Source organism: Brachyhypopomus gauderio, chromosome 6 (assembly GCF_052324685.1).
Source record: "Brachyhypopomus gauderio isolate BG-103 chromosome 6, BGAUD_0.2, whole genome shotgun sequence".
NCBI lineage: Eukaryota > Metazoa > Chordata > Actinopteri > Gymnotiformes > Hypopomidae > Brachyhypopomus > Brachyhypopomus gauderio.
This window is the reverse complement of record NC_135216.1, coordinates 6,214,797-6,285,838: the sequence shown is the minus strand read 5'-3', so window position 1 is coordinate 6,285,838 and position 71,042 is coordinate 6,214,797. Positions and strand designations below refer to the sequence as shown.

General features: G+C 46.5%; 3 protein-coding genes across 4 annotated transcripts in view; 1 reads left to right on the top strand and 2 right to left on the bottom strand.

Annotated features, from left to right (window-relative positions):
• The window catches only part of ppp1r1b (protein phosphatase 1, regulatory (inhibitor) subunit 1B), a 19,401-nt gene extending 7,703 nt beyond the window's left edge, over positions 1-11,698 (bottom strand). Inside the window, exons 1-3 of the mRNA XM_077008295.1 lie at positions 11,260-11,698; positions 1,121-1,204; positions 825-900 (exon numbers count right to left, since the gene is read on the bottom strand). Coding sequence (XP_076864410.1) covers positions 825-900; positions 1,121-1,204; positions 11,260-11,373 — 274 coding nt within the window. The 5' untranslated portion in view covers positions 11,374-11,698. The remainder of the gene's footprint in view (positions 1-824; positions 901-1,120; positions 1,205-11,259) is intronic.
• A 10,718-nt stretch (positions 11,699-22,416) lies between these two features.
• On the bottom strand, positions 22,417-47,880 carry cdk12 (cyclin dependent kinase 12). The gene is made up of 15 exons (XM_077008294.1): positions 47,176-47,880; positions 45,907-47,067; positions 41,036-41,689; positions 40,025-40,225; positions 39,570-39,709; positions 39,128-39,298; positions 38,096-38,285; positions 37,817-37,873; positions 37,390-37,491; positions 37,175-37,252; positions 34,716-34,832; positions 34,447-34,578; positions 33,932-34,140; positions 32,598-33,029; positions 22,417-23,333 (listed from the first exon to the last, which is right to left on the bottom strand). Exons 2-15 carry the CDS (start codon positions 47,025-47,027, stop codon positions 22,969-22,971), a joined length of 3,969 nt encoding a protein of 1,322 aa, XP_076864409.1. The 5' UTR covers positions 47,028-47,067; positions 47,176-47,880; the 3' UTR covers positions 22,417-22,968.
• Positions 47,881-50,967: 3,087 nt separating this feature from the next.
• Positions 50,968-70,351, top strand: fbxl20 (F-box and leucine-rich repeat protein 20). 2 transcript variants are annotated; one of them, XM_077008292.1, is made up of 15 exons: positions 50,968-51,314; positions 54,067-54,128; positions 60,670-60,724; positions 60,888-60,962; positions 62,146-62,240; positions 63,752-63,820; positions 63,942-64,037; positions 64,225-64,351; positions 64,499-64,573; positions 64,794-64,927; positions 65,364-65,424; positions 65,693-65,737; positions 65,870-65,926; positions 66,551-66,763; positions 66,918-70,351. In XM_077008292.1, the coding sequence occupies exons 1-15, from the start codon at positions 51,273-51,275 to the stop codon at positions 67,023-67,025; spliced, it is 1,314 nt and encodes a 437-aa protein (XP_076864407.1). In that variant the 5' UTR covers positions 50,968-51,272; the 3' UTR covers positions 67,026-70,351. The 2 variants fall into 2 exon arrangements, with proteins under 2 accessions (XP_076864407.1, XP_076864408.1); XM_077008293.1 differs by having other exon boundaries at positions 50,984-51,314; positions 64,797-64,927.
• The last annotated feature ends 691 nt before the right edge of the window (positions 70,352-71,042 follow it).

Here is a 71,042-nt window from a genome sequence, read left to right as displayed (position 1 = left end):
TCTGTTCTATAGTTCTATTTCTGTTCTATAGTTCTATTTCTGTTCTATAGCTCTATTTCTGTGTTAGCCTTTTCTGCAGCTGGAGTCAATGGACAGCATACGGGTTCATGATCATGACATGTTATACTGAGATAAAATAAAACTTAAACAAAACAATACTAATACACATTCTTGGAATTCCAACAAATCCTAGCAAAGTAATTCCACTTGCTGTCTCCTCTCCGCCACACACACACACACACACACACACACACACACACACACACACACAGCGGAAGGGCTAATCTAATGAGATACAGCTTTCAAACACAAGCTAGTCTGTGTGTGCCTTAGTGTGCGTCTGCATTCTAAAATGGCCTTGGCTGAAGGATGGTCTACAGACCCTACTGAGAGACTGGATTCCAAAATGAATCTGCATCTGTTTGTGAGTGGGTGTGCGTGTGTGTGTGTGTGTGTGTGTGTGTTGCAGCTGTATTGTCATAATACCATATTTTCCAGACCTGCATGGACTCAAAGCCACTGCAGCTGTCACTGTCCTTAATCTAACACAAACACACACACACACACACACATGCATGAACATACGCGTGCACACACACACACAAACATGCACACACACACTCTCACACACGCATGCACACACATGCACATATATATTAAATTGAAAAATGTCCATAATAAAACAGGGACTAGCACAGACCTAAAGCTCAAGAAAGCTGGTGGACTGTAACACAGAATCAGAACAGCAAAGCTTAGCGAAATCATAGAAAAGAGCAAAGTTGCATATACACCCCCCCCCCACACACACACACACACACACATACCTTTTAGTGAAGGTGGCTGGTAGACACTTGGGTTGACTCTCTTTGGTTTGAGGACACCATTCTCGCCAACAACCCACTGTAAGGATATTCAGTCCAATGAATGACCAGGTCAATCAGTAATGCCAGCAGCAGGAATGAATGCCAAGTCATTCTCATATTACTCAGTCAGGAGAGGTCAGTCAGGAGAAAGATATAAACAAGCAAACTTCGTGTTTAATATGTACACCTGTAACATTTGTGTCCAGTGTTGTGTGAACTGCAGTTGACTGTGTGGGCCGGCTGAATTGCAGTCGTACCTGATGGGTGGAGTTGTCATCCTCAGGAGACGATTGGTCAGCTACTCTAAATAATGTTGCTGGTGTGGGTCTTCGTCGACGTATCTACAAAGTGACAAAAGGATTTGAAATATATCTAGAAGTAATATTTTTTTATTGTGACTAAAATGTGTTATTAGCTTGGTTATCAAATCCACTGAGCACCGTTTATTGGCTGTTCAGGACATGATGAAGAGCTGTGTGGGTTAATATGTTGCCTAAGAGTGGGACCACATCTCCTCCGTGAGCAGGTCCATCTCTGGGGCTTGGAGGCCCATACTGTGACTCTGGCTCCAAATACAACATTCATAACTTCAGACTATAAAACTCCCAGAGGGATTCGTTCATAGTCATATGAATAAAGCACAAGTGTGATGCACATCAACTACTGAGTCGCAACACAACAAACCAACCAACCAACCAAAACAATTAACCAACCAACCAACCAACCAACCAAACCAATTAACCAACCAACCAACCAACCAAACCAATTAACCAACCAACCAAAACAATTAACCAACCAACCAACCAACCAAACAAACCAATTAACCAACCAACCAAACAAACCAATTAACCAACCAACCAACCAACCAACCAACACAACCAAACATACACAATCAACCAAACCAACCAACCAACGTACACAACCAAACCAAACCAAACAACCAACCAACCACCCAAACACTTATAATCTATTTGCTTTGTTTTTCACTGCATGTGCTTCTCCACAGCACACTCAATCTGACTGGTAATGAGAGCTTACACCCTTCTCTCACCTCTCCGAGCATCTCCGTGGCATGATCTTCAAGGAGCTGTGGTAACACAAGTAAACATGACGGTTTTAAAAGCAAACAGCGAGCTGCGAATCGTGATGGTGCCTGGGGAATTGCTCGAGGGTTAACTGTAAACTCTTCAGGCTGACCAGGTGTTTCACTAACCACAAACGCATGACCATGAAACATGAGACGACAGAACCGCTGGAAAATTGGATCGGCATGTGTTGGAGGCCGCTGTGCAGGGCCAGAGAAGCTGAGGGGGAATTCAGGCCGTGGAGATGCTGCTTTTCCTGGACAACACAGCAGACCCCAGGAGCTTTGGAGATACTGTATGTTGCTGTATTTTAGTGTTTACACAAACCTGGCATCAACCATATTCCCACTGCTCTACCTCAGAATGGATCAGAGACGACAGATGAGATTTATTTAGATTTTTTTTATACTATAAAGCTCATATTGCAATACCAAAATTATCACCTACCAACTTATTTTAAACATGGGAACTTTCACACTGTATATAAGCGTCTAACTTGGACAGAGTGTTTCTATTCTTATATATATCATATATCATCTAATATATGGTCCTAAACATATGGTCCCTAAATTTATATAGTTATCTGGAAACACAAGGGCCTGGGAAATCAGGGACATGGCAACATAATTATGCTCTTCACCTCGTCTCGCCTTACCCGGTTCTACCCGTCCCCGTGGTTACGGATCTATCTTGTTTAAATAGCATAAGGCTGCATCTACAGTAGCTCTAGGCCAAGAGATGACCTTCCTTGGGTATATATATAAGATACTGCAATTAAGTGGTATGTGAATGTTTTTTTATGTGAGAATACTTGGAGTTGGAGTATCTAGTGTTAAAGTGCCAGCCTTTTTACCCTTCTTGAACGTGTGTACAAATCCACCATAGATCTCCATGTAGGGTAATCCGATCATATCTCATTGTTTCCACTGTCAACGTATGAAAGACTGAAAGAATAAGACACCACCACCACCACCACCACCACCACGGGGCAATACCCTCAGGTTTCCAAACAGCACAGCAGGCCTGTTTCTAATGAAGCGACTGGAAGGGGTCAGGACTACAGTCAAACCACGACACATATGAAAACAGTGAGGCCGACATGGTTCATGGAACCTTCAACATAGCCTTCAGGTCTAACGACAAAGATGATCTTCACGCATGGAAGAACCTCACCATAAGCAGAGACGGAGTTAGGGAAGCAGGGCCTGTACAGAAAGCAAGACCAGTTCTGTAGGTCCAGCAGTTCCAGTGTCCTTGATTTCTCACCATCAGCCACACTTAACAACTTCTTGAAATTTGAGGCTGGCAGTACTGAAACAACGAGCAACACGGTGTCTCTAGCTAACCGTCAGATGCTAATCTCGTTCGGGAATGATGTGAGATTGGCTCTCCAAGAAGGGACCACTCACAAAAGCTTCTGGGCCTGCATGCTTGACTTACCACCCTGTTACCCTAGTATTAATTAGAGCATTGAATAATAACTCATATCAATATTCTGGTGATAGAGCAGCCCCTTCCTGTTGGTTTGATTCCCTAACAGACCTGCGGATGTACTTCTCCTTAGCCCTCCATCTGACATGTGTCTGAGGATGCTCTCTCTCACAGTCGTCCTACAGAGATGTTTCAGCGAACTCTGTGGCTTCAAGAAGGTGCAATAGTGTCTTGCAGGATCCTTCGCAGCTTATAGAAAGCATCCTCGACAGCAGAATTGCAGTCTGTCGGGGTCACGGCACCAGATCAGACTGCCAGGCCTTCCGGAGGGTGGGGGAACCAGCCCCTGGCTCAGCACTCTCACTTATCACCAGGGGAACTGCTGTGAGAAGAATGTGTGCAGGATTATCCAGGACTCTTCACACTCCTGCTGAGTCCGTTTCACAGTGCTGCCATCTGGCAGATGGTACCGAGGCAGAACCAGCCGTCTGAAGGGCAGTGACCTGGACTCACTCTACCTTCCTCCTGAACACCATCCTGCACCAGACTCCCTCCTGAACACCTCAACAGCTGCACTATCCTTCCCTACACTGTCACTTTAAATACGTCCCACACTGTCTTTATTTATTTGACTTGCACTACAACATGCCATATGGTCACAGTAGGGAATATATTTATCTAAGATTAACATTTTTTGTTTCAAACATTTGACCTCCATAATATCACTGCTTTTCTCAAATAAGCAATGTTCTTTTTCTTTTCATTTGTAGACATAGTATATTGATTCAACATACATTTCTTTCACAATCATAGAATTGCAATGGAATCATTAAATGGAATTTAATGGAATGTTCAATATTTTTTTCCCCATTAAAAAAACATTTCCATTCCTTTCTGTGCTTATTTTGGGTGGATGAAATAGAATAGTTTTTGTCATTATGTGACTGCTGTGGGCATAGTTCAAGTCTAATTGGGTCTGTACCTCAGAGACAAACTGCATGATTATGCTTGCAAATGACCTAGCTTATTAAAAAAGTATGGCAAAAAGCACATTTTAACTTTCTCTCTCCCTCACACACACACACACACACACACACACACACACACACACACAGAGACACTACAACACAAGACAAATATAATATTTATAGCATATTTACATGAACCTGAGTTCAGAAAATACATGACCCCAGATATCTCATTTGCATTCTTTCATTAAAATATTTACCGTCTAACTTGCTCATAAAGAATCTTTTTTTTCTAAACCACAGACTACACAACAAAATACGATTACCACATTGTGCTGTGTTCTCAGTGTTGCACAGGGGTGTTTGAGGTTCCTTATTTTGTTGTACAGGGCATTCCGTTTTCTTTATGCTGATGATTGAACATGCATTCCATACAAATTGCATTAGAAAATATATGCCCTTATATATAAACCACATTTAAATATAAACCTGAAAACACCCTGTTTTAGGGGGAAAGGCTAAATAAGTTAAATCAGTTCATTGGTTGCTATGCTGCTATGTTATGAATATGAAACATATTTATAAATTTTTATTTGTGAATGAACAGTGGTTGAATACCAAGGAAAGTCATGAGGGTCATGAGTCATTTTCTAAATATTTTAGCTATAGCTCATGGCATATGCGTATATTTTTGGTGCAGATAAGTGAGAATTAACTGAGTAAAGTAAAATAAAGTAAAAGGCAGGAGCAAAGTCCCTTCACAGATTTGTAGAGTACAGATTTCCAAAGGTTGCCAGCAGTGGACATAGGGTATCTGACCTGGGGTCAGAATGAAATCATTCACTAATCTCCAAACAGACCTTCAAAGGGATTTCATTTTAATGTTTTCTTTACAATTTGACAACTACTATTCTTTAATACTTGATATAGGGTTGACACTTTGTGTCTATTTGGGTTGAGCAGTTAGAAGTTATGAATATCAGGCAAATTTTATGACGGGCTTTTGGGTAGTGAACAATTGCATTAGACAGGCTTTGAAATAGTGGTATTCAGATATATAAATATATGTGATAATATTCATGTATCTAGTTTATTTTCCCTTTTGTTAAATATATTATTTGATGGTAAGAATGTGTTTGTATGCTAACTCCTTGCAAATAGTTTTGGATACTCTGTCTGTGTAATATACATTTCTGGCCACAATATTTTGGCACTGTCCAGCTCTCAGTGGCCTCTGGCCAGACGTGCTGAAATATTGAGACGTCAGCATGGTTTGTTCAGTACTGTTCTGTGATTCACTCCACCCTCTTCCTTCTGAATTACTTACATCGCCAATCCATCTCCAATCATAGAGTGTTCCTGCTATACTCCTGTCATTCTTACCAATTCAATTATGCCTGATAATACGAATGGGTGATGACTAGCAAAACCACGAAGATGGATTAGTGTAATTTAATATTCAAAAGGCTTAAAGTGGCAGCTTTATGGAGACGTGAATTATGCATAAATGATAGCCGTCGTCTTGGTCAATTAATGATATATTTATAGCTAGCCTTATGCAAATGAGCACAGCTACAGGCCCACTGTGTGGTCCAACTCCACGCTTTGTTCGTCAGTCTCCTTGGGTCACACACACTTTACAGTCTTGTGCATGGCGAAGGCTTCTGAAAAGATAGGCAGGGCTCCAGGATTATGAAGCGCTGTAAGATTGTGTTCCAGCGTTTAGTGAAACGGGTCCAACTCATAACAGTTCTACTCCTCTTGCTGCTACACCAGAGTACACATGACTATCTGAACGAAACCTTGAACATTTGCCCAGAATTCCACTTTGCTAGCCAGCGAGGCAGTGTTTCCTGCTAGAGAGCACCTATCCAGGCTGCTTGGGTCAAACAGCCACTCATACTCTGTAAAATGCTATGAGAAATGTCTCTATGTGTAAAAAGCCCCGTATAAGAAACACTGATCCACCATAAGCTGAAAGATATAATGAGATTGAATATATACAGCATCCTGTGCATGTATTGGAATTAGAAAACGATTTTCTTTTGTGTCCAGTATGTGTGCACGATCGCTGGAGCGTGCGTCTGATAGGAATGTGTGTCGATAGTGTCTCGGGGCGTTCTGGTGTACCAACAGTCATCAGGCCAAAGATCACATTGTGACATTGATATCAGCGCAACAGACAGCACGAATAAGAGAAGCAAAGTCTGTGTCTGTGTGCTTTCACAGGGCAGCAAGAGACTTTAGTAAACACACTCTATGAAGCAGGAGCTATTTCATGAAAAACATTAAATATCATGTCCATTAGGAAGCAGCTGGTAACAAGACAGGAAAACAGGAGAGTAACCAGCTTAAAGAATTTTACAGAATCTTATTTGACTAAAAGGCAGAAGCTTGTTCGCAAAAACTCTGGGACAACTATATAAAACTTTAGATTTTACAGAACATCTGAAATATCAGCTTTACCTGACGTCATTCTGTCTGCAGGCAGAGCGGGACACATATGGTCCGTTTACTGGGAGAACACAGCCCTGAGGGCTTGTGCCTGTGAACAGAGCTCACACACAGCTCACCTGGAGCTCTCACAGCTCACCTGGAGCTCACACACTGCTCAGACACCGTTCACCTGTACACAAGGCCTCATTAGGACTGCCCAAAGCAGCTTGCCCAGTTCACACAGGGCAGTGTGTGTGGCATTCTGGGCACTGAAAACGTCTTTGTGCTGATGTAGTTAAATATGTAGTTAAACTACTACATGTAAATGAATAGAGTGTATCAGTAGAGGGACTGCCACACACACACACTCCTGTGTCAAACAAGCGCCAACATCACACCCCTGACATTCGAATGTGAACAGCTTCCGTTGCATTAGCACAAAAAAGTGACCAGTGTGGACGAGTGTAAACGACCAGACAACATTCTAGAGGCTTCCAGACGCTCACAGACTGTTCCACGCTGACCATACATCTGAGAGTTTGTGTTCGTCTGGCCGATGTAGGATACAGCACATCACACCCGACGGTAGGGTTATCCCCCAGATCTAATGCCTCCTCCAGTCCATAACGCTGGAGACTCATCCTAAAACCTTCTTTACTTCAGTATCCTTTATTTATATTACACTGATGTTGCTACGGCAACTATCGAACTTGACTTCATGTTAATGAAGTCCTAGAGCAGGTATCACCAAATGGCGGACCGCGGTCCGGATCCGGACCTGAACGCCGTCCTGTCCGGACCCAATCACATTCCTGATTAACTGGATACGGACCCAAATGCCAAAAAAATTTTAACGGGAGACTATATTTTAAAACGGAGAATTTATTTTCAGACGAGTGTTACGTTCACCACCCATTTGAGTGTTACGTCAACCCCCCCCCCGCTCAACAACTTTCGTTCGCCCCCCCCCCCCCCGCTCAACAACTTTCGTTCGCCGGACCTAAGGTCTGAGCTATCTGCCAAAAATGGACCGCGGAAAGATTTAATTGATTACCCCTGTCCTAGAGGAACAAGCATGTGGCGAGTCCGTTTTGACTGCGTTCGGTTTGACACTACCGCGGCGATGTCATGTGCAGGAAACAGTTTTGCCCGCTGCACGGCAAATACAAACAGAAACAGAAATATGCTGGTGAAATCTGCAACATGCAGCGCTCGCTTACGTCCAGCCGGTCCTAAATAGACAATGTAGGTGTTGATTCTAGGGGTTCTGCTGTGTACAGCTGACACATACATCTCACACCACCTCCAGGCAACTCGTGCTTAATCATGGAAAACTGCCATCGGCTTTCTGTGAGTAACCAACAACGTTCCAGTGTAACGTTATCATAACGTCGTCTCAACCCCCTTGGCGTTCCTGTCTGACATTTGTTTATAATCAAATTCACATGGTAGATAAGATCGGGAGTCAATTGTGGTGACACAGAAGCTTTAGGGCGGGCAGGGTGTGGTGCAGATGAAAGGAAGGGGGCGTGTTTAAACGTTCTGATGATCTGGCCTTATTGGACGGCTGTTTGTACTTGTCCACGGCTTCATGTCCCTGCGGATGTGCTCTGCGTGAAGAAGCCGCTGGCCCGATTCCTGCGCGGCCCAGCAGAGACCAGCTCCCTGGGTGACCCACTTTAACCGGGACTAAAATTAATATAGCACAGGACCGGGAGCTGGTGCAGCCCAGCCACACACACACACACACACACGTACAGTCAGAAACACAAGTCATACACACGTCTAAACATACACATAGACCCACCCACAAGCATGCACATGCACAAGTGCACGTGTACACACACACACACAACCAAGATAATCTACAAATGGGCACTACTAGGGTGAAATCCAAAACAGACCAGGCACCCTAAAACTTACAAAACCTTTGGACAAAACGAACAAAGAGAGCTAAAAATGTCTCCTCAAAGATGTCTGCTCAAAGATGATCTGATTTTCATATCTGAGATGTCCCACATTGAAGGCACGTTGAACAAATGTTTGCTGTGTTACAAAGAGGATGCAGTTTACTGAAACATCTGAACTAGCTACACAGATGGGTCACTTTATGTTGAACGGCAACAGAGTCACTAAATCGGTCCACTGTGCGCTCATTGGTGACTCCACCCCTCAGGAAAAGCAGTGCTTTGACACACCATTACACATAACAACATAATATACTTAGGCAAACGGAACAAATATTTGTAGAAGCCATTAAAGTCCAACGCACACTGGGAGTTTAAAGGTAAACAGCACAAAGCTGCATTCACAGACAATCATGCCAGGAAAACAGGGAAAATAATACCAGGTTTATACAAACAGTCCAGACAGGACTATTGCACTATTGAGCATTACCTAATGTAAGGTACAATGGGTGTGCCTGGCATGCTCTGGGAGGGATATGGGTACGTTCATTGAGAGGGATATGGACACACCTGGCATGCTCTGAGAGGAATATTGAGCTGATCTGGCATGCTCTAAGAAGGAATACGGACAGATCTGGCATTCCCTGAAAAAGGATACGGGTACATCAAGCATGCTCTGGGAGGGATGTGGGCAGATCTGGCATCCTCCGAAAGGGATACGGTTACGTCTGGCTTGCTTCAAGAATGGCCTTAGAGCTGTACTATCTGTAGTGCTGTTTTGGAACTTGCTGGCTGTAAGCATTGCAATCTCTTATCTATGACAAAACAACCTTACAGAGTTTCACCTTCAGGGATAATTATGATTACTAGAGAATAGCATGCTGGAACAATAAGCATATTCGATATGTTCATGCATATGTGGCTGAGGTGTGATGATCTGAACTGAAAAGTCAGCTCTACTGAAGACTTCAGTAGGTACAGGCCGCTAGTTCACACAAGTCTTTTAATTTGGGTGTCAATTCATGATGAAGTGTTCTATTTATTTCTACTTTGTTGTGCCAAAGTCATTTTCATCTCTCGGTTTTCGTAAACAGTTATTTATGAACGGACTCATCCCAGTTAGTGTTTTATTTCGAAACGTTTTGCACAAGGACAAGGACTTTTGTCAATCAGTGCAACTCGGACTGTTTCAAAAACAATATCTGGTCAAACAGCGTTGTTTATGGGCAGGCCTCAGTATTAGTTCTCTTCTCAGTGACTTTGAGGCTCATAGTAATGTGTGAATTTTTGTTCAAGAGTTTGTCACATTCGTTACTGATGGCTAAAATCTTCTAATCTATTCAGCAACACCACCAAAAACCAGCACTACATTATGAGTGATTTCCTTCATGGAACAACCATTGATCCAGGTGATGTGGAGTGGTTTGTCACTCGTTACACCCTCCGAGTCATGTGATCAGTCATGTGATCAGTCTGAAACGGTACACTGAGGGGTGGTCGTGACATGAAAGTATTACAGGAGTAACCTGAAAGCATCAAATAAGTAATAATAATAGAAGAAGGTGAAAAAACTGGACAGGAACCAAATTGAACAGAAATTGTATTGCTCTTGTCATGATGTCATGCGAACACACTATTGACACGGTAACTGATTTGAAAGGAGTGATGGTTCCTGCCATCATGTCCTGCTGAGTACCGACCTCAGGTTACGCCAGGGCGAGACGCTCACTGTGCTGGTGAATCCTTGCTACGCCGACTTGGTTTCCCTTTGTTAATGTAGCATCTAGCTGCAGGTATGTAAGCCTCATGTTTGTGTGCATTGTTGGATTTGCATACAGGTCACACCAAAGATGCCTCCTGGTGTGTAGGTGTGACATTTATTACAGAATCGAATGGCCATGAACGCACCCATACGTACTTTTAGAAATGGAGTCCAATATAAGAAATCAAGCCCAGGAATCATGAACCTGCGTGTTAGTTGCAGAGGCAGATATGTGCGACTGCAAAAAGAATACAAGTCACCGCCACAGCTCTGCAGAAAACCAGCCCAGATAGAGTTCCGCAAATAACGACAGCAATAGCCATGGCACATCAGAACCGTATGGGGGTTGGGCTTGTGGGGTGGGGGTGGGGGTTCATTTGTTGACCATGTAACTTGTAAAAGTCCTAAAGTATCAAGGGTGGTGCTATGGTGATGGAAGCTTTCGAGAGAGACACGGCAGACACGGGTTACAAGGAAGTTTTACTCTACCTCCGCACAGCACAAACCAAAATAGAAGATTACAGAACGTTCTCCCCGAGACCCAGCAAATCCCGCTGAGCCGCTCGCAAAACCCAGAGCGCTAAACTGGATTTCCACTCGTCTGGGTATGAGATGGCATTTCTGTCCCAGACAAAAAAGCGAGATGTTTTTCAAACCCCGAAAGACATGCTGGTACCAGCTTGTAGGACACGGAAAAGCTTTTAAAACGTCACTCAAAGCGATCGCGGACCTGGACACACACGATGTGTGTGTGTGTGTGTGTGTGTGTGTGTGTATGTGAAACATAGGCTCACCGGTGTCACCTACCATCTCTACCTGCCGTGGGTCCAGCTGTGTGGGCGCTGATGAGGGCACAGCAAACTGGATCTTCTTTCTTTCTTTGGCTCCCACGTGGAGGTCCCCGGGCCCCGAGGTCTCCATGGTCCTCCACTCGGCCCCTCACACACAGTTAGAAATACCCTTCAAATCCTCCTCCACAGACTGCCGCCACACACATATACCCGGCCAGATTCAAAACGGCTCTTTTCAACGCTCCCTCTCTCTCTCTCTCTCTCTCTTTCTCGTCTGTCTGACAAGGCACCTATTTCCGCTTCTTCTGCTCCACTTACACTTAAAAAGTGCAAATGATTTCTGCTTTTCCTCTCCTTCCTTCTCTGAAAAGTCTCTTTCTCCCCCGAGCTCTCTCTGCTCTCTATTTCACAACACACACACACACACACACTCACGCAGTCAGAAAGAGCGTACGGTCCTGAGCTCAGTAAGCACCACAGAGGAGGCGGAGCTTAGAAGAGGAGGGTAGTGTTGCGCGCGCGTGTGTGTGTGTGTAGAGGTTGATTTGTAATCACTGAAAAAAAAAGATAATCGCATCCAGTTTGCTGAGCCTGTTTTGACCTCTATTTGTGAATGAGACAGCCAGACAAACAGATGGATGGATGGATTTTTGACATAACAGCAAAAAATAAAAACAGCTCTGTAATTTGTGCCATTATATTTAAGCAAGAGCTTTGAAATACAAAGATGATATTCTGTGGAATTGTACTTGCACAACATTACACCAAATTAAACTCAAAGGCCAAACCATCTTTAAATTAGCTGACCTTCGTTTAATTAAAAGACGGAACAGCTTCTAAAAAAAGGCTAGAATCCAAAGCACTACTTTACTGGGTGTCAAGCTTTGTATCAATAATGTCCACTAGACGGTGCTACTTTGTTTAGTTTCTGTTTTTACCAAATGATACAATAAATGTTTACAGATCATCACAAACTGAATCACTAAATATTTGGTCTTAAGAACTACTCCCTGAAACTGTTCGTCAAACCGGCAAGTCCACAAAGATGAAATAATATTTACAGCAATTGGCAGATGCTCCAGATGATAATAAATGTGCTACCTGGGAGTCAGACCTATGGGAGTCAGACCTATGGGAGTCAGACCTATGCTGTGGGCACTGCTAGCTCCTTGCAATCCTGGGAAGAGACTGGAAAAACACAGGAGGCAGTGACGAAAGACACAGAGAGGCCATCAGTAACAAAAATGTGAAAGCTGGACTGTTCACCCAAGGACAGAGAGACAGGGCAAGGCCATGGGGAATTCATCAGCTGGCACAGGATGTGATCAACCTACAGGGGGCAGTGATGAGGCAGTCGCACAGGTTTTCATATACATGTTGCCGCTCATGACGCTACAATATTTTATTTAGACTGTATGCAGTGTGTGTGTGTGTGTGTGTGCGCACTGCACAGCGTATATGGTGTGTGTATGCACGCCACTCTCTCTTATAGGGGTGGTGTAGGGTGTTGAGGGGAGGGTGGTGTAGGGTGTTGAGGGGAGGGGTGGTGTAGGGTGTTGAGGGGAGGGTGGTGTAGGGTGTTGAGGGGAGGGGTGGTGTGGGGTGTTGAGGGGAGGGGTGGTGTAGGGTGTTGAGGGGAGGGGTGGTGTAGGGTGTTGAGGGGAGGGGTGGTGTAGGGTGTTGAGGGGAGGGTGGTGTAGGGTGTTGAGGGGAGAGTGGTGGAGGGTGTTGAGGGGAGGGAGGTGTAGGGTGTTGAGGGGAGGGTGGTGTAGGGTGTTGAGGGGAGGGAGGTGTAGGGTGTTGAGGGGAGGGTGGTGTAGGGTGTTGAGGGGAGGGAGGTGTAGGGTGTTGAGGGGAGGGTGGTGTAGGGTGTTGAGGGGAGGGGTGGTGTAGGGTGTTGAGGGGAGGGTGGTGTAGGGTGTTGAGGGGAGAGTGGTGGAGGGTGTTGAGGGGAGGGAGGTGTAGGGTGTTGAGGGGAGGGAGGTGTAGGGTGTTGAGGGGAGGGTGGTGTAGGGTGTTGAGGGGAGGGGTGGTGTAGGGTGTTGAGGGGAGGGGTGGTGTAGGGTGTTGAGGGGAGGGGTGGTGTAGGGTGTTGAGGGGAGGGTGGTGTAGGGTGTTGAGGGGAGGGGTGGTGTAGGGTGTTGAGGGGAGGGTGGTGTAGGGTGTTGAGGGGAGGGGGGGTGTAGGGTGTTGAGGGGAGGGTGGTGTAGGGTGTTGAGGGGAGGGTGGTGTAGGGTGTTGAGGGGAGGGGTGGTGTAGGGTGTTGAGGGGAGGGGTGGTGTAGGGTGTTGAGGGGAGGGGTGGTGGAGGGTGTTGAGGGGAGGGAGGTGTAGGGTGTTGAGGGGAGGGTGGTGTAGGGTGTTGAGAGGAGGGTGGTGTAGGGTGTTGAGGGGAGGGTGTTGTAGGGTGTTGAGGGGAGGGTGGTGTAGGGTGTTGAGGGGAGGGGTGGTGTAGGGTGTTGAGGGGAGGGGTGGTGTAGGGTGTTGAGGGGAGGGTGGTGTAGGGTGTTGAGGGGAGGGTGGTGTAGGGTGTTGAGGGGAGGGGTGGTGTAGGGTGTTGAGGGGATGGTGGTGTAGGGTGTTGAGGGGATGGTGGTGTAGGGTGTTGAGGGGAGGGGTGGTGTAGGGTGTTGAGGGGAGGGTGGTGTAGGGTGTTGAGGGGAGGGTGGTGTAGGGTGTTGAGGGGATGGTGGTGTAGGGTGTTGAGGGGAGGGGTGGTGTAGGGTGTTGAGGGGAGGGTGGTGTAGGGTGTTGAGGGGAGGGGTGGTGTAGGGTGTTGAGGGGAGGGTGGTGTAGGGTGTTGAGGGGAGGGTGGTGTAGGGTGTTGAGGGGAGGGGAGGTGTAGGGTGTTGAGGGGAGGGGTGGTGTAGGGTGTTGAGGGGAGGGTGGTGTAGGGTGTTTAGGGGAGGGTGGTGTAGGGTGTTGAGGGGAGGGGTGGTGTAGGGTGTTGAGGGGATGGTGGTGTAGGGTGTTGAGGGGATGGTGGTGTAGGGTGTTGAGGGGAGGGGTGGTGTAGGGTGTTGAGGGGAGGGGTGGTGTAGGGTGTTGAGGGGAGGGTGGTGTAGGGTGTTGAGGGGAGGGTGGTGTAGGGTGTTGAGGGGATGGTGGTGTAGGGTGTTGAGGGGAGGGGTGGTGTAGGGTGTTGAGGGGAGGGTGGTGTAGGGTGTTGAGGGGAGGGGTGGTGTAGGGTGTTGAGGGGAGGGTGGTGTAGGGTGTTGAGGGGAGGGTGGTGTAGGGTGTTGAGGGGAGGGGTGGTGTAGGGTGTTGAGGGGAGGGTGGTGTAGGGTGTTGAGGGGAGGGTGGTGTAGGGTGTTGAGGGGAGGGGTGGTGTAGGGTGTTGAGGGGATGGTGATGTAGGGTGTTGAGGGGATGGTGGTGTAGGGTGTTGAGGGGAGGGGTGGTGTAGGGTGTTGAGGGGAGGGTGGTGTAGGGTGTTGAGGGGAGGGTGGTGTAGGGTGTTGAGGGGAGGGTGGTGTAGGGTGTTGAGGGGATGGTGGTGTAGGGTGTTGAGGGGAGGGGTGGTGTAGGGTGTTGAGGGGAGGGTGGTGTAGGGTGTTGAGGGGAGGGGTGGTGTAGGGTGTTGAGGGGAGGGTGGTGTAGGGTGTTGAGGGGAGGGTGGTGTAGGGTGTTGAGGGGAGGGGAGGTGTAGGGTGTTGAGGGGAGGGGTGGTGTAGGGTGTTGAGGGGAGGGTGGTGTAGGGTGTTTAGGGGAGGGGTGGTGTAGGGTGTTGAGGGGATGGTGGTGTAGGGTGTTGAGGGGATGGTGGTGTAGGGTGTTGAGGGGATGGTGGTGTAGGGTGTTGAGGGGAGGGGTGGTGTAGGGTGTTGAGGGGAGGGTGGTGTAGGGTGTTGAGGGGAGGGTGGTGTAGGGTGTTGAGGGGAGGGGATGTGTAGGGTGTTGAGGGGAGGGGTGGTGTAGGGTGTTGAGGGGAGGGTGGTGTAGGGTGTTGAGGGGAGGGGTGGTGTAGGGTGTTGAGGGGAGGGGTGGTGTAGGGTGTTGAGGGGAGGGGTGGTGTAGGGTGTTGAGGGGAGGGTGGTGTAGGGTGTTGAGGGGAGGGTGGTGTAGGGTGTTGAGGGGAGGGGTGGTGGGGTGGTGTAGGGTGTTGAGGGGAGGGGTGGTGTAGGGTGTTGAGGGGAGGGTGGTGTAGGGTGTTGAGGGGAGGGTGGTGTAGGGTGTTGAGGGGAGGGGTGGTGTAGGGTGTTGAGGGGAGGGGTGGTGTAGGGTGTTGAGGGGAGGGTGGTGTAGGGTGTTGAGGGGAGGGGTGGTGTAGGGTGTTGAGGGGAGGGGGGGTGTAGGGTGTTGAGGGGTGGTGTAGGGTGTTGAGGGGAGGGTGGTGTAGGGTGTTGAGGGGAGGGTGGTGTAGGGTGTTGAGGGGAGGGAGGTGTAGGGTGTTGAGGGGAGGGTGGTGTAGGGTGTTGAGGGGAGGGTGGTGGAGGGTGTTGAGGGGAGGGTGGTGGAGGGTGTTGAGGGGAGGGAGGTGTAGGGTGTTGAGGGGAGGGTGGTATAGGGTGTTGAGGGGAGGGTGGTGGAGGGTGTTGAGGGGAGGGAGGTGTAGGGTGTTGAGGGGAGGGTGGTGTAGGGTGTTGAGGGGAGGGTGGTGTAGGGTGTTGAGGGGAGGGAGGTGTAGGGTGTTGAGGGGAGAGTGGTGTAGGGTGTTGAGGGGAGAGTGGTGTAGGGTGTTGAGGGGAGGGTGGTGTAGGGTGTTGAGGGGAGGGAGGTGTAGGGTGTTGAGGGGAGGGTGGTGTAGGGTGTTGAGGGGAGGGTGGTGTAGGGTGTTGAGGGGAGGGTGGTGGAGGGTGTTGAGGGGAGAGTGGTGTAGGGTGTTGAGGGGAGAGTGGTGGAGGGTGTTGAGGGGAGGGAGGTGTAGGGTGTTGAGGGGAGGGTGGTGTAGGGTGTTGAGGGGAGGGAGGTGTAGGGTGTTGAGGGGAGGGTGGTGTAGGGTGTTGAGGGGAGGGTGGTGGAGGGTGTTGAGGGGAGGGTGGTGGAGGGTGTTGAGGGGAGGGGGGGTGTAGGGTGTTGAGGGGAGGGTGGTGGAGGGTGTTGAGGGGAGGGGTGGTGTAGGGTGTTGAGGGGAGGGTGGTGTAGGGTGTTGAGGGGAGGGGTGGTGTAGGGTGTTGAGGGGAGGGTGGTGTAGGGTGTTGAGGGGAGGGTGGTGTAGGGTGTTGAGGGGAGGGGAGGTGTAGGGTGTTGAGGGGAGGGGTGGTGTAGGGTGTTGAGGGGAGGGTGGTGTAGGGTGTTTAGGGGAGGGGTGGTGTAGGGTGTTGAGGGGATGGTGGTGTAGGGTGTTGAGGGGATGGTGGTGTAGGGTGTTGAGGGGATGGTGGTGTAGGGTGTTGAGGGGAGGGGTGGTGTAGGGTGTTGAGGGGAGGGTGGTGTAGGGTGTTGAGGGGAGGGTGGTGTAGGGTGTTGAGGGGAGGGGTGGTGTAGGGTGTTGAGGGGAGGGTGGTGTAGGGTGTTGAGGGGAGGGGTGGTGTAGGGTGTTGAGGGGAGGGGTGGTGTAGGGTGTTGAGGGGAGGGGTGGTGTAGGGTGTTGAGGGGAGGGTGGTGTAGGGTGTTGAGGGGAGGGTGGTGTAGGGTGTTGAGGGGAGGGGTGGTGTAGGGTGTTGAGGGGAGGGGTGGTGTAGGGTGTTGAGGGGAGGGGTGGTGTAGGGTGTTGAGGGGAGGGTGGTGTAGGGTGTTGAGGGGAGGGTGGTGTAGGGTGTTGAGGGGAGGGGTGGTGTAGGGTGTTGAGGGGAGGGGTGGTGTAGGGTGTTGAGGGGAGGGTGGTGTAGGGTGTTGAGGGGAGGGGTGGTGTAGGGTGTTGAGGGGAGGGGGGGTGTAGGGTGTTGAGGGGTGGTGTAGGGTGTTGAGGGGAGGGTGGTGTAGGGTGTTGAGGGGAGGGTGGTGTAGGGTGTTGAGGGGAGGGGAGGTGTAGGGTGTTGAGGGGAGGGGTGGTGTAGGGTGTTGAGGGGAGGGTGGTGTAGGGTGTTGAGGGGAGGGTGGTGTAGGGTGTTGAGGGGAGGGGAGGTGTAGGGTGTTGAGGGGAGGGGTGGTGTAGGGTGTTGAGGGGAGGGTGGTGTAGGGTGTTGAGGGGAGGGGTGGTGTAGGGTGTTGAGGGGAGGGTGGTGTAGGGTGTTGAGGGGAGAGTGGTGGAGGGTGTTGAGGGGAGGGTGGTGTAGGGTGTTGAGGGGAGGGTGGTGTAGGGTGTTGAGGGGAGGGGTGGTGTAGGGTGTTGAGGGGATGGTGATGTAGGGTGTTGAGGGGATGGTGGTGTAGGGTGTTGAGGGGAGGGGTGGTGTAGGGTGTTGAGGGGAGGGTGGTGTAGGGTGTTGAGGGGAGGGTGGTGTAGGGTGTTGAGGGGAGGGTGGTGTAGGGTGTTGAGGGGATGGTGGTGTAGGGTGTTGAGGGGAGGGGTGGTGTAGGGTGTTGAGGGGAGGGTGGTGTAGGGTGTTGAGGGGAGGGGTGGTGTAGGGTGTTGAGGGGAGGGTGGTGTAGGGTGTTGAGGGGAGGGTGGTGTAGGGTGTTGAGGGGAGGGGAGGTGTAGGGTGTTGAGGGGAGGGGTGGTGTAGGGTGTTGAGGGGAGGGTGGTGTAGGGTGTTTAGGGGAGGGGTGGTGTAGGGTGTTGAGGGGATGGTGGTGTAGGGTGTTGAGGGGATGGTGGTGTAGGGTGTTGAGGGGATGGTGGTGTAGGGTGTTGAGGGGAGGGTGGTGTAGGGTGTTGAGGGGAGGGTGGTGTAGGGTGTTGAGGGGAGGGTGGTGTAGGGTGTTGAGGGGAGGGGATGTGTAGGGTGTTGAGGGGAGGGGTGGTGTAGGGTGTTGAGGGGAGGGTGGTGTAGGGTGTTGAGGGGAGGGGTGGTGTAGGGTGTTGAGGGGAGGGGTGGTGTAGGGTGTTGAGGGGAGGGGTGGTGTAGGGTGTTGAGGGGAGGGTGGTGTAGGGTGTTGAGGGGAGGGTGGTGTAGGGTGTTGAGGGGAGGGGTGGTGGGGTGGTGTAGGGTGTTGAGGGGAGGGGTGGTGTAGGGTGTTGAGGGGAGGGTGGTGTAGGGTGTTGAGGGGAGGGTGGTGTAGGGTGTTGAGGGGAGGGGTGGTGTAGGGTGTTGAGGGGAGGGGTGGTGTAGGGTGTTGAGGGGAGGGTGGTGTAGGGTGTTGAGGGGAGGGGTGGTGTAGGGTGTTGAGGGGAGGGGGGGTGTAGGGTGTTGAGGGGTGGTGTAGGGTGTTGAGGGGAGGGTGGTGTAGGGTGTTGAGGGGAGGGTGGTGTAGGGTGTTGAGGGGAGGGAGGTGTAGGGTGTTGAGGGGAGGGTGGTGTAGGGTGTTGAGGGGAGGGTGGTGGAGGGTGTTGAGGGGAGGGTGGTGGAGGGTGTTGAGGGGAGGGAGGTGTAGGGTGTTGAGGGGAGGGTGGTATAGGGTGTTGAGGGGAGGGTGGTGGAGGGTGTTGAGGGGAGGGAGGTGTAGGGTGTTGAGGGGAGGGTGGTGTAGGGTGTTGAGGGGAGGGTGGTGTAGGGTGTTGAGGGGAGGGAGGTGTAGGGTGTTGAGGGGAGAGTGGTGTAGGGTGTTGAGGGGAGAGTGGTGTAGGGTGTTGAGGGGAGGGTGGTGTAGGGTGTTGAGGGGAGGGAGGTGTAGGGTGTTGAGGGGAGGGTGGTGTAGGGTGTTGAGGGGAGGGTGGTGTAGGGTGTTGAGGGGAGGGTGGTGGAGGGTGTTGAGGGGAGAGTGGTGTAGGGTGTTGAGGGGAGAGTGGTGGAGGGTGTTGAGGGGAGGGAGGTGTAGGGTGTTGAGGGGAGGGTGGTGTAGGGTGTTGAGGGGAGGGAGGTGTAGGGTGTTGAGGGGAGGGTGGTGTAGGGTGTTGAGGGGAGGGTGGTGGAGGGTGTTGAGGGGAGGGTGGTGGAGGGTGTTGAGGGGAGGGGGGGTGTAGGGTGTTGAGGGGAGGGTGGTGGAGGGTGTTGAGGGGAGGGGTGGTGTAGGGTGTTGAGGGGAGGGTGGTGTAGGGTGTTGAGGGGAGGGGTGGTGTAGGGTGTTGAGGGGAGGGTGGTGTAGGGTGTTGAGGGGAGGGTGGTGTAGGGTGTTGAGGGGAGGGGAGGTGTAGGGTGTTGAGGGGAGGGGTGGTGTAGGGTGTTGAGGGGAGGGTGGTGTAGGGTGTTTAGGGGAGGGGTGGTGTAGGGTGTTGAGGGGATGGTGGTGTAGGGTGTTGAGGGGATGGTGGTGTAGGGTGTTGAGGGGATGGTGGTGTAGGGTGTTGAGGGGAGGGGTGGTGTAGGGTGTTGAGGGGAGGGTGGTGTAGGGTGTTGAGGGGAGGGTGGTGTAGGGTGTTGAGGGGAGGGGTGGTGTAGGGTGTTGAGGGGAGGGTGGTGTAGGGTGTTGAGGGGAGGGGTGGTGTAGGGTGTTGAGGGGAGGGGTGGTGTAGGGTGTTGAGGGGAGGGGTGGTGTAGGGTGTTGAGGGGAGGGTGGTGTAGGGTGTTGAGGGGAGGGTGGTGTAGGGTGTTGAGGGGAGGGGTGGTGTAGGGTGTTGAGGGGAGGGGTGGTGTAGGGTGTTGAGGGGAGGGGTGGTGTAGGGTGTTGAGGGGAGGGTGGTGTAGGGTGTTGAGGGGAGGGTGGTGTAGGGTGTTGAGGGGAGGGGTGGTGTAGGGTGTTGAGGGGAGGGGTGGTGTAGGGTGTTGAGGGGAGGGTGGTGTAGGGTGTTGAGGGGAGGGGTGGTGTAGGGTGTTGAGGGGAGGGGGGGTGTAGGGTGTTGAGGGGTGGTGTAGGGTGTTGAGGGGAGGGTGGTGTAGGGTGTTGAGGGGAGGGTGGTGTAGGGTGTTGAGGGGAGGGGAGGTGTAGGGTGTTGAGGGGAGGGGTGGTGTAGGGTGTTGAGGGGAGGGTGGTGTAGGGTGTTGAGGGGAGGGTGGTGTAGGGTGTTGAGGGGAGGGGAGGTGTAGGGTGTTGAGGGGAGGGGTGGTGTAGGGTGTTGAGGGGAGGGTGGTGTAGGGTGTTGAGGGGAGGGGTGGTGTAGGGTGTTGAGGGGAGGGTGGTGTAGGGTGTTGAGGGGAGAGTGGTGGAGGGTGTTGAGGGGAGGGTGGTGTAGGGTGTTGAGGGGAGAGTGGTGGAGGGTGTTGAGGGGGGGGAGGTGTAGGGTGTTGAGGGGAGGGAGGTGTAGGGTGTTGAGGGGAGAGTGGTGTAGGGTGTTGAGGGGAGAGTGGTGTAGGGTGTTGAGGGGAGGGTGGTGTAGGGTGTTGAGGGGAGGGAGGTGTAGGGTGTTGAGGGGAGGGTGGTGTAGGGTGTTGAGGGGAGGGTGGTGTAGGGTGTTGAGGGGAGGGTGGTGGAGGGTGTTGAGGGGAGAGTGGTGTAGGGTGTTGAGGGGAGAGTGGTGGAGGGTGTTGAGGGGAGGGAGGTGTAGGGTGTTGAGGGGAGGGTGGTGTAGGGTGTTGAGGGGAGGGAGGTGTAGGGTGTTGAGGGGAGGGTGGTGTAGGGTGTTGAGGGGAGGGTGGTGGAGGGTGTTGAGGGGAGGGTGGTGGAGGGTGTTGAGGGGAGGGGGGGTGTAGGGTGTTGAGGGGAGGGTGGTGGAGGGTGTTGAGGGGAGGGGTGGTGTAGGGTGTTGAGGGGAGGGTGGTGGAGGGTGTTGAGGGGAGGGTGGTGGAGGGTGTTGAGGGGAGGGTGGTGGAGGGTGTTGAGGGGAGGGGTGGTGTAGACTCACCAGTATGACAAGAACTTTCCCAGACTGAGCTGCTCCTACACTGATGTCTACTGGATGCCCATATTTGGTATCCATATCAAAAGATAAAACTTCAAATGTGTGATGAGTGATTGCTGGTGCTTCTTTATCCCTGGAGGAACAAAGGAAACTGTTTAATTCTAAACAAATAATAATAATTGTAGAAACATCTGACAGGTTTGGCCTTTCTGGCATCTGTCAGAACACCACGCCACACCTGCAAACAAACTCCTCTCAGGTTCTCTCGTGCCACTTTTCAATTGCAGTTTAAAAAGCCTCTTGCTCTTTTAGGAGAAGCTACCCGGGACGCAGTCTGACTCATGACCTTCAGATTACACCTACAGCAGACGCTCGTCAAGTCCAGGCAGTCTTACCACCACGGCACTTCTTCTAAACCGATCTACGCTCCTTCATCAAACTGCACTTGCAATTAGCCAAACCTCAGAAGGAAATTAAACACAACACTATCAGAATATATCTCCGTGCGCTGCCTTTCTTAAATATACTTTGGCACTACATGTTAAATCTCAAATACATGTGACTGAATATGAGGGAGGTTCACCCGGTGCACTTGGACAGTTACACAACAGAACCAGAACCATCAGTTTGCTATGTGGTCAGTGCAAAGCTTCAGTGTGCAGTCTGTCATCCAACATGTTTGGGAGGTGTGTGGTATCCATACACTCCACAATAGTAGTATGGGCAGAACGGGCCTGCGTGTCATATAGCACGGATTATGCCTAGTCTCTAAACTACAGTGCCAATGGTGAAGTGATATCGGATATTTTTCATCTACTGTCGGACTTAATCTGGGTCTGGGAAACCACCACCTACACGTCTGCTAAACTTGGACTCTCCACACCCCATCTAGAATAACACTTAGTTTACATTAAGATGATATAGTTACCAATGCTCAATCTTGAAATGGAATAATGAGATCTTAATCCAGGTCTCATGAGGATATATTTTGTTGCAAAAGAACGAGAGGTGAATGTTTTGTTTTATCCCTCTGCAATTAAAAAAATTATTTGTAGGAGAGCTTGCCATTATGTGAACCATGTGAAAAAGAAAAAAAAAAGGTTTGCGTGTACTTTAAAATTGACAGAACCTACTCCACAGTTCTTGCTGACGTAGCCAGCCAAGGGTCCCGACTTCACCCCAACCCCACTCCCCCCACCCACTCACACTTAGCACGATATGTGCTGAATGCACATGGTAAAATCTGTCAGCTAGAAAGGACGGCCTCATTGCAGAGAAGTTTTCTTATTGGTTAAAATAGCTGTTACATGTTAGTTGCATTTGGTTTTCAGAGCCCAGAACAGTGGAAAGACGTTTTACTTGGTCACTATTTTAATGATTGTTAATGAGGATTTGAAGTCAGATTCGTTATATCAGCTTTAACCTATATTGGTAGAACTTTGATATATACTGATAAATCTATTTGAAAAACCTTGTTTTTTCCCCAAATATACAGTAAACAACAAGTTCAACTCAGCTTCCTTTAATAAACTGAAAAAAAAACCCAAAAAATACAAAACATTGCATCAAATGGTTACAATAAATGCAAAGGGACCTTCATCTCTTCACTATATTGACCTTCCCATTTTGCTTTGATTTGCAACAGAACAGCAGCACAACACAGCACTTCAGATGGCGCCCCCTAGGGCACTGATGAAGTTCTGCAGCTCTTTAAAGATCATGAGCCAATTGCATTGTATTTTGGGGAATGACCAGGGACAGACTTCAGTTTGTGCAGATTTGACAGACAGTAAAGCTTTCGGACAACGTGTGTGTACGAAGAACTGATAAACGAGATTTCAACGTGAATAAACGTGGCTTAGAGAGAGTGAGTGAGCAACCGTGGGAGACAGAAGACACTGTAAAAGACGTACTGTTAATGGATCATCTGAGAAACTAAATGCATTGCGCAACAATCTAAAACCCCCAAAAGCTCCGTTATTTTTGTCCTCTGCATTTAGAAATAAAAATTAAATTCAAAACATAACTGGTAGTTAGAGCAAATCATGTCAATGCTGGCGAGGAAGGGGTGAAGCCTGTGAGCTGTGTTTCACGAGTCTGCTCCTGATCGGCGGTCCGGCCGGCCTTCCCTGCGGGATTCTGTGGTGAAGCGGAGGTCCTGGTCCCGAGGGTACTGAGCGTCTGTGCTCGCGTTGGCGTCGGGCTCCGGCTGGGCCTGGGGAGGGGGAGACGGGGCGGGGGCCGGGCCACTTGTGCTCTGGGCGAAGTGCTGGCGAGCCTGCGGGTCCGAAGGAGCGGTCTGGCCCTCCGGGGCATGCTGGGAGATCAGCTGAAGGAGAGCGGCCGCCATATCCGGGCTGATGTCATCAGAGTGCGACGGAGCAGCTACAGCCGGAAGGTCGAGGGTCAGCGTGGAGTTTGGGCCAATCGCCTTGTCGCTTTTTAACATCGAATCTACACAGAGAACCAGGTGTCAAATCAGTCAGAAATCTCACAAACAACCTTTTAAACTAGACACATTCAGGTCTTCATTTCACAAACAGCTTTAATGGTGAGAATATGTTGCATAATTTCACCATGTCACCAGCAAATGGTGCTAAAGAGACAAGTTGCATGAAGTTTCACACATTAAATGTATTCCGTATAATACATTAAACCCTTAGAAAATGTGTTCATTTCCTTAACTGTACTGTACTATCACATATCACTACCAAATTGAGGGCAAACATACATCTGCTCACACAGCACTGGACAAGCAGAACATCTGAAGAACATCAATGAGCCTCAATGAGGGGGTTAATACCCCAGCATTAATGTAACTGTGGCCAAAGATCTGCTGCTCAGTCCTGCATCAATCAACCATGGCCCATGATTGGCTTTCAAAACTGTGCCAATGGGGAGTTGGAGTGAAAGCTCGCCCATCCAATGAATGCACACACCAATAATCTGAGCAGTGAACCAGTCGTGATGCCAAACGAGCAGTTACGAATCACTCCTCGAAAATAAGGATGTCGCAATAAGGAGCTCAGACATAAATGTTCAAAGAACTTCACAGGCAGTCAGTATACAACCTAACACCCAACCAGTAAGAGTCTATTCAGTGTGCAATAGCTCACAAAAGCCAAACATGACCAGGTATAGGTCCAGTATAGGTCCTGCGCTGCACCCAGACCTGGATCGCTGCATACGAATATGGACCTGAGGTTGTCAAGAGGTTGTGAGGCGTCTGTAGGATCTGTGCTTTATGGAGAAGAGTCATTGGAGAAACCAGATGTTCCCTACAGAGGAGGGGAACACGGGAGGAACTGCTCTTCCTTTACCACAGATGTGTGCATGCAAACAGACAAGTACACTTATAAAGTACATGGGTCTGCATCTACATCATCAAACCCTGCACATTAAGGAATGGAGACACAAGGTGGTTACTGAAGAGTTACTATGTGAAGTAAAGGATGTTATGGAAAACTACAAATCAATAAGGGTGATGGGTCACACGACAAGACTGACCAGCATGGCCGGTGTACTACGAATGTGCCAGACAGCTGGAATGTTGGATTGGCAGGATGTCTGCAGGACATCAGCAGGACAATCTTTAATAAGTGACCATCCACAGCGCATAAATAGAAAACATGTCAAACACCCTGGTGAACTACAGAACACATGCTGGAACTGGGGGAGAATATCTAGGGTCAAACTGAAGAAATGGCAAAGAGGAACTACACAGCATGACAATAAGACTAACTCAGTCCATGTAATAACACCAAGGAATCCATTATTGCACTAGAGGTGGTCCATAAACATTCAAATTCGACATTTTTACATTGAATTTTAGAATTTTCAATTCGACACAGTTTTGAAGTGACAGAGCAAAAAAAGTTTTACAAATGCAAGTGTATAATACTTATTTATCAATAAGTCATTATGTTTACGTTATTACACTTAACATATATTCAAACTTGTAAAATTCTTAATTTCCCTGAGGATCCCAAAGGGATCAATAAAGGGAGGAATAAAGGGAGGAATGGATCTATCTATCTATCTACAGGTGTAACATCGCCCTTCTGTGCTTTGGACCACTTTGGTGACTCAGGGATGCATGTGCACTGAACTATATGAATCTGTGCATCGACAACACAATAATACTTCAATACCAAAGAGCACAAAAGCTAGACGATGCCAGACTGACATACTGCATCAACCTCACTGCATTGGTGGAACAAGTTTCACACTCAGGACACCAGGACTCTGGCCGTAACTTCTTCACTTAAGTCAGGTGCAGTCCGCTCATCAATCAAGGGCATGAGACAAGTAAGAGAAAGTATGAGAGAAAGTAGTTCTATATATAACCAAAGATCATACTGTTGTCCGTTCCAATAATGGGGTGGTATGTTCTCAGCAAACAAAAACAACGTGACATCTTTGCAGTGGCGGTGTAAGGGTGATATAGACCTGGGTACAAGAGGTCACATCTCATTACAGCGGCACAGACGAAGCTCTCGCCGGATGGCAGCCCCCTACACGGCTCAGTGCTCCCATGTGGCTTTACAGGGAGGTTTGTACAATGGAATGTTTCCCATTAAAGGCTTCAGAGGCCTGCGTGGCATGGAAGCACAAACAGGCTTTAATGCGGAGGAACATCTGAAGGGGGTCAAGGACTCATAAGATAGTGCTGGTTCTTCAGATGTCTTCTACTGAAGGCGTGGAGCTGATGTGAGGTGCTCTCTCCCTTCACTATCGGAGAAATGGCCTAAGTCTCCAGAAACAGAAGGCTGCTACAACCTTCATCAACCTTCATCTGCTGTCCAGTCAAACATTCTGTTCAAGCAGCCATTATAAGGACATTGAAGCATTCTCACGCGTTGCAAATCCATCTGCACACTAAAAACTCACAAAAATAAACAGTGGATGAAAAATCCACATTGAAAGGTCACAAACTTGCAGAGACTGGATAAAATGTTTTTCCTTAAGACTGGTAATAAAGGAATATGCTGCCAGCCTCAGGGCTAATCTGGAGTTGAGAGAGAGCCCAAAGAGAGACCAAAAAGATCACCGATATGAAGAATAGGGACAGTAGTTGGACAGCATTCATCTTGCCACATTTATGCAGAACTGGACAGACCAGTTGGTTGTGGTATGAGCACGAGGGGTCATGGGAGACCGTAATATATCCTATCATTATCTTCTTGCTTTTATCTTTCCCCAAACACAAATGTTCAGGCATTTGTGTTCAGGCAAGCAGCACAAGTGACTGCACACAACCATGACAGGAGTCATGTCACTGTGTTGTAGATTGCGGGTCGGTTATTCTCAAAACTTTGACCCCAACTCATGCGTCATTACCAGGAGTGCATGGAGCTCCTCTTGATTCCTGAAGGTCGTGTGTATCTTCAACGGCCCATTTGTTTGCACCAACTCGGTTCACATCCCATAGATAAATGGCAAACTGAGGAGTAATTAGAGGAGCAGCACCTCCTGGCTCTCCACATATTAAAGACAAAGACTCGGCTGTTTCTTCCAGCATGAAGTAGTACCATCAGTTTTCCTTCTGAAGAGACACAGACAAAGTTCTCAATGGTGCTCCTTGTACTGTAGTAGATTAACTTTGAACTTGAAAGCATCTGATCAGCCAGTCAGGCATCTTCTGTTAGCAGTCAATTATTCTTCAGGTTTTTTGTTTTTAATCATCGTAGGCAATTTTCCTGGGTTATTGGGTGCTTACATCAGCACCAGTGCACACCAGTAGCCTACTCCGTGTGTCTCCATGGACCGTCCACCTTCTTGGTGCTCTTCTGTTGTCACAGCTGCAGCATTAGAAGATCTTGGTGGCATTACTCCTCTGGTGAGAGACTGGGCTGGCGCTGGCAGTGGGCAGGACAGGAATCAGCAGCGTTGTGAGAAGATCAGTTGGGGAAACCAAGAACGCCACAGAACATGCTTGAAGGACACCAACACCAGCTGCATTTCCCCCCTAACTGAGATATAAACACACGCTTGTAGAACATAAAACAGTCCAGAGCTTTTAAAGCACGCCTTCAAACCATCACAACTATTCTATATTCCTGCAGACAGGCAATATATTTTTTGCAGATGGCTGCTCTCCAACTAACCTACTGGAGGAAAATAACACAGAGACCACAGCTAGATCAATACCCTATACAAATATAACAATCAATACCCTATATAACAATCAATACCCTATATAAATATAACAATCAATACCCTATATAACAATCAATACCCTATACAAATATAACAATCAATACCCTATACAAATATAACAATCAATACCCTATACAAATATAAATCAATACCCTATATAAATATAACAATCAATACCCTATATAAATATAACAATCAATACCCTATATAAATATAACAATCAATACCCTATACAAATATAACAAATACATGTGTCATTACAAAAGTGTTAAGGAAAAACTATATGTAGTTGTCAGTCATGTATACCTTTACCCTTTAGCTTCCTGTCCACTGTTAAGTAACATGCACTGGAACACGTGGTGGTAATTAAGGTCAGTGTCTCGTGATACAGACCTGTGCTGCTGAATGAGTCTATAGTAATATTATAAATACAGGACTCTAGATCTCATCCTCCAGTGGCTGCAGAATTAAGAAGCTGAAGCTCTAAACACAAAACAGATTTAAACTTCAATAAAGCAACTAAAAATTACTATTCCTGAGATACAAAGCAAAACAAAATGGAAGAACACTTCACGGTTCCAGTTACTGAGAACTGATATCTAGCAGAGTGCAAAACAAATAAGAAATTCTGCTGGTGGTATGTTGCTGGCAAGTCCTTGGGAATTGTACAAAAAAAAAACATTGAAAATGCAGAGCACACAAGCAAAAATCCATCCCCCAGTGGACCAGTTTAAAAGATGCATTTAACAAACATTACCAGGAGTGCTGACAGACCTACCTACAGGCACCAGGGTTGTCTCCACCACCTAGAACAATGGGATAATCACCACCATACTGCCTAGCAACTACAACTACACACAGCTTGGGACAATCTTTCAACAACTGAACTTCCCTCTATGGAAAAACAGGCTCATATTTGGACGTTACGGACACTTGACGGACCGCTGTAACCTCCACACGTTCTCTAATCTTCTTCTAAGCCTTGTAGGATCACACGCAGGCTAGGAGTTAAAGATTTACCCAGTTTTGAGGATTCTGTGGATTAAGTGTTTGCATGTGCACAATGTATATTTACCTCACCTTCACTTACCTTACTTTCCTGTGTGTAGATAATTTAGCATGTTTACAGTAAATAATTTGTTTATAGACGTTAGGATTTTGTTTGGGCCCCCTTGTGCACCAGATCCTGCCATAACACCATTAATGAACAGAAATCAGTCATTTCACACACCAAATATTACATAATAAAATTATTTGCTATAATAAAGTGCCCTTATAGAAGGATCCAAACACTGGCACTTCTCACTTAACATGGCAAAAGAAACGACGATCTCTGTGAAACGACGATCTCTGTGCTTCCACAGGTTACATAGTAAACTACACACTTACATGCTTTAAATAGTGAGTGAGAAAGTGGCGCTTTTTTCTATTATCTTTCTCACAGATGTGATTTGTAGCCCTATTATTTAAGCACCAGCATTTTAATAGTGGTCACTCGACACTTATTGATCCACTATATTTACGTGGTCGTTACTCCTTATTGATCCATTATATTAACGTGGTCGTTACTCCTTATTGATCCACTATATTAACGTGGTCCTTACTCCTTATTGATCCACTATATTAACGTGGTCCCTACTCCTTATTGATCCACTATATTTACGTGGTCCTTACTGCTTATTGATCCACTATATTAACGTGGTCGTTACTCCTTATTGATCCACTATATTAACGTGGTCGTTACTCCTTATTGATCCACTATATTAACGTGGTCGTTACTCCTTATTGATCCACTATATTAACGTGGTCGTTACTCCTTATTGATCCACTATATTAACGTGGTCGTTACTCCTTATTGATCCACTATATTAACGTGGTCCTTACTCCTTATTGATCCATTATATTAACGTGGTCGTTACTCCTTATTGATCCACTATATTAACGTGGTCCTTGCTCCTTATTGATCCACTATATTAACGTGGTCGTTACTCCTTATTGATCCACTATATTAACGTGGTCGTTACTCCTTATTGATCCACTATATTAACGTGGTCCTTACTCCTTATTGATCCACTATATTAACGTGGTCCTTACTCCTTATTGATCCACTATATTAACGTGGTCCTTACTGCTTATTGATCCACTATATTAACGTGGTCCTTACTCCTTATTGATCCACTATATTAACGTGGTCGTTACTCCTTATTGATCCACTATATTAACGTGGTCCCTACTCCTTATTGATCCACTATATTAACGTGGTCGTTACTCCTTATTGATCCACTATATTAACGTGGTCGTTACTCCTTATTGATCCACTATATTAACGTGGTCCTTGCTCCTTATTGATCCACTATATTAACGTGGTCCCTACTCCTTATTGATCCACTATATTAACGTGGTCGTTACTCCTTATTGATCCACTATATTAACGTGGTCGTTACTCCTTATTGATCCACTATATTAACGTGGTCGTTACTCCTTATTGATCCACTACATTAACGTGGTCCTTACTCCTTATTGATCCACTATATTAACGTGGTCCTTACTGCTTATTGATACACTATTTTAATGTAGTCCTAACTACTTATTTATCCACTATGGTTTAGTCCCAATTGATCCACTTTGTTAATAAACAAAGTTTTGTTAATCAAGTGGATCAATTAGGTATTAGGACTGTATTAACATAGTGGATTAAAAATGAGTAAGGAACATAAGGAACATATTAACACACTATATTAGAGCAGTCCTTACTCCTTATTAATGTACAGTATTATCACAGTCCTTACTTCTTATCAGCACACTATATTAGAGAAATCCTTACTTATTAATGTACAGTATTAACACAGTCCTTACTCCTTATTAACATTATATTAGAGTGGTCCTTACTCCTTAATAATGTACAGTATTAACACAGTCCTTAATCCTTATTAACACAGTCCTATTAATGTACAGTATTAACACACTGTATTAACACAACACTTGTTGCCTGCATATAGAGCCTGTGGCCATTTCAATTCATTTTGAATTTCAAAAGTAATTTTCTTGTAGTTCACTCAGGTACCACGTGTGCACTAGTGTTTAGCCCAAGTACGAGTTTAACGTTTCTACACAGCAGGGCAACGCTTCAAACTAGGCGCAAACACAATGCTCATTTACATGGTCAATTCTAACTGAACATCTACGTTCTAATAGATGTAGAATTATCAAGGCATTAAACTGTAGAACTACTTTTACTAACAATTGGTTTGCAGTCATTCTACATTAGGATAAAATAATTCAGGTTCTGATTCTGAACTTCTGGACCTAACAGTGACTGGGTTCACGTGTGGTGGGTTCACCGTTAACACAAGCGAGTTTGTCGGCCATCTTGAAGACATATTATGCATAATTATATGCTGCAGTGTAACCATGTGATGTGCACAGTCATGATTGTGAAATGAAGGTACAGTCCCCTACTTGGGACCGACGGGGTTGAACCTGTACTGAAACCATCTGCAATCACTGCTGGGAAGAAAGATTTCAGACCTCTGCAATCGGCACCACAGGGGATGACGGAGGGAGAGAGCGGGGCAGTGAGTTCTGGATGACGAGGCCTTCACTCACGTCACACCATTAAATCAGCACTCTGGAACGTGTTTAAGAAGGAAACCCACCACTCACTGTAGTACCCAAAGAATCAAAAGATGTCTGGTGAAAATGTCTAAAAAGTAATGCAATCATTAATTTAAATAACCCCAAATACACCAGCACAGTGAAATTACTGTCAGCTTCCAGTGCCCAGGGGCAATCTGCTCAAGACAAAGACAGTTAGCAGAGTCAATGACACCACAAAACCACAACCTCGCAATGCAAACACAAACTCAACATGGCAACAGCAAAAGGTGTGTGCAACCAAAGGCCTGTTTTTATTCTACCTTAATTTACTTTCATTTGTGAAAACCGTATGCACACAAAACGTTTTATCCATGATGACAATTCGTGTGCCCGAAAGACCCAGGGAAAAAAAAAAAGGTTTAATTTGTAGTTTGTCTCATTCACGTTCATACTGAAAGCAAAGTGGTTGAGGACGTATAAAAACAAACAAACAAACAAAGACCCTTCTGTGTCCCAACATGGATGACCACTCACTCACAAAAGCAGGCACAGAAAATGCAAAACCAAAATGAAGCTTATCAAACATGGGACTGAGCTTTAAAAAATGAATGAAAATAAAGAAAAGCAAAAAAAAAAAAATAATAAAAAAAATAAAGAAAAAAAAAAGACATGCAGGTGGTGGTCTAGTTTAGTTTTAATTTATTAGATGTTTGTGCTGCAAAGACTGACATTACAGAGTCCGTCGTCCTGATGTGACTCTCCCTCATACCACCCAGACAAAATGGGTTTACCGCCACGAGAGAGCAGGAGAGTAAAGACAATGTGGAGACACACACAGGGAAATTAAAGATATAAGCTAAGAGACAATATTTTAGAGGACATGCGGGCACTGGGGGAAAAAATGTACGAAGATTTTGTCTGCCGTGGCATATTTCTGAGCACGACACGTTTACCTGTGATCCGTACCTCTGGAATCCATCAAAACCCTCAGCATGGAATGAAATGGATAAAGGAACCGATGGAGAACCATTACATCTGCTCCTCAGTCCATGCCTATGGTCCGTGAACCCAGTGCTAACAGAGGTGTGTGTGTGTGTGTGTGTGTGTGTGTGTGTGTGTAGTCACATACACAACAGAAGGAAATAATCCAGTCACCTTCCTTTAGCTCTCACACTGGAGAGTGGCTCGATCTTATTTGCAGTCACTGTCTGCAAAATAATAAAGTTAAGGGAATAAATACGATGACCTCGAATACTCGGTGGCCCTCAGGAACTGTCCACTGCACAGATCTGATGTTTTACTGCCTTCTCCTACGACCTCATTCAACCAGTCAGCCAATCATCAAACCCTTCATGAGCCAAGAATATTAAGAGCAGACACACACGCATACGCACACGCACACACACCCACCCACCCCTTTCATCTTCTTTGCAGTCTCTCTAAGATTTATTATAGGTGGTGCTGACTGAGACCCACCCGAGTGTCCAGGGCTTTAGTCTGGACAGATTCAGATGACTGAGGCAAAACACCTTCATTTCTCATCATGTGCGTGTACAGACAGCCAAGACAGGCCAGACAGGGAGACGAGTGGGGAAGATGAAGGCCGTTTTCAATTAAAACTAAACAAGGGACTATCTGACAGCCCTCTGAAAATGACTTTCATAAAAGCATTTTGCAAAAATTAAGGATCTGAAACAACCATAACATTATTTATTTTTCTTTTTTTTCAGCATTTCACTAATCTTTCGTCTTGCTTTGGGACTGTAAAAAAAACGAAACAAAACAAAAAAGCAAATACCTCATCCTCAAAAAAAGTAGAATTGCTTTGACGAAGGCAGGGTTAACACTAAGTGACCAATGAGGAACCAGCATCATCAAGCTCCCTATCCCTTTGGCCAATCACAGCCCTCTTTCATCAAACTACCTTTCATCACGCCCCCTAAAGAGTAAACTTAGACTTGCCCTTGCAATCGCCGCCTGAAATAGAGGTCGAGTTGCCTCGTGTCACTGCCTCGTCTGATTGGACACCGTTGCTCTCGTCTGCTTGCCCCGCCCCCGGAGGCGGGGCCTTAATCAGCTGGCTCAGCAGGAGCGTGAGCAGGTTGGCCTGGTCGTCCTGCGGGGCGGGCTCAGCAGACTGTGGGTTACCGGTCGCCTGCAGGAGGGAGGACAGGGTGTGTCCGAGCAGCTCCAGCTGCTGACGGGACTCCGGGTCGGGCGTGGGGGCGGCGGCTGGGGCGGGGCACGAGGACGAGGAGGCGGCCCCGCCCTCCGAGCAGGTGCTGAGGAGTTGCTCGGCCATCTGGGGCAGCGTGAGGCGCTCCGTCTGACCTTGTAGTAGATTCAGCAGCACAGCCATCTCGGTCTGGTTCAACTGCTCCGCTGCCGCCAGATCTGGACGGGTCACACACACACACACACACACACACACACCACACACACACACACACACACACACACACACACACACACACACACACACACACACACACGTACGTCACGGCCACGTTGCGTAACGAGGTACGTTACAGACCAGCACCAATAACACGGCATAAAACTATGCCAGGTTAAAGAGTAAAAGATACTAATCATGTGTTGTTGAGAACAGTATGTAGCAGGCCAATAACCAGGATCTGATTTACAAAGTAATAAAGAATTACAACTTGTTTTACATGTTTTGTACACTTTATACACTCCCGAAGTCTTGGCTAAGGCTCCTCTGATGAATAAGAGGCCATGATGTTAGCTGTGCTGCTTGCCAAGTGAAAGACGGATCCAGACAAAAAATTAAACTCAACAAGAATGTTTTTAAACAAAAATGTTTAAAAAATATTTGTTAAAACACAAAATCCACAGATATCACTGCAATGATACTACGGCCCAAAGTAAGAAAGCCCTCTGTGCTAGTTTCAGCTAGCCCTCTGTGCTAGCTTCAGCTAGCCCTCTGTGCTAGCTTCAGCTAGCCCTCTGTGTTAGCTTCAGCTAGCCCTCTGTGTTAGCTTCAGCTAGCCCTCTGTGTTAGCTTCAGCTAGCCCTCTGTGTTAGCTTCAGCTAGCCCTCTGTGTTAGCTTCAGCTAGCCCTCTGTGTTAGCTTCAGCTAGCCCTCTGTGTTAGCTTCAGCTAGCCCTCTGTGCTAGCTCCAGCTAGCCCTCTGTGCTAGCTCCAGCTAGCCCTCTGTGCTAGCTCCAGCTAGCCCTCTGTGCTAACTTTATACGCTGCGTAGGCTAATCTAGTGAACAAGCGACCCGGACGGAAAGCGTGGCGGCGTGCGCAGACGTGTGCAGGCGTGCGCAGACCTGCGATGTGGCCGGTGGAGATGGCGGTGGCGTGAGCGGAAGGCGGAGGTGCGGGGGGGCTCGGGGGAGGGTGGTTCTCTTTGCTGGCGGCTCCTCCTGGGTCCTTCTGGGGCACTTTGGGAACAGGCACATCCTCGGACGCCCCGCTCTGCCTCTGGCGCCGACGCTTCTTGCTCCATAACTCGTGGCAGTCCTGCCAGTGAGGCAAACTAAATCGAACACAGAGAGGACGCCGTGTGAGCCGAGTAGCGTTTATTTTTGTCTGGAATTGATCTGTCCTGCTTTATCTGACCACAGACACGCACGAACGCCCACTGCCTAAAGATGGCAGCGCTACGCTAAACTTCCGCTTTCTTTTAATGTCCTGATAAAACATACACCAGCAGGTATTAACGCAGTGTGTAGTCAGCTCATCAGACCAGCACACAGCTCCATTTAACAGCTTATTTAACAGGGTGTAGATTTAAGGACCTTTCTCAGCTGTGGCTACACGGTCTGACAGCGAGGGCACTTACTCTGGGGCGGGCATCTTACTGGGATCCACATCACACAGGAAGTGGCTCGCCAGAGCCTGCTCTGCCGTACATCTGCGTGAGGGGTCAAGGGTCAGCATCCGGTCCAGCAGGTCAAGCGCAGCTGAGGGTAAGCTGGAGGAGGGAGGGAGAGGGAGAGAGAGAGAGGGGGGGGGGAGAAGGAGGGAGAGAGAGAATTTAACAAAGGAGATGCTGGAACATCATGTGTAGCAAACGTTCGTCGAAAGGAACATGTACAATTAAAAACTCACAAGGAGAACTCTTCTCTTAAGCGTCGGCGGTACTGTTTCTTGGGTTTCATAGTGTTGAAGTAGGGTAGTTTAATCACGTCGGGCCACACGCCGGGACACGGGCTGCCACACAGACGACTGAGGGGGACAGACAGTCAGGGCATGAGATGTGCTGCACATCACAGCACGGCACCGTCTGCAAGCGGCTCTCACACACCGGGGAGCGGACCGGTGGAGGAAACCAACTTTTCATTCAATTAAAAAACTGGCATTCGTTGGAATTAGCTACCAGCCGATAGCATTAGCCACCCGGTTTTGTTGAGAGGAGCTGACATCAGATTGACAGGATTAGAAAAAATACGATAACTTCAACTAATAATCGATAACATTATAGGTATTACATAACACTCCCATTTACTGCAGAAGTATTAGACATAGTGAAGATGAGTAGAAAAGGAGCAGTTCTGGGTTAGGGGTTAGGGTTAGTTGTGGAGCCAGCTCAATGGAACCGTCTACTACACAGGTGTCAAACTCAAGGCCCGCGGGCCAAATGTGGCCCGCAAGAGCTTAAAAAGCCCAATTGTCAAAATAAAGTAAAAGTGAGCAAAAACTACATTTCCCACAATTATGTTACCCGCGAAGTGACGGCATCTCGACACTGCAGTGTTTCCATATCAATGCGATTTTCCTAATAAGTGTAATTAAGAAATACAAATGATTCCAAAATGTCCAGGAAGAGAAACATTGATGCAGATAGAAGGTGTTTCAAGAAAGATGGGAAACTGGGAAAGCGATGTTTGCGCTTCAAGGAGAAAAACGGGTATGAAGCGGTGGCGGTTGTCAAAGAGGTGTTGCGACCAAACACGGAGCTAAGTATGCCCAAATTAGCCATCAAGAAAAACGACAAATTGTCAAAGAATTAAAAAGCAAACTGTGATCGCAACAGAATGTGTTCACCACAAATAAAACTGCAGTAAAAGCTGCTTTGTTGTGGCTAAAGAAATCACCGCGCTTCAGTCTTTTTCAGAGGGGGCATTTTTGAAGCACAATCGCTATTTTCACAGTAATTTGATATTTAAAGTTTTGAACAAAGTAAATGTGATATATTTGATAAATATTTGATAATTTTTTATTCACTTGGATAGTTTGATTGTTGATTGATGGAGTAATGTGTGTTTCATAACCTAACAAATTTAAAGGATTTATGTTATAATAACAGCAACCAGCAAATATATCTTATATATATATTATATTTACGCAAATATATCTGTAATATTTGTAACTTGAATAAGTAATAAATTCAGAGGTATTTAACATTAAGGAGTAGGTACATTTATAAGTTACATATGGCCCTCCGTGGGTAACGATTATGCTGATGTGGCCCGCGGTGAAAATGAGTTTGACACCCCTGGTCTACTAGAAGGACTGGCCGGGCATCAAGAGCAGAGCTGGGGCTCTGAGGACCACTGGGGGCAGGAGTGTGTGAGGACCACTGGGGGCAGGAGTGTGTGAGGACCACTGGGGGCAGGAGTGTGTGAGGACCACTGGGGGCAGGAGTGTGTGAGGACCACTGGGGGCAGGAGTGTGTGAGGACCACTGAGGGCAGGAGAGTGTGAGGACCACTGAGGGCAGGAGTGTGTGAGGACCACTGGGGGCAGGAGTGTGTGAGGACCACTGGGGGCAGGAGTGTGTGAGGACCACTGGGGGCAGGAGTGTGTGAGGACCACTGGGGGCAGGGGTGTGTGAGGACCACTGAGGGCAGGAGTGTGTGAGGACCACTGGGGGCAGGAGTGTGTGAGGACCACTGGGGGCAGGAGTGTGTGAGGACCACTGGGGGCAGGAGTGTGTGAGGACCACTGGGGGCAGGAGTGTGTGAGGACCACTGGGGGCAGGAGTGTGTGAGGACCACTGGGGGCAGGAGTGTGTGAGGACCACTGGGGGCAGGAGTGTGTGAGGACCACTGGGGGCAGGAGTGTGTGAGGACCACTGAGGGCAGGAGTGTGTGAGGACCACTGAGGGCAGGAGTGTGTGAGGACCACTGGGGGCAGGAGTGTGTGAGGACCACTGGGGGCAGGAGTGTGTGAGGACCACTGGGGGCAGGAGTGTGTGAGGACCACTGGGGGCAGGAGTGTGTGAGGACCACTGAGGGCAGGAGTGTGTGAGGACCACTGAGGGCAGGAGTGTGTGAGGACCACTGGGGGCAGGAGTGTGTGAGGACCACTGGGGGCAGGAGTGTGTGAGGACCACTGGGGGCAGGAGTGTGTGAGGACCACTGAGGGCATGAGTGTGTGAGGACCACTGGGGGCAGGAGTGTGTGAGGACCACTGGGGGCAGGAGTGTGTGAGGACCACTGGGGGCATGAGTGTGTGAGGACCACTGAGGGCAGGAGAGTGTGAGGACCACTGAGGGCAGGAGAGTGTGAGGACCACTGAGGGCAGGAGTGTGTGAGGACCACTGGGGGCAGGAGTGTGTGGGCCCACCTGATGAGTTCCAGCTGCAGCAGCTCCTGGTTGGCCTGGAAGATGGGTTTCTTAGTGAAGAGCTCCCCCAGTATGCACCTGCAAAACAGCACAGCGACTAAAACACTCGCACGTGAGCCAGATCTCAAATGCCAGATCCGGGCTCTTCACACTTTAATCTGCTCTGTAGGAGGTCCAAGCTTCCTAGATCTTAAGCGTGTAGGCGTGCAACATACCCGCAACTCCAAACGTCTATGGCCGGTGTGTATCTCTCTTCCCCCAGGAGCAGCTCTGGTGGGCGGTACCACAGTGTAATCACCTTATTGGTGTACGGCCGACTGGGAAAGACCAATCAGAAACAGTATTTTACCAGATTGCAACAAAGACATTTACATCTGGAACTGATTTAAGACATGTGCACCCCCCCCCCCCCCCCCCCCCCCCAAAGTTCTACATACACAGCTGGGCAATAGAAATCGGCCAAAGCCAAAACTACATAATATTAAGCATTTAATGATCTGGGACAACTGGACCAAACACACTGAACATGTTGATCAGATTTGTTCACACACACACACACACACACACACACACACACACACACACACACACACACACACACACACGGGTGTGGAGAGGGATGGAGCCACAGGAGAAGCTCACCTTTCCTCTGAGTTATACAGGCGTGCCAAGCCAAAGTCAGCTAGCTTTATCTGCCCACTGGTCACACACAAGAGAGAGAGGCAGATAAAACACATGAGTGCAGACAAAACCAAACAACTACAACAGCTGGACGCTCATCCCTCCATAGTGGTAACACTGGAGAAGTGTAAAAGACAGATGTACTAGAGGAGCAGCCGTGTGCAGGAGCCATGGTCGTGTGTGTGTGTGTGTGTGTGTGTGTGTGTGTGTGTGTGTGTGTGTGTGTGTGTGTGCAGCCACCTGTTGTTCAGCAGGATGTTGGAGCACTTGATGTCTCTGTGCAGGAAGTTCTTCTTGTGGCAGTAGTCCAGTCCCTCCATGAGTTGGTGCATGAAGCTCCTGATGTGTTCGGGGGAGAAGGAGACCAACCCTGACTCCAGCAGCCCCATCAGATCATGGTCCATGTACTCAAACACCAGGTAGAACGCACCTGAGAGAGAGCGCGCACACACGCCACACACACACGCGCACACACACGAAGGTGAACCACATGTTGTTAGGACTTTGGAGCAGCAAATTAAATTTTATTATTCAATAAATATGAGCCAAAAAATAAAAAGTCAACAACTATTAAACACTGGAGTAAATAAACAAACACAAACAATGCGAGGCTGGGCACTGCGCCAGAGACCAGGACACCACTGATGTATACAATCGCTCTGTGTGTGTGTGTATATACACCACACACATATTCTACATACAGAGAGAGAGAGAGAGAGAGAGAGGAGAGAGAGAGAGAGGAGAGAGAGAGAGAGAGAGAGAGAGAGAGAGAGAGAGAGAGAGAGAGAGAGAGAGAGAGAGAGAGAGAGAGAGAGAGAGAGGAGAGAGAGAGAGAGGAGAGAGAGAGAGAGAGAGAGAGAGAGAGAGAGAGAGAGAGAGAGAGAGAGAGAGAGAGAACGGTATATTCTGATGATACAATCCAGCCAGCATCGTTTTAACAGACTCATTGATTGGCAGAGCAGTTAAGCAGAGCCATCGTATTACACTACTGCCTGTTAAGTGAACAGGCACAATGTTAGCGTGATGTCATCAAACTGCTGGTGACACGTTTAATTAAAAAAACTGGTTGCAGACTGGGAGCACAGAAAAGGTCACTAGAAAGGTCAAGTTGATGTAGGACGTGTCTCGTAGTGAAGTGCCGGCCCACAGCTTGGCTTTATGTGAGAAACCACATCTTCAAAACATTTATTAAACGTTCCCAGAAGTGCTCTTCAAAGTCGGCGCTGGGAAACGTTAAATACGCTCCCGGGCGGGTGATGCTCCCGGGGTTACCTTTGTCCTTCTTGAAGTCAAGTGCGTCTTGCTTGTCGGTGACGATCTCCTTCATGTTGACGACGCTGCGATGGTTGAGTTGTCGGAGTATCTTGATCTCTCTGATGGCTGTGATGGGAAAGCCTTCCTTCTCATTATCCAGACGAACCTTCTTCAGGGCCACCAACTCACCTTCAAACACACAAACACACCGCAGCGCTTACAAGCCAAAGCCGAGATGGCCGAGCCGGGTTAGCGTTTATATTATCTAGGAGTGTTAACTGCTTGCACTGATCCAGGGTTTAAGGAGATTTTCTAAGGGTGTACGATTAAATTTTTGTCCGCCGCGTTTGTCACCTCTATCAGCCCTATAGAATACCACGCCACCAGATAACCAAACCCAATAGGTAACGACACAACATATCACACAACGACACAACAACACAAACACCTTCACACACACCTGTGTCTTTGTCCTTGGCTTTGTACACCTGGCCGTAAGTGCCCTCCCCAATGATGCCGATGATGTCAAATTTGTCGACACATCGCTTGCCCCAGTCGATTTGCGTCTGTCTTCTCTCCCCAAAGCGTGGACAGCAGAACCTACAGGTGAACAGTCACATAACTCACACCAGAGCCAACATTACACACCACATACAGAGATGGTCATCCTCACAAATAATCATTAAAAGCATATACAAGTTTTTTTTATACACAACCCACAAAATACATACATAAATATATATGTAAATGTGCCACAATTTTCAATTGTGATTTACCACCGCAATCGAAATTTGTCCTCCGCTTTTACCCATCTGTGCAGTTAGAACTCACTCACTCGGTTCGATTGTGTTCTCCAAGCACACAATCAAACATACACACAGAGGAGACACAGGTGGAGACGTGTAAGACACTCACTTTGGTCTCTTCTTGTACGTGGGCTGGACGGGTGGCGAGACTTCCTGCATGGGGGACAGTGGCGGGGACGGGTCGCCCCCGGCCAGCAAAGGGGGGAGGGGCAAGTCACTGAGTAGGCGTGTCCTAACCTCCTTCTCTTTCTCCTTCTCCTTCTCTCGCTCTTTCCTGGAGGACCTGTGTGTAGTCGTGGCCTTTCTCGGACTAGGAAACAACGATAATGTTAGCCCACGTGTGCCCAAGCATTTAGCCAATCATAAATCAGAAACAGGTTCATTTGCAAATACTGAATTTATATTGACGTGTGCACATATAATGTATCAGACTGAAATTAGGGTATTTACAGATATACAGCGAGGGCACAGAGATAATTTAAAACAGTATATAGTATATAGAACAGGTTTAAAATGTACTGATGCACCAATTGGAATTTTCTTGGCCAATTCCGATTTCCAATTTTTTTTTCTTTACATATGAACATATGATTCTGATTTTCTTTCCAAGAATCATGATGGCTAAATTCTTACATCATAAAAACGTTTATAGGACTCTTTTCTTTTTCACAAACCTTCAAACAAAAATAAAGAGCAATACTTTTACTTTCAACTGAAAACAGGTTAACCAGGTAACACATGAAAAAATCAAGGCACCACATATAGGCCTAATACGGACACACTGTCGCCCTCGTGTGGTACACAGGAGTAAATGTGACACAGAATCGGTTATATGAGGCATATGGCCAATCACGCTCAAAACTGGCCGATTCCGGATAGTAATAATGAATATGTACATATAAGCAAGGTCTGAAAAGAGAGATACATATAGAGTGTGTTATAGTGAACATCTTTATAGGAAAATTTGTTTCTGAACATTTTTGCTTTACAAATAATACATCTAACCCAAACCCTAGACAAATGGCCACAGAACCATTCTGTAATAAAGTGGTTTGTGAGTGGATGATAACACATGAAAAAGGTGCGTGCATGTGTGTGTGAGAGAGCACACGGCACCCACCTGTCCCTGCATTCTCCCACTAGCATAGGCGGCAGCGGTAAAGGAGGGAGCGTGGATGTTTTGACTGGGTGGGCCACAACGTTTTGTGTGTTTTTGTGAGCGGGGCTTTTAGTCTGAGGGGCAGCTGGGGGCATTGGTGGTGCAGATCCTGTGGAGGCGGGTGGAGAGGTGAGCGGGAGAGGGGGTGGAGACGACAGAGGCAGAGGAGGCGGAGAGTTGAGCGGGAGGGGCGGAGGAGGAGAGGAAAGTGGGAGGGGTGGAGGCGGAGCTACGTTCGCTCCCTCCACTGAGAATGTACTCTGAGCAGGAGGAGGCACTCTTTGGGGCTCGGGGGGCGGGGCCACGTCTGGCTCCGCCTGAGAGTCTTGCGGCTGCGTGGGCGGGGGCGCGGCCGGCTGGTGGGAGGCGGAGCAGCTGCGCGCGGCGGCCGCCTGCCGCTCTTTCTTCCTGCGGCTGAGCTCCGCCCCTAGGCTGGAGGTGATGGGCAGGCGAGAGGAGGTTGGGGAGCGGCTGGTGGGCCGACTGCTGTGGGAGGAGCCTCCGCCGGCTCCGGCCACTCCGCCCGACGAAGAATGCTTCTTGTTCCGCGAGCGCGATGAGGACCGGCGAGAGGACAGGTAGGGAGGAGAGCGGCTGCGTGATCTCAGGGAACGCCTAAAATACATTAAAAACAGCAACATTACAAACATTAGTCGGTGTCCTACAGGGCTCAATACTAAGGACCTTCAAACGTGGATCCTCACAACTGCATTTGTACAACTTGACCTTATTATTAGGTCGTCCACAATAGTAGGAACGTCGGGTACGAAAGCCCGTAGCTGCCGGCGTCGACGTGGGACACGGACACCGCGGCAACACGCCGTCAAGGAGACGAGAATGCCAAGACACATTCCAAACGCTCCGTTAATTAAGCCGACCCTGTTGATGAAGCTCCTGCTGGACGGGGAGTGTGTGTAACGACAGCTGATCTTCCACCACTCACACAGGCGCTAACCACACACACGCTGCCCCAGAACGCTTTACGCTGGTTGTTGGTAGGCGTCGCTAGCTAGAGTTTAGTGCTGGTTGTCATGGTAGCATCCGTCAGGCAAAATAAACTCAGACGCGGCACAGAGACCAACACGCTGGTTTAAGCCAACTGATGTGTTTAAGTTTACAGACAATTAGAGGTAGCAAACGCGCTAATCAAACTCTGCCGGCATCCATACTGTATAAGCCAGGAAGATAGAGACAGCAATGGTTTCAGTAAACATACGTGTGTTGTGTGGGGTGACCATGTAACACTTCTAACCTTCATATGTGAATTAACAGCACGCGGAAATCTCTCGGAGACGAAAAATCTAGCGTGCCTTTTAATGGCATCACGTCTGAAAGTTTCAAGGACACGCGAGGTCTCACTGGAACATGGACCTCGCAGCTCAAGTCAAACCCGCGGCACGATCTCCCCCTGAACAGCACAGACAGGTCTACACCGCCGTGTAACATGGAGGCAGAGTGAGGGGCTTCTCTTCCCACGCCATGACCTAGCGCCAGACAGGACGGCTTCACTAACACACGCCACAGACAGCTTCCCCGTCGATGGTGCGCTACAGAACTACTTCACTGGGGTCCTCCCAGCTCAGGTGGGGAGGCCTAAATGTGAATGAGCCAGTGTTCTTGTTCTGTTACAAGACAAACACACACGGGGTGGCTAACACCCCGCGACCGGGCTCTTACCCGGTGGCTAACACCCCGCGACCGGGCTCTTACCCGGTGGCTAACACCCCGCGACCGGGCTCTTACCCGGTGGCTAACACACCGTGACTGGGCTCTTACCCGGTGGGTAACACACCGTGACTAGACTCTTACCCAAGGCCCTGTGACTGCTGAACTTTGTGGGAAATGACTACGACTAATTACACCGATTGCCTGGAAATAAAATGCCAGACTGAGCACAGCTATGGTGAGGCCAAAGGTCAGCAGGCTTCACATATATTCAAATGAATAAACTTCTGGCACAGGTAGTTGACAGACAGTTATGAGTATGATTGTGAATGTCTAACGTAAAAGGAACAAAATCTTGTCCATGTCAGGGCGAGTACACAAGATGACTTAATGCAAGTAGAAGATGGCTAACAGCGCAGGAACGCAAGAGCTATTGCCATTCTCTCTCTCTCTCTCTCTCCTTCCCTCCCTCTCTCTGTCTTACTCTCCATCGCTCAATTTCTCTCTCCGTCACTCTCTCAAACTCAAATTGCTTTTTTGGCATGAACTATAATCAACAACCTTTGCCAAAGCGATTAAGAGGATTAACATTAAAAGTGATAAAACTGTGGAGAAGGAGGGTAATCATAAGAAAACATACATACATATAATGAAGCTTAATTTAGGTACCTACTGTAGACCCCATTTCTCCAGGTTATGAGTACCACGTCTTTACGCTGTGGAGTTGTTCATCTTTGGAACTTGTCATGAATACTCAGATTAACGTATCCATTTGTCATGAATACTCAGATTAACGTATCCATTTGTCATGAATACTCAGATTAACGTATCCATTTTGGTTAGTTTTGTGTATCATTTTGCATGGTGCTATTGAAAGGGTTTAGGGATATGTGAAGGTAGTGTTTTGCCTTGATGGGTCTGAAGGCGTCTGTGGATGTAGATGTTTCTCCAGCGTGTGGTGTGGTGAGAGGACTCTGGGTGTGCCTGGGTCAATCAGTTCTTCTCTCAATTTGAAGTGCGCATTTACTGTCAATGTATTTGAATTTAATTAAATCAAGATTTTTCCTTGAATAGCACTTTGAAGTAACTGGAAGAAAAGTCCATCGTTCCAAACTGAATCAAACTGTCACTGTCTGTCTGTCTGTCTGTCTCTCTTTCCCTCCCTCTCCCTCTCACTCATCACTCACCCTGTCAGATAACGTTATGAACATAAAGGTTATATTTGCATGGATTTCCACAGCCCGCCCATTAGCAGATGGCCTACGTGGCACAGGACGCCGGACGCACTGCCTTTCAAGACGCGGTTCGGCCCTGGACCGGTTCGGCCCTGTCTAATTACCGAGTACCATCAGAGCACAACGCTATCACTACAGCAGAACTAGGGGCTCCTTCTAAATTCATGACTCTGCAGAATCGCGACCGTTAAGCGGCCGTTTAGCCTCTCCGCGGCTCAGACGTCTCCAGCAGAGCTCGAGACTCTGCGTTTCCACGGAGAGAAACGCACGCTCACCACGCCAGGCCTTTCACACCTGCAGTTCGTCCAGAACGTCAGAACGCGTAGCTCGCCGAGTTCAAAGTTCACTTATCTCTCGCCAACCGTGACTGTCTTGCTTTTCTATTTTTAGAGAACGTGATAGGAGTCTGTGCAGGATTTTCTAGGGTTACACACAAACACACCGACTTTGTTCATGCATGTGTCTTTATGCATTTTAAATTGTTTCTGTAAGTTTCACTGCATATTTGTTTACTAGGTGTAAAGGGTTATGTACATGTAGATGTAAATGTTTCATGCTTAATTCACAAGTATTATACATATATAACATCTAGGAGAATAAAGTTATAAGCATAACCGTGCTATACTGCTCAAGGCAGATTTTTCTCACATTGACAAGTCACATTGTTTGGACACATGAATTCAACTGTCCTGAACATGGTCCACGTTAAAGGTTTTGCATATCAGTCTTCAATTACATTTCAGTTTTTTTTTTATGTTCCTTCCCTAAACTGTCAAGTTCACATTGGCAGGTACTTATTTCCCCCTTTACCTGACAGGCTGTTCAGTCAGCCCCACTGGCAGCCCTACACACGTCAGACGGTCTCAGGTCCAAGGCTGGGGAGAACGTGCATTTCAGGAGGACGTAATGCCGAACGTTTTAGTCCTGTCATTCACAACTCTTCACACTTTAGCGCAGAGCAAACGTTCAATAAACGCCTGACCACCTTTATAAACGTATTACTGTACGCTTGTGCAAATCGGCCAACTTGCTCCAGCACTTTGCTGAGAGAGAGATCAACAAAGGGAAGCGTGCAGCCATGCAGGGAAGACTGCAGACTGACCGGTGGGGTGGGGGGGCGTAGTGTTACCATGGAGTCAAACAGGAGGACAGAGGCCTTGTGTAGCGCTGCTGTGGCGTTTTTGCAAGGCTGCAGTACACACTGTGTTTAGACGGAGTGATTAGAGTACTAATATTGTGCAAACCTTACAAATATTGTGTATTCCTTGTTAAAACAGCATTTCTGTTCCGAAACGTCACTACTGGTGTTGCATGTGTTGTGGCTACGAGACCCGACACCCTGAACCCAGTCCGACAGATCCCTGACAGGCCTCTTCGAGCGCCCTGACAAAACCGTACGGCTACTGGGGAAAGTAGCTGGAGCAGCAGAACCGTGACACTGTGGACGACGCCAGGCGGTCCACGGGTCGAACGGGCCTGAGGAGGACTCCTCTGCACCCTGCGTAGGCACGCTGTGTCACCATTACACTGACTTGTGTTGAAACTGGGGGAAACTGGTATGTTGACTTACACCTGCACACAGACCTTGAGTTTACATGGGAAAAAAAACCCTTCTACTCAGCTCATGAACCTTTAGTGACTTTGTATCTTCTCTAGGATACTCCCCCAGCACTGAGGAAAGCCACTTATCTTAGAGGCAACAGCATCTGTACACCTGCAAGGCTCTGAATAGTCTCAGAGCGCGCGCGCGCGCGCACACACACACACACACACACACACACACACACACACACCTCTTCTGGTTTCTACTGTAAACAATAAAGCAGACAGGTACATCCCAGTTCCCTCTCAGTCACCAAAGGCGATGCTCATGCGCTTAGACTCACCGAGACACGGCGCTTAGACTCACCGAGACGCGGCGCTTAGACTCACCGAGACACTGGGCTGGTGCTGGATGAGCGGCGGCCGGCGTACGGACTGCCGTCTCTCTCGTAGCTGGAGGACCTTCTGCGAGGGTAGGGGCTGTCTGACCTCTGCCTGCTCCTCCGTGACGTCTCCCGGTACGGGCTCGGACTGGCCACCCTGCGCCGAGAGGAGTAGCCATCCTCCTGGTCGGCCGGCGAGGAGACGCTGCCCCCCGCCCGTCGGGGGCTGGGCGTGTGCGTGTGGGCCCTGTGCCGTGGGCTGCCCCGAGACGGGGCCTTCCCCTTGGGGCTGGTCTTGTGGCCCCTGGAGGCTTTGTGGTGACCCCTGTCCGAGGTTTCGGCTTTGGCGGAGGACCTGCTGCTTTCGCCACGACCTTCGCGCCTCTGTTTGTCCTTGTGGGACTTCGAGGAGCGCCCGCTCTCTTTGCTCCGAGACGAGGAGGTGGAGGAGGAAGTGCTACTGCCCAGACTTCCGCCGGCCGGCTGAGCACCGGCCGAGGGCAAACTGTCACCTGCACGTTTGCCCCCCAAATCGCCCTCAAGTCGCGAGGGCGCGGGTGACTGCCCCACAGATGAGGAGAGGTGCTCCTTGCCCTTCCTCTTGCCCTCCTTTCCTGCTCTCTCGCGGTCCTTGCTGGTCTTCTTCCTCCCCAGCACGGCCCCCTCCTCCCCTGACTCCCTCACTCTATGTGGGTCTTTGGACTTCTTCCGGGAGCGCCTATGTTTATGAGTCCGAACCTCTCTGCCTCCTCCCCCGCCCCCTTTCACATAATCGGGTGTCTCCAGCCGCTCCGTCGATTTTGCGGGTGTCGGCGGGTCGAAAAAAGTGTCCGAGTCGGAGCTTATGTCGTCATACTCCACCAGGGGTTTGATGGCGCCGACCGTCGGAGCGGCTGCGGCGCCGGGCGCGGAGACCACGGGGGGCCCCGCCGCCGCCGCGTCCCTGCCGTGTTTGGACGGCTTGTGTCGTTTGTTCTTCGGCGACGAGGCGGAGAGCAGCGCCGCCGGTTTGGGCGGCTGCCTGGCGGGGCCGTGAGGAAGGCCCGAGCCGCTGTTTCCAGTAGCCGCTTGTTGATACTGAGAGTCCGACTTCCTTTTGGTCCCATGGTGGCGGTCTGATCCAGGCATACCTCACGCCAGCGACGGTCCCTCTCCCAGACGCGGACCTCTGCAGTCGGGATAAAACATAACCATAAACTGGGGGGGGGAGGTCTGAAATATCGGGTAAAAGTATTAAAATAGTGTCAAAAGTCACAACAAAAACAACGGCGCTCACGTTTTGCTCACGGTTTATCCAGAATTCATTCCAAGTTGTGCAGCATGCGTTTTTTCTTTTGAAACGCAAAAAAAAAAAAACCAAAAACCTTGAATCGATGAAACTGAGAGAGATCTATTTATTGGTAATCTGGTGTATGTCGTTCAAGAGTGGGACTCTCGCAGCTCGCAAAACCCCCCAAAAACATTCAGGACACTGCGTACTTTCTCCTCCTCTGTTTGGCTAGCTGTGCTAAGAAAGCTAGCTAGCTCTTTCTCAAAAACAAAAAGAAGAAAGAATGAAGTCTCCTTTTTTTAGTTAGCTATCCTTGTCCGGCACCGGGCTTTAGACAGGTGCTTGGCTCCTTGAACAAACGGTCTTAAGAGATTAGAAACAAATAAAGTCCATCATAAATGGACGAATGTTTCACAAACTGAAAATCAAAACTTAAGCCGGTTGGTTCTGTTTACATGTTCGCTTTAATATACTCTATAGTTTCTTTGCTGATATATATTTGTCGGAAATAATCATATATTCGTGTGCAGAATTTATTCCAGTTTATTTTTAGCAGCTCTGAGAGGAAACCAGGCCAGTATTTAGGGCGATGTTCGTGGATTTAAGAACGTCCACCGCCCTTGCTTTAGGAGTCCATAGTGGCCATTGTAGCTAGCTGGTACTGCGCGCGCCTGCTCGCGTCTGCTGGGTTTTGTCGCCCCGCAGAAAGGCCGAGACCGTGGAGACGCACGAGAACGGAAATGACGTGGGCGCCCACGTCCTCTTCAATCTACATGACATTAAGCTCGGATCATTTTCAGACGAAGTTAGTGCATGATGATGAATTAGATCCTTACACACCAAAACTTGCTATTTGTTTTTTTTTTCTAGATTTATTCTTCTCTTTTTGACTCACCATATCTATTCAATAAATTTCTATGGCATAAACGCTGTCCGTCTATAGGGTTACGAGATGACATCCAATGAACAGGCGGTATATCCCTCCCCCTTCACACGATGCTTGGTTGTAATTCAGTCCTTTCAATTATATTTTTAGGCTTACAATAGTTTTTCATTTGTTTGGCTTTAACTTTGCGTTCGAGAATCATATTTAGCACCTGTTTTAATACATATAAAATTATAAAAGTTTCCTTTCGTGTGTTACTATAATTATCACTGCAATATTCCAACACAATGTACATATTGAAGCAAACCGACGTGTTGATTCAACCTATGAAAATAGTTTCAGCACCAAGCCCCGAAGCCAAACCTGTTTACATCTGGCCAAACTAGAAATAATAACATCGGTGTTGCCATGTTACAGAACTACCCCCTCCCCAAACCTTCCAATTTGAGGAAATATAATGTGTAGTACGCATAATCGAGTAGTACGCATAATCGATCGATTAAGATTAAATAAACTCTAAAATAGATGTTTGTCTATTAACACCAGGGTGGGGCAGATAAAAGAATAATGTCAGCTCCAAAATAAATAAATAATTCAATTCAATTTACTCCAGAGCCTCGTGTCTCTCTATAGCAGACATGGCGCTTACAAATGCATTTATATAGGCCTATATGTGTGCCAGGTAAGTTCAAATGAAAAACAATGTAACAATGTAATGTAAGTTGACAAATAAGTAAGTACATGCATAACACCATACATAAAAACGACAAACAAATAAGATGCATTAAACAAACAAATAAATGACAGACGTGTTCGATAAAATATAAACGTGCGAAAAATAAATAGATATGGCGTAAAACCCCTATAAATGAGCAGAAATATTTATTTGTTATATTTATTTATTTGCTTCTTTCTTCCTCTGGTCCATGTTAATGAGGTGGGATACTCATTGAGTGTATTTTGGTGGAGGGCCTCAACAGCTACTAAATACGCCGATAAAGTGAATGTGAATGAATAGCAAAACCAGCTAACATGGCTAACTGAAGACTTGTTCTAATTCTACGGGATATCGTAGATCACATCGACGACGGGTGTATTTCTCCGCTCAGTTCGCCGAAGTATAAAATCAACGCCGAATAAGACATTGTCTGTGTCAAAAAAGTCCTTTTTATGCCAGAGGCGGTTCGTCGAACACAGCAAGTCTCAGCGTCTCTCCTCTTGGTGTTTCTCACGAGACACCGCGTGACAATGAGTGATAATAAAATACCTGTGGACAAGATGGTGGTGGCGTTTTTATACATGCTTTAATCTATAACAGCTTATGTTTTAGGAATTTCAGGGGGTTTCGTGTAGAGAAACATTTAAAATAAACAGTCGTATAAATAAGTAGGCTAGTTGCCCTATTATGTCCCACGTTCCTTTATTTTCTCTTTAATGTTGCAAATTAACTGATTAATATTGATCTACCTATAGCTTTGTCATGGTTCGTCCTCCATACGTTCTTACCCAAAGGGACTTATTTATCTGTGACAAGTGTGCTTAATATGTGCTTCTTGCGAACTAGACCCATAATCCTGGTTTGTCACCTTGTTCTACCCGCTTTACCTGGTGAACTGCAAAAACAAGGGAAATAAAATATTTAGTTGCTGACACACAAGCATGTGTGTCATTTAGTATCAATTCAAACTACATCAATTATTACAAATTAAATGAGTCGAAACTACACATGGTTAAACCTTTTTTTTCACACACATGCATTTTCTCACACATACTCATGTCGACAATGAAGAACATTTATTAACATAGGAAAAAAAAGGATTTGACAATCCATGACATGATCATGATCTTTGAATAGGACAAGGATTCAAATTCTGCAACACCTATGTAGGTACAGAGTGTTGAATGGTGTCTGAAAAGTGTTCATACAAACACTTCTTGCTAGCTGTCGCTCTTGCACTGACTTGGGTCCTTGAAAATGGTCCTCCGTACTGCAACATGAATAACTGCATACGTTCCGCTACTGGTTTGGATATACAGATGGCAAGATATAAAACACCATACTGAGATATCGCCACGTGCTGAACATCATCAACCTATTCAATTGAGTGGGACAAAAAACCGTCTCAGAATTTAGTTCATACTTGTTATGTATCTTTTATACATATTCATAGACTTTCTCCATATTTGTAAACAAGCCCGCCCATTTGCGTCATCTCCGTCGTCTCAGTTAAGTTGACCGTTTTGTTCTTTAGAGAGATAGTCAACCAAATTATATAAAAGTCTTTCTTTTGTACACAAATTTCAATTACAACTCACTTCACAACCCGACCTAAAGGACTCAGACTTGCCTTCCCAAATTGTATGGCTTTCTGAATTTACAGCCTACAGCCAGTTTTAGTGCCCTATCGGACTGATCCAAGACCTGTCACGTTGTCTGCGAGCTTTCATTTGGCTAGTCATTAAAGAAATCCGAACCACACTCATTGGAGAGCGAGTTTAAGTGGTCACCTGATATTAAAAATATGTATTCAAAAAAATGAAACAGATTTCACAAGAATCAGACTTTCAGTGAACGTCGATGTGGATTGCCCAGAATTCATTGCTTTGTTTACAAACGTGAAATCGGTCAGCTGTACTAGCTACATACACTCCATGTACAATAACACCCCCATAATAACTAGATACAAAAACAAAATAATACAGAAAATGCTGCTAATTTTGATCCAGTTACCACCCATATCTGAAGATGAGAACTCTATCTAGCCTATCTGCAAAATTCCTCTCATATTATGAGCTGATAGTCACAGGATCCTTGTTTGGTACTTGACTTTAATAATTAAAATGTAAACGCCTAGGCGAGGCTGACACGCGAATTTTGTAACTGACAATTCAACAAGAGTCTGATCAAGTCTGATCAACAAGAGTTTTTTTGCCCTTAGCTCGTCTTTCTCGTTTAGGGGGCAGGCACGTACGGAGGGGGGGACCTGCAGTAAAGAAGAAGAGACGAGCTCAACTTATTCGTGCTCGGCTGCTGACGATATCTGCCGCTTTGGGTGGCCTGAAAAACAATGCAGTTCACTAAAGACACTTCTGAAAATACAGTATAATGAGCGCAGAGGGAAGGCTTCGCATCTCCAGAGGCGTTACACACACATTTTTACTCTTTTAACACCGGATTTGCAGTCATAGGCAGAGTCGGGTGCAACCAGTATTCGGTATGGGGAAGGAGGTGAACGGGGTCTCTCGGAGTCGGTTTGAGGTGAGAGTTTCTCCAACATTGTTACTGGTTGATTACTGTGTGTGCATCCAGTAAGTTACAGTTTCTGGGCAGGTTGTCCTGTGAAGATCCTGCATATTTACTGTACAGATTCTTGCTTCTCAGGTCCCAGAAAGCCCGAGCTCTACAGGCTGTATCTCGTCTTGGCACAAATCAGTTGGCTTGCTGTAGTTTAGTATCTAACATAGTCATCGACCTCGTGAATTCGAGCTGAATTAATGTTATTTGCGGATTAAAATGGGAAACTGTTGTCGCCGTTTGTCGACATCGCCGCCGTTGGTGGGTACACGTTCAGCTGCTTCTTTGTGTAGCCTACCAAAACAAACACTCGTGCACTAAACGTGCACTTTCCTCCAAATATCACCGATAAACGCGTTAAACGTGTCGAAGTAACACGTTGATCTGTGACACGTTTTGGAAGAGGTGTCTTTCGGGTTTATGTTAGCTGGTTTTCTCAGATCACACGAGTATTTTAACGCTTGGCCCACCACACGGGCTTATTGCACCAGGCCTCGTGTCGAAATAGATTAAGTGTCTGGCAGAATGCGTTAAAAAACGGGCATGAACGGAGGAGGTACATGTCGGGGTACATATCGGATCACGACCCTGTCGTTGTTTTCACCCGTTTTGTGCATTAATAAACAAACACTGGGGACACTGGCTAGCATATGTCTCTCAAGAGTTGAGCCATGTCGAAAGTCGTTCGTGTCGTCGCCGACGTGTGTACTGTTTTAACTTTAGGCAGAACATCGTGGGATTTGCGTGTTTTCACTGGGTTTTAACGGTAAATAAGATGACAACAGAACAGAACCTCGGTCTTTAAGGCTCGGTGGCCTAGCGGCTGCGGCACCAACCATAGCCTGACCCCCCCTAACTACTGAATAATGTCTTCAGATATAATTTCCTCAGATGTATAACGGCTTAAGTGCATTAAAGTACACACAAATGAAAACACATCGTTGTATTATTTGTACATTATGTTTTATTTATTTAAGTTGCCATGGCTGCCTGTAATAAATATTTGAGTTTTTCCGGTGTTTGTTGTCATCTATGAAGTTTATGGTTTTCCCTAGGAAAGACACGGAGACACGTCACGTGGTCAATTTGACTGTAGGCCAATCTTGATTGGTTGTTCTGCATTTGCCCCGCCTCTTCCCGTATTGACAGACAGACAGCCCTTTTGGTTACGTAGTAGGATCATTGGGACAAATAGCCTTTTCAACCTAGCCTAATAAGGCAGACTAATGTTTTTTTGTTGGTTTGGTTGTTACAACTTTTAACCAATCAGACAAAAGAATAACAACCATGATATAAATAATCACCCGGAGAGTTATAAAAAAAATACCCCCTGCAATATGTAATGAATACTTGCATTTCATATGCACTTCACATTATGTATGTCCATTGAAAATGAATATTACCAAAAAATACTTAGGTTTTTTAGTAATGAATTCACACAGAGAATGGATGTTTATTCTCTGTGTGGTACAGCTGTTGTTCGTCCAGCCTTGTACCGGTCCGACCAAGTAAACTTATAGTATACGTACCATTAACTAAATGAAAACAGCAGCATAATCCCGGCATAGCAGTGAACTCCAGCTTAGCTGCCTTCGTTTGGCTAATGGCACCATTAATGTGCTTACATAATTCGCACGGCATTTAGTTGTGATCACAAAGCTAGCAGAGCAGAAAGGTGCAAAGCACTTCATGGGCGAAAACGTCACAGGCCAGTGACTGTTGGGAAAAGAGTTTTGTTGAGAGGAGATCTGTTGTTTCATGTGAAGTAGGCTGTATTGCCAATGGAATCCAGCTCAACTGACTTGAGTGTAATTATGCATATACAACAGTATAGTATCTCAAGAATGTGCTTTACTGCTCTATGGGTGAGACGTATATGGTTTGTTTTGTAAAATATTGGGTAGTCTTTGTTGACTTAGGCAAGAAATTGATTTACATTGAACACTACCATTTTCAAAAACATCCCATAATTGGCACGATGTTTTTTATAACTTGCCATTCACTATTCCTAGTTGCTAATGTCTGCTAGAGAATATGGATTTAGTCTACAGCCAAAGACTTCACACTGTTTGTCATTACACCTAGACTTCATACACTGGGCACCCACCCCTGAGTGACACTTAATATCATTAACATATGACCAAAACATCTTTCAGAAAATGGCTATGCGTAGTGTATATCTGTAATAATTTGCTAGATTACTATGCGAGTTTGACATTCTTCTGAGTTCATGCTGTTGTGTGCACAGAGAGGTTTTGGAGAGAGGAATAATCCAGAGATCCCAAACTTTTCTTTTTTTGATATTGCTAGCGTGTCATGATCCAAGCGCATATTTTATGGGAAGGCTGGCGTGAGAGAGGTGTCTGACACACGGAGGACTGGTTTGTGGATGCGGACCAAGGCTAGCCATGGACTGAGTCACAGCGCCACCTTGTGCCAGAGATTCAGTGTCTTCACCATCTCCCTTGGGGTTCTGTCTGGTGCATATGCACAACCATAGCGCCTGTTCTCCTGGTGTGTGACGAGGCTCAGCAGAGACCCTGTGCAGCTTTGCAAAATCTACACATCACCTGTATGTCACTGCTGTACACCTGATGACAAACTCAGCGGGGTGTATCCAACACGTGGCGCACTGTTGCCCCACTGAACCGGAAACCTTTAGCGTTCAACTGTCGATGATGTCCAAACATTGACCGGTTCTCTCTCTTCTGCGCAGATGTTCTCAAACAACGACGAGGCTGTCATCAACAAGAAGCTACCGAAGGAACTGCTGCTGCGGTTAGTTGGAGATCAGCCCGAGCTGTCCGCCTTGTCCTGTTCTCACCCTTTCTTAATCTTAATCTTTCTCTCCCCTCCATTAACTTATTAGCTGGGCCATCACTAACACCAAAACTAACAAATCCCGCCGTCGACGTGACCGTGTTGACCGTGGCGTCTGTGCTTTGCTAGCTGCTGTTGTTGTAAGGGTGTAGTTCTAATGTAGTGCTCATTGATCGCTCATTGATCAAGGAAGGATTCTTTCAGCTTTCCCGTGGATTTAGAGTTGAGGTAATTTCCCCCCACACCTGTAGCACAGGAGTTCTTCAAGCACCCAAGTCACGCTCCCTGTGTATTGTGGCAACGACTCTTATGCAAATCGACAATTTAGTTCATCACGAGCTGCTTGCTCATTTTTTCATTAGACACCATGTCTCTTGTAGCCCTTTTAAGCAGCACGGAAGATTATTTGAAAACGTTTAGGTCATTTCCCCCGTGTTTCATTAATATCTAATGAAACGAGCTGGACAACTGCGCAGACAGAAACGTAACTTTTAACGGCAGGCTCGGTTATATCACCACAGGTGATGGAGCAGTAACGAGTGCTTCCATATGTGTGCATTCATTACAGCTGTTTGTTCCATGCTGATGAGAAATGGCTTTCATTACTGATTCGGCTCAGGAGCACAGCGTGTCAGCATGTCCTGACTGTCCTTGTGGGCCGACAACGTGCCAAAGCTCTGCGTCTGTGTATCTCATTTGCCACACGCCATCAACTAACAGCCAAACAGTGTGTGTGTACCAATATGCTGGTGTCTAACAAGCTACCTTTTGTGTCACTTTGCATACACTAATGGATAATGGGTTAACTTTGTGTTACATTAACCATATACTAGGAGATAACAGACTTACAAAAACACTATTTAATAACACGCTTACTGTCTATCATATTTACTATATGTTGCTTGCTAACAGGCTGAATGAACATATTTACTGCGTAACACATGAACTGTGTCATATTTTCCAAGCACGGCCAACTAGGCCTCCTCAATAAAACAATACCAGTAGTTATCAAATTAGACCTTTTTAAAATATTGATTGGCGTGTGTGTTTTATACGTGTTTTTTTTTTAATCAAATAGTTTGATTCTCAATTCAGTATTTACAGCAATGGCTTGAACATTGAACAGCTGTTAATTTAATACACTAGGGCGTGATGACATAATGTAGCCAAACACACACACACACACACACACAAAACTGCACACACACATCGACAGGCAAGAGAGTGTAAGCTCACTAGGGAAATATTTTGAGCGTTGAGATGTAAAATAAAAAAAAAGTCAACAAGGAATAGCCCAGCTGGCGTAGTGGTTCCCATGGCGCCCCCGGCTGTAGGCCTTCCTTTTGTTTTGGTTTCCGTTTTGTCTGTACCCCGTCTGGCACTCTCTGCCCCTAATGTTCCCTTCCTGTGTCTTGCTATTCCATTAGTGGTTTAGGTCCCCGTGTCCCTTCTGTTTCTGTGTGTGGTTGCCAAGTCTTCTTGCATTTTTCGCATTAATTCTAAAAGTTGAGCTTTCTACAGTAGCCTAGTAATCTTTGCCTTGCACAACTGTTCCTGCTCATATGTGTTTTGACCTCTGCTTGAAATGGCCAAGACTGCCTGTATATACATGTAGTAAAAGTCTATTAGTTCCTGATAATGTGGTCTACTTAAAAAGTTTTGCTGTTTGAAGGGAAATTCCAAACCAGAGGGAGTATAAATGTTCAGTTTGAGGGGAGCAGTTCATAATTGGTCAGGGAGTAGTATGAATCACCCCACAGGAAGTTGACACCCCACAGCAAAGGTTTACTCGATTATAGCATGATTCGCCAAGTTGTGGAGGCTGGCTAGTTTATCAGAAAGCAGCAAATAAATGCAGATTTATTAGTTCATTTTTGTGTGAATGCCATTAGCATTTCCTAATTTTTGCTCAGAAAGGCTATCTAGTTAGCTAATCTTAGTTATCCTGAGTAAATATTGGCCATTCAGCCTTCAAACAGATATTTATTTACTTGCTAAACATAGGGGAGTGTTGCATGCAGTTTAGTTTAGGCACTTTAGCAAACAGACAGAGGTGTCAAGTAATGAAGTACAAATACTTCGTTACCTTACTTAAGTAGAAATTTTGGTTATTTATACTTTACTATACTTTTCAGCTGACTTTTTACTTCTACTTACATTTTTACACCATTATCTGTACTTTCTACTCCTTACATTTAAAAAATAGCCTCATTACTGCTATTTCATTTCAACTTGCTTTCATTCCGGCATGACATCGTTTAAAAAAAAAACCTATCCTGACTAATCGCGCCATCCGGATAGAGTGAATTTGATTGTGGTTGGATGAGAAGTATAAACATATAATATTCCGACACCCTATTGGTTTGGACGTGATTCATCGCACCTTCACACGTCACGTCACACTCCAGCGAGGACGTAGCAGACGTACGTAGCTTAGTATACAGATGTCCGTGGCAGAGACTCAAGAGAATTCGAGTGAAGTGTCCCAACTAAGCACCAGCGAGGAGGTTGGTAGCCAGGAATACCAACCAACCCTTGTACTAAAGTACATTCATTTTCAATGGGCATATGTGCCCATTTTTCAATATTAACATTTTAATATAACATTATATTCATTATGGTTTTTAGAAGAAAGGGGTTTTTGGGGAGGTGAGCTAGTGCACTATTGACCCCTGTGGTGTGACCTAAGCTTTTGTCCTTAATGGCTTTTTTTTCCTTACATTACTTTTACCTTTATACTTTAAGTAGTTTTGAAAGCAGCACTTTAACACTTTTACTTGAGTAAAAAGCTTGAGTTGGTACTTCAACTTCTACAGAAGTATTTTTAAACCCTAATATCTATTCCTATTCCCCACTATCTTAGGGAGTTTTTCCTCGCCACTGTCGCCCTTGGCTTGCTCATTAGGGTTCTGGACCCGTAGTATTGTTAACCTTTTAAATCCTGTAAGGCGCTTTGTGACAACATGTGTTGTGAAAAGCGCTATACAAATAAACTTTGATTGATTGATTGATATACTTTTACCTGAGTAATGAATGTAAATACTTCTGACACCTTTGCAAACAGAAGTACTATATGGCGGTTCAGCTGTTAAGAGAAATGGGGGGGGGGGCAGTTGGCGTAAAGGGCATGTCTCAGTACCAAGAACACGAACACTGGACTTCTAGGAAAGATCATTCTTGACAATTTAGTTTGCAAGAATGAGCTCGCAAGAACACAAGGACAGGGAACCCCTGTTGAGATGTGCTGTGAACTTGTGGGGAAAAAAAAACACACTGAAGTAAATTTGAGCAACATCCACAGCACTGATAAAGCAGTGAATGTTGGGTCTTTCTGTTTGTTCTCATCAGCAAGCCCCCAACCAATGCGTCCTCTGTTTTCAGTACTAACACCTGTACAACTGTTCTTGGTACATGCGATCTTGAGAATCAGAATGGTGCTCGGGCAGCAGATGATGATGTCGGGTGAGAACGCAGGTGGATTGCGTATCAAGAAACACCCAGCGTCTTGTGTGTGATGACGCGGAATTCCAAATGATCGGATTTAATCAAATGTAATTCCCTTGACCCAGGTCACATGATTAATGTGTAGGTAACACCGTGGTGCTGCTCAGGGATCCTGGGAAATGATGGACATGAGTGCTCACTCACACACATTTGGGACAGCTGTAATAGGCTGCTGCACCACATTACAGCTTACTAATGTGAACAATGCGGCACGTTTAAATCTCCCCGCAAAACGGAACTTATTCAAGCAACCGACTATGCAGGGCAGACTTATTTATGTATGTATGTATTTATTTAATTAAATATTTGAATTTGAAAAAATCTTCAAATACCAGCGTAACTACGTTTGTTCTTTTGTCTTTTTATTTATGGCGCTCTGGTAAGACAACCTGCATTGTATACCTGTAAACTAAATATTAGAATAATGTCAGCATAAACATATGTATTTGGATCTAACTGTAGCAGCTATAGATGCATATTGAATGTCAGTGGGGTTTCTTTTTCTTGCAGTAGTAGGCAGTTCTTGGCCATCGTAAGTGGTGAAAGGCTCCAGTCATTCTAGTGTCCAGTGATGTGAGACTATATTGGGGGTAATTAAAGGTCTGGAAGGATCTGCCAGTGGAGTCATTTGAAACATCACAGATGAAGGATGAATTTCTTAACTATAATCAAGAGATCCTATACAACGGGACGGCCTTCGAGGACATGAATACAGTCTGTTATGCTGAATTATCACAATCCCGCTTCATTTGAACCCGTAATCCTTGTTTTATAGCGTCCCTTTGCCCTTTGGAACCGAGTCCTCTTATGAAGTTGCAGATCTCTTCAAGATGGCATCTTTATACACAGCCATGGTGATTTTTTTTGTGTGTGGGTTATGTAAATTTTTTTGTGGTTGTCAGTTCAAAACCTCAATTTCACGCATCAATAGCTCACCAAAAAATAAAAAAAACAACACTTCATTACCAGGCGGCTAGTGGAGCTCTGTAGGCCACCCTGCGGGTGTGTCTCAAATCCACCTTGCCTGTAGACCTCAGCTCAGTTTTGGGTGGCGAGTGGCTTCAAGAGGTAGGGGGAATGTGACATGAATATATGTGCAAATGACGAACAAATCTGCAACGACCATCTAACGGTGGCATACAAGCAACTGAGACATCGCCATAGTGCTAGACATTTCACTACCAAGGAAGAGTTGTCCTGTTGCCATGGAGCCATAACACCTCCCCTACTGCTCTGTCCCAACAAATGCTGTGGTCCCTACACCCTACCCCTAGGCAGGAGTCTAGAAGACCAGTAGGACTAGGTGGTAGGGGCAAGGAGTGAAATGGAACTGGGCCTTCTTTCTTTTATAGTGTAGTCAAGTGCGTCTGAGCCATTGAACAGTAAATCCGGTAGCTTAGTTCTGTTGTTGGTAAAATATAGCTACTTACATAATTTTTTTAAATCGTATAATAATAAATATAAGCAATTTGCACGTTGCTTTGAAATGTTTGTCTCATGTTTCTCTGGAAACTGTAAATCACTACGTTTTTGAATATCTCTCTCTTATATCTATATAAATAGTTAAAAATGAAAATGAGCTAAAAAGCCTACTGTATATTTCTCACATGCCCTTGGTACAATAGGAGTAGGAGAACCCATGTACATTTTAATGTGTTTATTCTATTCCCAGCAAGAAAGAGACAAGCCATTACTAGCTAGTTTTTTTAAATGACCCTAGCATTTTAATCCTGGATTGCATGCGACACCACCATTTTTAAAAATGGAAGTAGTTCTATAGGCCGGGCACAAAGTATTATTAGCTGAACAAACAGACATTGTTTTGAATTAGCAACATACAGATAAAATTAGTAACTTCATTTGTGGGTGTATCCAAGCAAAATATGTCAAGACGGTAGAAAATGGTTCCACAAAAATAAATGTTTTGGCTCCTTGGTATCAAGACATGGCAATTATACCATCAACAATAAGTCTGGATATAACGACCGTGGTGTGGGTCTAAGTGAGTTCACCAACTCCAGACTGTGCATTATGAAACGAGCTATGAATATCAATGACACATTCACAGTAGGCACTAATCAGATAGCTCAAAACTTCAGACACAACGAGGAAGAACTTTGTCAGAAACCAAGACTGAAAAGGGAATTTGTCAGCACTGGCTGTGGATTGAGGGCACATCAGAGAATTATAAAATGCTGTGCCGTGTATTTTGTCTGTAGTCAACGGAAGTCAGATCTGCTTAGATACAGGGTAGTGTAATATAAGAACATGTACACCAAGAAGCATCAGGACTGTCCCTTATGTTACGCTGTCACAACATAGAGGGCGCTTAGGTAAATAGAGAATGTTTGCTTTTCATCAAGATTTCAAGATAGTTTGCAGATATCCCCCAAAAGGCCAAAGTCACATGACTGGGTGAAGGCTGTAGTGATGCAGGTCTAGTTAGGGAGCTTGTTTGACCCCCTCCAACAGCCATCAGTCTGCACGTGGCTTATTCCCCAGACTGAATGCACTGCACACGGGCCAAAGGCTGAAGCCTTCAGTGCTCCCTCTGTGGTTTAGGTAAGATAGACACTCCTGAAGAAAAACCGAACAGCAGCAAACGTTTTCCCAGCAAATTCTGCTGTATGGTTCAAACTTAGAATCCCATTCAGTTCTGGAGGAATTAAAAATATATATATATATATGACACGGTTTGTGAATGAATTCTTTGGAAATAATTCATAGTGTCGAAATCTTTTCTTTTCTGTTTGTAACACCCGACAGCTGGGGAGCATGTGCTGCTTGCCCGTTTAGAAGTAAGATGGATACTTTGGTTGTCTGCATGTGCACACACACACTCACACACACTCACACTCACACTCACTTTTGGATCTTCACTGTTACCTAGATGTTCAAATTAGGAGTACTTTTTCGTGAACAGTTTTTTGTATTGATATTGCATCCTGTTTTTTGTTTTGTGTGTTTTGTTTGTTTTTTTGTGTTGTTTTTTTAGAATTTTCTCCTTCTTGGATGTGGTCACACTTTGCCGCTGTGCACAAGTGTCTCGAGTAAGTCCAAGTTCGTCTGTGTGGTCTGTGTGTGATGTGCTTCTGTTCACCATTAAGTGTTATTTGCATGAGATTTATTAGCCTAAAGTGTATATGTGTGTATATGAAGTGGTCATTCTCTGAGCCCTCTCTCTCTCTTTCTCTCTCTCTCTCTCTCTCTTAGTCGTGGAACGTCCTGGCCTTAGATGGCAGTAATTGGCAGCGAATTGACCTGTTTGACTTCCAGAGGGACATTGAGGTCAGAAAGACCCCAGCCGTACCTCCAACACAAGACTCCAGAACACTCCAGAACATGCATGCGTTTAGGCAGTTTGATTCCTCCCACATGCTTTTGACCACTTCTCTGACTCTTGACCACAGTGTTTACAAATGGAGTGTCTAGTCCAAAAAAAATTGTAAGAAGAAGCTAATCAGGTTTAAAAAAAAAACTTTATTTAAACCGCTATTGTGAAACAAACACAATAAGCAGGCGATCCACCTCAAAACTCTTAGAGCGGCCCAAAACTGAGGTTATATGTATCTTTTCAGTACGAATTCAATTCGATCTCTGCTCAGGGCCTGCTAATATACACATATGACCTCGGGCGCCCCTGTGCTCAGGTGTGGGAGCAGATGTCCATTTCCGCAGGGTGATTGAGAACAGCAGCGTGTGCCAGGTGGCAACAGCCTGACGGCGCTTCATATGTGCAGATTACAGCAGGTGTGAGCCTGGCCTTGGTGTTCACAGAAACACCAGCTGTTTGCGTCTATTGTGGCCCCGGGGCGCTTCATTCAACAGGAGTGATAATGAAGTGATGAGCTGAAGCAGGCGTGGTGGGTTTCCTGGTCGTAGGTTGGCTCGTCCGGCTGGAGCGACCTCCGCTTCTCCAGCCGAGCTGTGTTCCTGCTCCTGGCCCTGGGTTCCAGGGTGTGGCGTCTCTGGGGCGGGGCCACAGAAGCTAGGCTCAAGTTACAGAGAGGTCCTCTCCACTTTAAAAGTAGATGTGTGCTTTCGTTTAGTTATTGGATTTTTAAAAATTAGACATTTAAGGTATAATCCTAATCCAAAGATATGGTTTTGTCGTGGTGGAATTGTGACGGTGAAATGGAGAGTGGATAAAGAAAATCTTATTATCTCCAAACTATGGGGATGTTCTACACGTGGAGCTTATTGGAAATATGTATCTGCTCGGTGGTGTTTAATTCAGTTAACATTGCTGTGTGTGTATATGTGTGTTTGTACACGTCCTTGTGTGTGGTAACACGCATTTATGTGTACAGGAATGTGCTTTTGTCCATGTGGTAATACTCTTTCATGTGTGTCTGGGAATGCATCTTTGCGTGTGCTCATGCTTGTGTGTGTGTGTGTGTGTGTTTGGTGTGTATGGTGTGTGTTTGGTATGTATTTGTGTGTGCATGCGTGCGGCATACCTACAATACAGGGTCGTGTGGTGGAGAACATTTCCAAGAGGTGTGGAGGCTTCCTGAGGAAACTAAGCCTGCGAGGGTGTTTGGGCGTGGGAGACGGTGCTCTCAGGTAAGGGGGACGGGGAGAGGGAACCCCAACACCCAACCCTAGGGAACCCCAACACCCAACCCTAGGGAACCCCAACACCCAACCCTAGGGAACCCCAACACCCAACCCCAGGGAACCCCAACACCCAACCCCAGGGAACCCAAACACCCAACTCTAGGGAACCTTAACACCTAACACATAACCCTGGGGAACCCCAACACCTAACCCTAGGGAACCTTAACACCTAACACAGAACCCTGGGGAACCCCAACACCTAACCCTAGGGAAACCCAAAACCAAACCCTAGGGAACCATAACACCTAACACCCAACCCTAGGGAACCCCAACACCCAACCCTAAGGAACCCCAACACCTAACCCTGGGGAACCTTAAAACCTTACTAACCCTAGGGAACCCTAACACCTAACCCTAACCTGTAAAATCACCAGCCTGTAGGCTGTGATATGAATACGAGTTGTGCAGCAGGCGTCAGAGATTAGCAGGGATGTCAGGGCTTAACCTGATCCCAGGTCAGAGATGGTGAGGAGCTTTCTGGACGCCCACCTTAACTACAGCCTAGTTTATTCTGGTTCAGATATTACCCATGACAACCATGAATCCATGACCTCATGAGCGCAAGCCAGCCCATAGGTAGAAACATGATTTTTCTCCCCAAACACTTTCTCAGTTAGATATGCTGCTAAAGGTTCGTCTTTCTGGTCTGAGCATGTGGCCGAGATGATTGTTGATTGTCCAGATGTCACTTGAATGTTCAAGAGGGACTTTGTATTCACAATGGAAAATCATTAATGACGTTGTGAACTGCTGCCATGTTGAAGTTCTCCTGCTGAAAGCCAGTCAGACCCGTGCTGCCAGTCCAGCGTGTGTGTTCTTAAGGTTTGGACTGTCGCTAAACAGCGTTTAGAGAAAATGTGGGGAAAAATTGAATCTCTCCTTCCAAACCTCCTGGCAGTGAGGCCATAAACAAAATTGGAATGACGGTCACACTCTGGTGTCCGGAATAATTGTTAACCACCAAGGTCGTTTAAAAATGTTCTCTCAAGCTGCAATTAGAAACCACTGGATCAGGTTAAACAAGGAATTTTTGACCTAGACCAGCCAGACATATCTAAGGATGATTGTTGTATACTGTCCACTAGAGGGCAGTGTGAGGTAGTAATAAATCCTGCCTTATCCTAGAGGAAGTACTGCCTTGGCTAGTGCTGAGTAGAGTTGAGTGTTTTCCCTGTAAGACTATGATTAGCCTGTCAGAAGGTACTTTGAGTTCTGACTGGTGTATTAGAGCAGCGGGGACAGTGAGTGCCCGACAGGGTCAGTTTAATAGAGCAATAGCAAAACTACTAGAGTGAAAACAACATGAATGTGTCCACATTTTTTCATTTTACTGGTGACGACATGAAGTTCTTTTATTTGATGTTGTCACATGTTTCTTTTTTGTTTTGGTCATTGTAAAGCCAAGACTGTACAAAGACAGTATTTGTATTTGATCAATGTGCTTTCGTGTGCTACAGAACCTTTGCCCAGAACTGCAGAAACATTGAGCTGCTCAATCTGAATGGTTGTACCAAGATCACCGACAGGTCTGTGGATCTTCTGTTGCTCTCACTTTGTGTGATTTGAGACTGTTTGGGAATCAATGGTGCTGATATGTTGTTGTTGTTGTTGTTGTTGTTGTTGTTGTTGTCCTCCCTCCCTCTGCAGTACATGTAACAGCCTGAGCAAATTTTGCCCCAAACTGAAACACTTGGACCTCGCTTCATGCACCTCAATCACTAACCTGTCTCTCAAAGCCCTTAGGTAAGTGTACACACACACACACACGCACACGCACACACACACACACGCACACACACACACACATACCTGCTATCTAACATTTAGAGAGAGCCCTGGTGTCTCTGTTCTCTCTCTCTCTCTGTTTCTATTAAAGCTTTTCTTCTTCACTCACATTGACTCTGTGAACCTCTCCACTCTGTGTCTGTAGTGAAGGCTGCCCCCTGCTGGAGCAGTTGAACATCTCGTGGTGTGATCAGGTAACCAAAGATGGCATCCAGGCACTGGTGCGCTGCTGTCCGGGACTCAAAAGTCTCTTTCTCAAGGGCTGCACGCAGGTATAATGCAAAAAGAAGACTTCAAGTTTAGTGCCATTGGTGTGGGTGTGGGCGTGGGTTCATGGGAACAGTGGGTATGGCTATTGAAGGAGTCTCTGTTTATTCTATTTTTTTATTAATGTATTTATTTATTTTCCCCTTTCACAGCTGGAAGATGAGGCCTTGAAACACATTGGGGCTCACTGTCCTGAACTGGTCACCCTTAACTTGCAGACGTGTTCAGTAAGACACACCTGCATGTTTACTGAAAGATTCTCTCCAGCTTGAAACTTATTGCCAGGAACTTAAATAATTAGATTTTTTAAATTAGATTTTATAACAATAACAAGACTATAACAATATCTAGTAGGGAATATTCTTGTTTTGCTTAATGTCTGATGGAATGTCTATATTTCTGTTTATTGTGTGTGTAATATGTGATTGGTGTGATGTGCGTTCTAAGCAGCAGATCACAGATGAAGGTTTGATAACTATTTGTCGAGGATGCCATCGGCTGCAGTCTCTCTGTGTGTCTGGCTGCGCAAACCTCACAGACGTAATCCTGAACGCTTTGGGACAGAATTGCCCCAGACTAAGGTACAGTGTACCATACACATAAATACACACCGCACCAAAACATTACACACACACACACACACACACACACACACACACACACACACACACACACACACACACACACACTACCATACTACAAGCACACCATGAACCATACTATAGACACACATTATCATAATATATATACACACTACCCCAAAACCACACAGGCACACAGCGTTTTTGTTAGCATAAAAAAGAATGTGTAAATGTTTACTTTAGATTAGGCAATGATTAAATTTTATCATTAAATCATTAGATCTAATTTAATCATTAAATTATATCTCTCTATCCTTCTCCCTCTGTCTGTCTGTCTGTTTCTCTCCCACTCTTTGTCTGTCTGTCTCTCTCTCTCTCTCTCTCTCTCTCTCTCTCTCTCTCTCTCTCTCTCTCTCTCCCTCCCTCTCTCTTACAGAATACTAGAAGTCGCCCGTTGTTCACAACTTACAGATGTAGGGTTCACCACGCTGGCACGAGTGAGTGACGTGTGTGTGTGTGTGCACACACTTGCTCTGAGTGAAAATACATTAAGAATAATTAACTATTTATATTTTATTTAGAATTAAAGTTTGGCCAAGTAACAAAAGCTTCAAATAATTTGGCTTGCTTTTTTGCTTTTTAAAATAACATTTTCCGAACAGAAGTTGTGTGTGCCTAGTGGTGTATTATAGTTTGTTTGTTCTGGTTAATGAGGTTGTAAGTTCATTTGCCATGTTTCTCTGCTGTCCCTGGGTGTGTGGGTAGAATTGCCATGAGCTGGAAAAGATGGATTTGGAAGAATGTGTACAGGTGAGTATGTGTTTGTGTAAAGACAGTTCTGGCCTGTAGGTGGTGTAGTTCTGCCCTGTTTTGATTCTGCCATTGCTTGTAGGGTTTGGTATACCATATACAACAGGTGTAATTGGTCCTGTCTCCCTCTAGATTACAGATGCGACCCTCATCCAGTTGTCCATACACTGCCCCCGCCTCCAGGTTCTGGTAAGACATAAAACAGCATGTAACTTCATATACATTTCCCTGTTTATGCAACAGAGCTGCAAATATCCATAATGGGCATGGCAAATTTGCATAATAGGCTTGATAAATTTGCATAATGGGCTTGACAAATAATCGTAAGGGGCCTGACCACTTGACTGTATGGTTCTTAGCATGGTGGATCTTGCACAATATAGATTGCACAGTGCAACAAGTATGTAGATTGCACCTTTATGTGTGTATATAGTGTATCTCTTTATATGTTCTATTCCATATTCTATTTATTTTTGTTGTAATTCTGTTTCATGTCTGCAGAGAGAAATTCCTTGTAAATTTCATATTTGGCCAAGATTCTGATCACTATAATTCCACTGTTTGCCATAATGATAGTGTTTAATCCTTTTATTACTCTAACCTAGACTTGTATCTCTGTATTTACTATAATACATGAGTTTCTCTCCGTCATTTCCATATTGTCTAAGTTTCTGTCCAAAACACCAGAGTTCAACTCTGTATTTTTACTACAATACCAGAGTTAATCTGTCTCATTAGTGCAACACTAGACTTCATCGTTGTGTCACTGCCGTAGTGCCAGGGATTCTCTGTGTGCCACTTTCATAACTCTAGAGTCTGTCCCACTGTGAGCTGATCACGGATGACGGGATCCGTCACCTGGGCAGCGGGCCGTGTGCGCACGACCGTCTGGAGGTGATCGAGCTGGACAACTGTCCCCTGATCACAGACGCATCACTGGAGCACCTCAAAACCTGCCACAGCCTCGACCGCATCGAGCTCTACGACTGTCAGCAGATCACCCGCGCTGGAATCAAACGCTTAAGGGTCAGTCTGCGTCTCAGCTGCAGTTTAGATCCAGTGAGCAACTAGATCATTTTGATCCACTACACATTTAGGATATATTTAGGACATTTCTTGGATATAAATTCAGAAATGATACCAAAGGATCTGTTTGTTTGTTTCCCTTGTCTCAATCTAGACACACTTGCCCAATATTAAAGTCCACGCCTACTTTGCACCAGTGACTCCTCCCCCATCCGTGGGCGGAAGCCGCCAGAGGTTTTGTCGCTGCTGCATCCTGCTGTGATGCACCTTCTTGCCCCCTTGGCCAACCTTTGACCTTTTACCCCGGTTTCCCAGCAGCCCATGCTGGTACCTCATCTGGTAAAGCGAGTGAGAGACAGAGACACAGAGACTTACTCTTATGTAGTAAGTGTGTGAGTGTGTGTACGAGTGTGTGTTTGTGGAATAGAACAGCTGGTGGGTTTCTTATGTAAAATTATAATTTTTTTTTTTATGTGAAGACAATATGGTGAATATCTCACAAACCTAAATTATTTATAATCTTTTTTATATTTATCTTAAAGGGGACCACTATTCCCAATTATGTATTAGAAACTGCTATTTTTGAGTAATTTTCAAGACAACCACTGTTGCTGGATAGGACATAACTAGGATATTTTCATCAAGATAATTGAAATTGTTTTAAGGTAAAAGCCATTAATTGAAATATTCGAGCAAATTCAAACCACATTACACAGTCAGTAGTCAGTGACAACCAGTGACACTGCCTGAAACGGACATGATGATGTCCTGAAGCAAACACACACACACACACGCGCACACACACCACAGGTAGTAGCAAAGACCTCTGAAGGACACATTTGCACAGGTCAGCAAGTCAAACTAATTGCTCTCTGCAAGAATTGAACATTCAGTGAAGACACACCTACACAGACACGTGCACTCACCTCTCTCTGTCTCTCTTAAACTGGATGCTTGTGGTAAAAGAGGGAGCTGACTATTTTTGTAAAAGAATAAGAATTAAAAAATGCATATTGCTGATGATCAGAGCAGATGCCAAAAGATGCATGTTACAAATCTATTTTTAAAATAAACAATCTAAGTCTATATATGAAATGTTTGGAGAGAAAGGCCTGACCACAGCTAGCCATCAAGAATCAAGCAACAGTATCTTGGGTCAAAGCCAGCCAACGGGTTTGACCGAGATCGAAGGTGATCGGTGATGTCTCTAAACTGTACCTAAGGAGAGACTCTGACATTACTGAAAATCCACACCAGATGTGGTGTATATGTGTGTGTGTGTGTGTGTGTGTGTGTGTGTGTGTGTGTGTGTGTGTGTGTGTGTGTGTGCGTGCGTGCGTGCGCATAGTCAGGGGGAAAATGGGTTTGTAGTGATGTGGACCCGTTATGGATGGAGATATTCCTTGGAGCACAGGAGGAGAATGCAGACTGGTTGGTGCGTGGGTGGGTTTGACCCGACCAGAAGGACAACCTGGAAAACAAAACGAACCAGTGATGCATGTGTGTTGTCCTGGATTGCTTCTTGACTGAACTTCATGTTCACGAGAGAGAAGAACTGACCCTTCAAACAAATTAAAAGTGTATTTTGTTGTTGTTGTTGATGTAGATTTGTTTTTGTTGTTGTTGTTTTCTTTTCTTGTTGGATTTGTTTGTTTATCTGATTTGCGTCATTGAATGTTAAGATGGTGTAAGTATTGTATGTCTGGATGAAAAGGGTGTGAGTGTGTGTGTGTGTGAGAGTGTGTGTGTGAGAGTGTGTGAGAGTGTGTGCGTGTGTGTGTGAGAGTGTGTGCGTGTGTGTGCGTGAGTGTGTGTGTGTGTGAGAGTGTGTATGTGTGTGTGTGTGTGAGTGTATGTGTGAGTGTGTGTGTGTGTGAGAGTGTGTGTGTGTGTGTGTGTGTGTGTGAGTGTGTGTGTGTGTGTGTGTGTGTGTGTGTGTGAGAGAGTGTGTATGTGTGTGTGTGAGAGTGTGTATGTGTGAGTGTGTGTGAGTGTGTGTGAGTGTGTGTGAGTGTGTGTGAGTGTGAGTGTGTGTGTGTGAGAGAGTGTGTGTGTGTGTGTGTGTGTGTGTGTGTGTGAGAGTGTGTGTGTGTGTGTGTGTGTGTGTGTGTGTGTGTGTGAGAGTGTGTGTGTGAGAGTGTGTGTGTGAGAGTGTGTGTGTGAGAGTGTGTGTGAGAGTGTGTGTGTGAGAGTGTGTGTGAGAGTGCGATTGGCTGCTCTGGCAGGAAGTGAACTGCACACTCATGCAGGATGCTTTAAATTGGCCCCAGAAGGAGAGCCTGTACTGTATTCTGCTGTTACTTGTATCTGCCTGCAGGACATCGCGGGACAGTTCTGCATGCAGGACGTTGCAGGACAGTTCTGCGTGCATCCGCAACTCGATACGCAGGAGCAGGAGGCACTTTGTCAGAACCCACCCCACATCACAGCCCTCTGTGTCCTCCCCCTGGTGGGACACTTCACCTCTGTGTCCTCCCCCGGGTGGGACACTTCACCTCTGTGCCCTCCCCCCCTGGTGGGACACTTCACCTCTGCGTCCTCCCCCCTGGTGGGACACTTCACCTCTGCGTCCTCCCCCCTGGTGGGACACTTCACCTCTGCGTCCTCCCCCGGGTGGGACACTTCACCTCTGCGTCCTCCCCCCCTGGTGGGACACTTCACCACTGTGTCCTCCCGCTGGTGGGACACTTCACCTCTGTGTCCCCCCCCCCTGGTGGGACACTTCACCTCTGCGTCCTCCCCCCTGGTGGGACACTTCACCTCTGCGTCCTCCCCCGGGTGGGACACTTCACCTCTGCGTCCTCCCCCTGGTGGGACACTTCACCACTGTGTCCTCCCGCTGGTGGGACACTTCACCTCTGTGTCCCCCCCCCCCCTGGTGGGACACTTCACCTCTGTGTCCTCCCCCCTGGGTGGGACACTTCACCTCTGACTCCTCCCCCTGGTAGCACACTGCACCTTGTCGCTACACGACTGACACTTGTTTGGTTTGTTCCAGGCTAAAAGTCCTTCAGTGTGGCTTTATTGGACTTTAGCATCTGATGGTTACAAATCCACCAGACAGTAAAAGGAAGCAGCACATACAGTCCTGGCCAACGTCCCTCCCACAATGTCCCTTCCATGTGACCTTAAACGACCCCTTCTGCATTCTCCCTCCCCAACAGACTGAATCTGTCACTCCATGATTGCACAACTCTGCAGATCTCTGTCTCTTTCTCTCTCTGTCTCTCTTTATCTCAATGTGTCTCTCGTTCTCTCCCTGTGTCTATTTTCTCTCTCCTTCTGTCTCTGTCTCTTTTTCCATTTCCCTTTTTTCTCTATCAGACACCTTTAAAGTCCTAGTGACTTTCAAAAGCACAGTTGCGGTGATGACGTGTGTCGGAGTGGGTTCGAGGGTTCGGGCGGAGAAGGGACTTGTGTTCTGGTAGAGCTGATCCTCTGGGATTTTACACCCTTCCATTTTGACAATGACTGTAGTTGTTTGTTGCAATTACAATTACTGTAAATCTTTTCCCTTTTTTATTTTTACAATTAACCCATATAAATGAATATGTATGTATGAATAAATATATAACTATATATTATTAAGATCTGCGTGTTTTTCTATTTTTTGTTTGTTTATATTAAGTAGCCTCAATACTTTCAATTATTTGATGTCACAAAACAAACAAAACCTTTACCAGGTTTAATGGCAAAAAGACTCAGCTAATATATATGCAAAGATGAAAGGCATTATTATTATTATCATCAATATTATTATTTTTATTATTATACAAATTAGGATGTCGGTTTGGTTTCATCCTATGCACTTTAGTAATTAACTTATTTATTTAAATAATTTATTTAGTAACATTATTACACATCAGACTCCATTTTTATTTAAACTACAGCTAGAAAGTGAACACACTGTGACCCCGTACCTTCAGAAATACTTCTGTTAGTTTTTCAACGTTTCCAAAACGCACCTGCTGCATGTCACAGCAGACAATCAGGCTGGCAAAAACGATACAAACTTCTTTCAAAAGTTTAATTGCCATTGCTATAATTAGTCACAAGAGGGCGCTGTGCCATTGCCTTCCACCAAATTTGTGTGTCGGCAGAAAAATCCATATCCCTGTACACCGGTGTAGACTGCAATAACTAAGGATTGATTCTAAAGTGCCTTAGTTTTGTAAACACATATGCATGTCTTCTTTTATATAATGTAAGAACTTTAACACTTTTCCTGTTCAGAGCCCATACATCGATTAAGTGGCCAGCCGAGTCATGTTTGGCCATG

What these genes read in the sequence shown, in the direction of transcription:
- cdk12 (XM_077008294.1), bottom strand. Translation starts at nt 47,027, where the DNA reads ATGCCTGGATCAGACCGCCACCATGGGACCAAAAGGAAGTCGGACTCT. An exon ending in CTGCAGCTGGAACTCATCAG is followed by an intron (nt 34,833 to 37,174) that starts GTGGGCCCACAC and finishes TGTCCCCCTCAG; the next exon opens with TCGTCTGTGTGGCAGCCCGT. An exon ending in AGTAAGATGCCCGCCCCAGA is followed by an intron (nt 34,141 to 34,446) that starts GTAAGTGCCCTC and finishes TGTTCGATTTAG; the next exon opens with TTTGCCTCACTGGCAGGACT.
- fbxl20 (XM_077008292.1), top strand. Translation starts at nt 51,273, where the DNA reads ATGGGGAAGGAGGTGAACGGGGTCTCTCGGAGTCGGTTTGAG. An exon ending in ACTTCCAGAGGGACATTGAG is followed by an intron (nt 60,963 to 62,145) that starts GTCAGAAAGACC and finishes CCTACAATACAG; the next exon opens with GGTCGTGTGGTGGAGAACAT. An exon ending in ATTTGGAAGAATGTGTACAG is followed by an intron (nt 65,738 to 65,869) that starts GTGAGTATGTGT and finishes GTCTCCCTCTAG; the next exon opens with ATTACAGATGCGACCCTCAT.